The sequence below is a fragment of the Oncorhynchus clarkii genome, chromosome 4 (genome assembly GCF_045791955.1).
Source record: "Oncorhynchus clarkii lewisi isolate Uvic-CL-2024 chromosome 4, UVic_Ocla_1.0, whole genome shotgun sequence".
In the NCBI taxonomy this organism is placed as follows: Eukaryota; Metazoa; Chordata; class Actinopteri; order Salmoniformes; family Salmonidae; genus Oncorhynchus; species Oncorhynchus clarkii.
This window is the reverse complement of record NC_092150.1, coordinates 42332651-42404739: the sequence shown is the minus strand read 5'-3', so window position 1 is coordinate 42404739 and position 72089 is coordinate 42332651. Positions and strand designations below refer to the sequence as shown.

General features: G+C 43.6%; 2 protein-coding genes across 2 annotated transcripts; both read left to right on the top strand.

Moving 5' to 3' along the window:
* The first annotated feature begins 10943 nt into the window (after positions 1 to 10943).
* On the top strand, positions 10944 to 11858 carry LOC139407987 (cornifin-A-like). The gene is made up of 2 exons (XM_071151837.1): positions 10944 to 11174; positions 11586 to 11858. The coding sequence occupies exons 1-2, from the start codon at positions 10944 to 10946 to the stop codon at positions 11856 to 11858; spliced, it is 504 nt and encodes a 167-aa protein (XP_071007938.1).
* Positions 11859 to 24742: 12884 nt separating this feature from the next.
* Positions 24743 to 48817, top strand: LOC139406825 (beta-1,3-galactosyltransferase 2-like). Its single transcript, XM_071149887.1, has 2 exons — positions 24743 to 25529; positions 46394 to 48817. Exon 2 carries the CDS (start codon positions 46788 to 46790, stop codon positions 48087 to 48089), a length of 1302 nt encoding a protein of 433 aa, XP_071005988.1. The 5' UTR covers positions 24743 to 25529; positions 46394 to 46787; the 3' UTR covers positions 48090 to 48817.
* Positions 48818 to 72089: the final 23272 nt, after the last annotated feature.

The following is a 72089-nucleotide window of genomic DNA, read 5'->3' as shown; positions in this document are numbered from 1 at the left end:
CCTGTCTATTTCAAATGTTCTCTTGTTGATTGAGACAGGTGGGTCCACCCCAAAGTGCTGCATATAATGTAGGCTGCTTGGCCTCACTCTAAGGAGCCCTGCCAGTGTGTTTAACTATTGATATAAGCAGCAAAGCATGGAAGCACAGACATAATTATACACACAGAATAATTGCATAATTGTAGTGTGCAGTAATTTTTTATATGTGTACATTATAAATACATCACATGCTACTTGTAATAAGACTGTAACGCGTTTCGTCTTCATACGAAGGAGAGTCGGACCAAAATGCAGCGTGTGGTTTACGATCCATGTTTATTAATAATACGAAACACGAATCTCCAATACAATACTACAAAACAAAACGTAACGAAACCCTAACAGCCTATATAGTGTGAACACAGGGACACATAGGACAGGAACAATCACCCACAAACACACAGTGAAACCCAGGCTACCTAAATATGGTTCCCAATCAGAGACAATGACGAACACCTGCCTCTGACTGAGAACCATATCAGGCTGAACATAGAAATAGACAAACAAGACATGAAACATAGAATACCCACTCAGATCACACCCTGACCAATCAAAACATAGAAAATACAAAGTAAACTATGGTCAGGGCGTGACAGTACCCCCCCCCAAGGTGCGGACTCCGGCCGCAAAACCTGAACCTATAGGGGAGGGTCTGGGTGGGCATCTGTCCGCGGTGGCGGCTCTGGCGCTGGACGTGGACCCCACTCCATGAACGTTTTAATCCCCCTCCTAAACGTCCCTAAATAGGTTACCCACCACAATGATAACATGGGACAGAGGGACAGCTCGAGACAGAGGTAACTCGGGACAGATAGGTAGCTCAGCACTGAGAGGAAGCTCAGCACTGAGAAGAAGCTCAGCACTGAGAGGAAGCCCAGGCAGGTAGTAGAAACTACCAGAACCTGGCTGGCTGGCGGTTTCAGCAGATCCTGGTCGACTAGCAGATCTGGGAGAATCTGGTCGACTGGCGGATCTGGGAGAATCTGGTCGACTGGCGGATCTGGGAGAATCTGGTCGACTGGCGGATCTAGGAGAATCTGGTCGACTGGCGGATCTAGGAGAATCTGGTCGACTGGCGGATCTGGGAGAATCTGGTCGACTGGCGGATCTGGGAGAATCTGGTCGACTGGCAGATCTGGGAGAATCTGGACGACTGGCAGATCTGAGAGAGTCTGGACGACTGGCAGATCTGAGAGAGTCTGGACGACTGGCAGATCTGGAAGAGTCTGGACGACTGGCAGATCTGGAAGAGTCTGGTCGACTGGCAGATCTGGAAGAGTCTGGTCGACTGGCAGATCTGGAAGAGTCTGGTCGACTGGCAGATCTGGAAGAGTCTGGACGACTGGCAGATCTGGAAGAGTCTGGACGACTGGCAGATCTGGAAGAGTCTGGACGACTGGCAGATCTGGAAGAGTCTGGACGACTGGCAGATCTGGAAGAGTCTGGTCGACTGGCAGCTCTGTCTGCTCCATGCTGACTGGCTGCTCCATGCTGACTGGCAGCTCTGGCTGCTCCATGCTGACTGGCTGCTCCATGCTGACTGGCAGCTCTGGCTGCTCCATGCTGACTGGCTGCTCTGGCTGCTCCATGCTGACTGGCTGCTCTGGCTGCTCCATGCTGACTGGCTGCTCCATGCTGACTGGCTGCTCCATGCTGACTGGCGGCCCTGGCTGCTCCATGCTGACTGGCGGCCCTGGCTGCTCCATGCTGACTGGCGGCCCTGGCTGCTCCATGCTGACTGGCGGCCCTGGCTGCTCCATGCTGACTGGCGGCCCTGGCTGCTCCATGCTGACTGGCGGCCCTGGCGGCTCCTTGCAGACTGGCAGCTCTGGCGGCTCCTTGCAGACTGGCAGCTCTGGCGGCTCCTTGCAGACTGGCAGCTTTGGCGGCATCCTGCAGACAGGCAGCTCTGGCGGCTCCTTGCAGACTGGCAGCTCCATGCAGACTGGCAGCTCTATGCAGACTGGCAGCTCCTTGCAGACTGGCAGCTCCTTGCAGACTGGCAGCTCCTTGCTAACTGGCAGCTCTAAGCTAACTGGCAGCTCTAAGCTAACTGGCAGCTCTATGCTAACTGGCAGCTCTATGCTAACTGGCAGTTCTGAACAGGCGGGAGACTCCGGCAGCGCTGTAGAGGCGGAAAGCTCTGACAGCGCTAAACAGGCGGGAGACTCCGACAGCGCTGGAGAGGAGGAAGGCTCCGACAGCGCTGGACAGGCGAGGCGCACTGTAGGCCTGATGCGTGGTGCTGGCACTGGTGGTACTGGGCCGAGGACACGCACAGGAAGCCTGGTGCGGGGAGCTGCTACCGGAGGGCTGGGGTGTGGAGGTGGTACTGGAAAAACCGGACCGTGCAGGCGCACTGGAGCTCTTGAGCACCGAGCCTGCCCAACCTTACCTGGTTGAATGCTCACGGTCGCCCTGCCAGTGCGGCGAGGTGGAATAGCCCGCACTGGACTATGCAGGCGAACCGGAGACACCGAGCGCAAGGCTGGTGCCATGTAAGCCGGCCCAAGGAGACGCACTGGAGACCAGCTGCGTAGAGCCGGCTTCATGGCATTAGGCTCGACGCTCAATCTAGCCCGGCAGGAGCTGGAATATACCGCACCGGGCTATGCACCCGCACTGGAGACACCGTGCGCACCACTGCATAACACGGTGCCTGTCCGGTCTCTCTAGCCCCCCGGTAAGCACAGGGAGTCTGCTCAGGTCTCCTACCTGGCATAGCCATACTCCCTGTTAGCCCCCCCCCAAGAAATTTTTGGGGCTGCCTCTCAGGCTTCCATCCGCTACGTCGTGCTGCCTCCTCGTATCTGCGCCTCTCAGCTTTCGCCGCCTCCAGTTCTTCTTTGGGGCAGCGATATTCTCCTGGCTGAGCCCAGGGTCCTCTTCCTTCTAATTCGTCCTCCCATGTCCATACCTCCTCTTTGGGCTGCTCCTGTTGTTTCTTCTCCCGCTGCACCTTAGTGCGGCTACACTCCCCTGGTTTAGCCCAGGGTCCTCTCCCGTCGAGGATTTCCTCCCATGTCCAGAAATCCTTATTGCGCTTCTCCTCGCGCTGCTCCTGCCTGTTGACACGCTGCTTGGTCCGTTGGTGGTGGGTGATTCTGTAACGCGTTTCGTCTTCATACGAAGGAGAGTCGGACCAAAATGCAGCGTGTGGTTTACGATCCATGTTTATTAATAATACGAAACACGAATCTCCAATACAATACTACAAAACAAAACGTAACGAAACCCTAACAGCCTATATAGTGTGAACACAGGGACACATAGGACAGGAACAATCACCCACAAACACACAGTGAAACCCAGGCTACCTAAATATGGTTCCCAATCAGAGACAATGACGAACACCTGCCTCTGACTGAGAACCATATCAGGCTGAACATAGAAATAGACAAACAAGACATGAAACATAGAATACCCACTCAGATCACACCCTGACCAATCAAAACATAGAAAATACAAAGTAAACTATGGTCAGGGCGTGACAAAGACTAAGCAATTATCCTATCAAAATGTTTTTCTGACTGTTTTTCTGACATAAAGATAATTAGCAACATGCTAGAGACTATGGTTGGGATACAGTAATATGCAATGAAGAAATGTTTGAGAATTAATCCTAAATACAAGTGTAATTAATTACTTTGTAAAAAAGAATGGATTCACATACACGGCATTAAAGCATAAGTTACAAGGCAATAACAAGCATTAAAAGACATTCTAAGCATGGTCAGAGAGAGAGAGAGAGAGAAACCATAGCCCGATAGGCCATGCTCAAATTTCCATGGGGTGGAGAGAAAGAAAGACAGAGTATCTCACCAAAGCAGGTCAGGAACAAATAAGGGAATGAACAATCAATCTTAGACCCTTTTATAAGCATCTGAGTTGTTTGGATTCAAAACCAAAGTTGTTGACCAATAGTATTACTGTAAAGTTAACCTCCAATCAAATATCAGACCTACATTATGTAATTTCTGCTACTCAGAGGTGTGACAATGGGGGTTGGTAAGATCAACACAAATAATGTTGAATTCCTAAGACAACTTTGGGGGTAATTTTTTATTAAACTAGGCAAGCCAGTTAAGAACAAATTCTTAATTTACAACGACAGCCTAACAGGGAACAGTGGGTTTGCAGGTTAACTGCCTGGTTCAGGGGAAGAACAACATATTTTTACCATGTCTGCTCGGGGATTCGATCCAGCAACCTTTCATTTGCAAGCCCAATGCTCTAACCACTAGGCTAAATAAAATCTCACTTTTAGCCCAGCACAACTAAAGATGTTAACAGAAAATTGCACAATGGATTCAAACATTGTGGGATGTGTCACACTTCCAGTGCACTATTAAATGGAGACCTTTCTCATTGGTGTGGACGTATTTCAGTAGGACCCCTCAGTCAATACTATATTTTGGAGGGTTGAGCAAGCATGTTAGATTACGTTAGTTGAGAGTGTCGCAGGCATGTAGTGCCAGCTAAATCGTCACAGATGAGTCAGACAGCAGAGACATCACAGACAGTCAGGCACGTGGATGAATCAACACCCAACCCTGCTCCAGCCCCAGGAGAGCTTGACACACACATCCGTATCAATCCATCAGGAACATAAATGGGGCGAAGCCAGCATATTGTGCTTGGCTAGCACCCACAACCCCATCCCCATCTCTAGGAACATTTGTCATCCTGACTACAGACAAATTAGTAGCATGGCTCTCGCCTAGGGAATTATTGTCTCAACATGTGGTTTTTGTCTTTTTTGGTGTTCGATGCTTGCTGTTGCAGCCATCTAACATTTCCTCGCTATATGCTGTATCATGAAGAGACTGAAAATCCATCCAGGGATATGTGCTGATATCACATTTTCAGGTCCCATGGTAACCGTAGCTATGTACAGTTGAACTCGTAAGTTTACATAAACAAGTTTTAATGACTCCAACCTAAGTGTTTCAACCACTCCACAAATGTCTTGTTAATCCCAGAACAACAGCAAAGGACCTTGTGAAGATGCTGGAGGAAATAGGTGCAAAAGTATCTATAGCAACAGTAAAATGAGTCCTATATCAACATAACCCGAAAGGCCGCTCAGCAAGGAGGAAGCCAATGCTCAAAAACTGCCATACGAAATCCAGATTACGGTTTGCAACTGCACATGGAGACAAAGATTGTACTTTTTGGTGAAATGTCCTCTGGTTTGATGAAACAAAAATAGAACTGTTAGGCCATAATGACCATCGTTATGTTTGGAGGGAAAAGGGGAGGCTTGCAAGCCTCACCGTGAAGCAAGGGGGTGGCAGCATCATGTTGTGCGGGTGCTTTGCTGCAGGAGGGACTGGTGCACCTCACAAAATATGAGGGATGAAAATTATGTGGATATATTAAAGCAACATCTCAAGACATCAGTCAGGAAGTTAAAGCATGGTCGCAAATGGGTCTTCCAAATGGACAATGACCCCAAGCATACTTCCAAAGTTGTGGCAATATGGCTAAAGGACAACAAAGTCAAGGTATTGGAGTGGCCATCACAAAGCCCTGACCTCAATCCCATAGACAATTTGTGGGAAGAACTGAAAAAGCATGTGTGAGCAAGGAGGCCTACAAACCTGACTCACTTACACCAGCTCTGTCATGTGGAATGGGCCAAAATTCACACAACTTATTGTGGGAAGCTTGTGGAAGGCTGCCCGAAACGTTTGACCCAAGTTGAACAATTTAAAGGCAATGCTACCAAATACTAATTGAGTGTATGTAAACTTCTGACCCACTAGGAATGTGTTGATGGAAATAAAAGCTGAAATAAATCATTCTCTCAATTATTATTCTGACATTTCACATTCTGAAAATAATGTGGTGATCCTAACTGACCAAAGACAATGAATTTTTACTAGGATTAAATGTCAGGAATTGTGAAAAACTGAGTTTAAATGTATTTGGCGAAGGTGTATGTAAACTTCCGACTTCAACTGTATTTAAAAAATGGCATCTTATTGCAGTGGTCACCAACCTTTGAGTCAAGATCACTTTGAGTAAAAATGCAAGCCGTGATCTACTGCTCAGAATTGTTTTAAAACGCGACATAAAATATGTATGCCTATGCAACATGAACCTTTTAAAAACTGTAGCAATGAGGTTTGTGCAGTAGCTATAGATATATTACTCTTCACTACATTAATTGCCCTACCAATGTTGTTCTTCTCAGACCATTTTAAAAGTACATTTCAAAACATGAGACATGATTATACCTGTATTAGATCAGTTGTTGTGTTACTTGTGAGGCACAGCTGAGTGGTCATAAATGTAAATAATTGCTGCCTCATGCACAAATTCATGTTGTTACTTCTATGTCCAGGGAAACAAGGCACTAACACAAGCCTATCAATACAGTTTGCTACTCATTCATTGCAACCGCAGTGCTTGTTGTAGTGCGAGTGGAAGTCGTGAGAAGCTCATTTTATGGCTTATAAAAGTATTGTATAAAAATAGTTCATGTGCTAAATACATTTCAACGCACTCATGAAATAGCAATTCTTTGCTGTATTCGACCGCAACTCTCTAGTCATGACTTTAATAGTTTTCAAATCTCACAGTATTTACTCAAGGAAGCTGCAGACACGGTCATCTGAGCTATCCGATTGGCCAGTGGTAGGCCTATAGGTGCAGTTGATGCTCTTGTATGCTCTTTGGTCCAGCTGGGTAGGCTGAGTTTGTACTTTCAGACACATGAAATGGTTAAAAAAATGGGAACACTTCGCTTAACTGGCATGCAGGGCAGCTGAATCAAGTGAACCTTCTGCCAACAACGCGAGACATTGGGTTTTTTACAAAAATGTTTGGCAATCGACTAAAAATGTCTTGGAGATCGACCAGTCGATTGTGACTGACAGGTTGGTAATCTAAAGTAGCAGGCGTAAAGGAAATGCCTGAGCAGTGTTTCTTTCTTTATTTCATTCTTTCTGATCCTGACAAGAAAAATAAAAACTGTTCAACAAATCCAGTAAATGTGGAGGAGGAGTCAAGATGGAGTGTGGCCTTGTTAACGTCCAAAAGCAGAAGTCTTGTCACATGCTCTCTCTACACTACCCTTGGATACTGGATACATCTGGTTGTGTCCAACCCGCTGGGGGTCACAGGTTGGTGACAACTGTTTATAGGCTACTAATCAAATGGAAATAAAAACTAGCAAGTCTTTGACCTTTGTAAACAGAGATGTGTGTCAAACCTATTGTTTAGGGTGGAATGAAAAAGGCGTGGGTACTTTAATTTGACAGTACCAAGGTTCATATTTTTGAACCAATGCTCTGTAATAGCTCCCGGTACTCAAGCTGTAGTAAATGAGAGGTTCCGGTTCTCAATAGCAGTCAGCAATGGCCCACTTGTAAGGGCAGATTTCCTCCTCTTCAGCTGAAACGAACCAGTACCGTGTGGCGACAAACATACACACGGAAACAAACACCCACAAACCAACAGTGAAACCCAGGCTACCTAAATATGGTTCTCAATCAGGGACAACGATAAACAGCTGCCTCTGATTGAGAACCATATCAGGCCAAACACAGAAATAGAAAAAACCTAGAAACACAAACAGACTGCCCACCCCAACTCACGCCCTGACCATACTAAATAAAGACAAAACAAATGAAATAAAGGTCAGAACGTGACACCACGTATCTAGCCCGATCTCAAGAAGCCATACTATTCATTTCAATTCAAGTTGAGTGCTGATGAATGTCACGACACATACATAAAAAGACACTCAGGGTAAAAATGCAAAGGCACTTTTCCTCCATCTCCATGTTCCCTCAAGCACGGGAAGAGTAATTTATTCATGACAGGAGAAGAAGCTAACACTCCATTGAAGTTCATCTCTAGCTAGCTCAGTGTTACTTTGTGGTGACTTTACTTTCATTAATCTGATGACTGTTATTTATCTAATCAACTAAATATGTTTAATTCTTACCCGATTAAATGAATCATGTAACAATGAACTCATTAGGAATTGGGGGCCCCACAAGAGCGGTTGTTTAAAGAGTTACCATCTCCAAAATTAAACTCTAAACGTCTTTACCTATCACATTCATAAAACAGTCAGCGTATTAATCATAAACTCGTATCATATCATCATTCTGAACAGTCGTAACCTCCTGCATTTGCAAAAACCCCAGGCTTACTTATGATTCAGTACTACACAATTGGTTTAATTATTTATTTACTAGCTAACTAAATGATAACACAGGATACACATACACAATTAATTCATTAGGAAAAGGTCCCTTGCGGACTGTCACAACCTATGGTGCCTTGTTACAAAGGAGATGGACAGGGAGAGAGAGAGAGAGAGAAAGATACACTTATCATTGATACATTTTAGGAACTACTCTCAAAGTAGTCATATACTTTGCACATGAACCACCGCCCGTTAGGAGTAAGAAATCATGAATGTATTTATGTGTGAATGCCTTCGTTCACCGTTTATCTCTGCCGGAACCAGGCCTTCTTAGGAATGGTGTTGGGCATTTCCTCGGCAAGCTTTTAAGGCTCTGATTGTCCAGAAGGTGTTTCTCTGTTGTTCTCCTCTCATTTTCTCCTGAAGTTTCTTTGAAGATAAGCTAGCCAGCCATGTCGATGGTTCCAGTGGGGCAATGAGAGTAGTGTACAATGGTGATTTGACAGAGTAGTAGAATGGTCCCACTTAAATTCACTTTCGAAGAGATTTTACTTAGGATTTCTATTCAGCCGTACTAGTGATTTTTCGGGAGGTGACGTTTTTGTCTCAACCTCATGTTGAGATTCACAGTTCAAACCACTTTAAACGTGGGCTGCAACTCCCCGTCTTTCCTGGTCTAAATGTACATTTCTTTACCAATCCTTTTATGCACTCTGGTCGAAATTGACGGTTTAATCAGGCTGACACGCTCTCTGACCTCACTCGGGGCGTGGCTACTTACTATGCAAAGTTTATAGGAGACAAATGATCTCTTATGGCTCCAAAAATCACATTTCTATCTTAACAAAAATGCATGCATTATTTTTCATATACAATGTTAAGGATGGAGACTTCGTACATGTAAATACTTTAAGTTACTGTATTTAATTTAACCTTTTTAATGACATCACAAAATAACAACCCATAGAACATTATTACTCTTTAGATCGCCTCTCCCCACAATCTAGGTTAGAAATATTCTTCCAGTGTTTGCTTTTAGAATGCGTTAGAGTTTCGGCGGGAAAAGTCTCTGGAGACAAAGGAACATTCCTCTGTGGATTTGGAGAGGGATGTTCTCTGGATCTTCACTCCTTTAATTTACAACAGGGCTAGAGCTGTCAACCCCGCACCAGCTCCCTCCTCCCCCCTCTGTGGGTGAGAGAGGGTCTGGTTACTGTCACCCATTGCCAAGCTGATCTGACACATTTGGATCCTCACATGACATTCTACTGATATAAAATGCCCTTGAGAAGACAACTATACACTAACAGTATTTTGCTTAGCCTACTCAGGCCTATATGATGTAATAAAAATGTAATAACTTAAGAAACTAATTTTCCAATAGCATCTTAGCCCAAATGCCATATAGCATTTTTAGCCCACATTTGTTTTACATTTTATTAACATAGTATCTTGTAGTGTTGCACAGTATACCGAAACTCCTGTACTTTTTTGCAACAGGAACATGAAAAACGGTTCTGTACTTGAATGTTTTACTTTTGGTACTTCTATAAATTGTGTCTCACGTCGTCCACTGATTGAGAGAAGATCAAGTCTGTCTATCAGTGCAGCTGATGTTATACTGTGAGCGCACCATTCATGCCTCTTGCCTGTCTGCTCCACTTACTCATTACTAGTTCTAGCCTGCAATGAGGAACCACTAAACTCCCTGCGAGTCTGGGCTGCATCACCACTTATGCTGCACTGAAGTTATCACACTTGAATAATGAAACACGGCATGTAGAAATTTGGAAACTGTTAATTACTGCTGGCCGGAACAATGTTCATTGCAGGCGATAACACTACAATGCAAGAAGATACCAATAGCTCTCTCAGTCAAGATCATCTTTGCTTGATCCTATGAAATTGCTTTGTGAATGAATGATGTCATGGGTCTTATAAAATAAGAGATTGCTTCTTTTATGCAAATGTTGTTGATCAGTACAATAAAATAAGTCCCAAATGGAAGGTAAACAGGTTTTTCATCTGTATTTTTATTTTGTATTGAATTTATTGTTGATTTGTTTCACATTGTATTTCAATTGTTGTATTTTGATGATCAAGGCACTGAATGTGACCCTGGTCTCAATGGGTTTTCCCTGAATGAAAATAAATAAATGTTATTCATAATATTCATAATAATACTTTATTGAAATCAGCAAAAACAAGCTCAATAACTCTATGCATTCACCTGTATTAGCGTTGGGCCAGTAACCAAAATGTTGTTCGAATACACAAGCCAACAAGGGGAAAAATCTGTCAATGTGCCCTTGTGCAAGGCACTCAACCCTAATTTGCTCCAGGGATGCCATACTAATATGGCTGACCCTGTAAAACAACACATTTCACTACACCTATGTGCATGTTCAATCTAACCCTGGAATTGTCACACCCTGACCATAGTTTGCTTTGTATGTTTTGTTTGGTGTGATCTGAGTGGGCATTCTATGTTGGATGTCTAGTTTGTCTGTTTCTGTGTTTGGCCTGATATGGTTCTCAATCAGAGGCAGGTGTTAGTCGTTGTCTCTGATTGGGAGCCATATTTAGGTAGCCTGTTTTGTCATTTTGGGTTGTGGGTGATTGTCTATGTTAGTTACTTGTGTCAGCACAGTTCTCATTATAGCGTCACGGTCGTTATTCGTTTATTATTTTGTATAGTTTGTATTCAGTGTTCAGTGCTTTCTTTAATTAAAAAATCACCATGAACACATACGACGCTGCATTTTGGTCCGCTTCATACGACAATCGTGACAGAATCACCCACCAACCAAGGACCAAGCCGCGTGGTAAACAGAGGCAGCAGCAAAAGCAGCAGCAGGAGAAGCAACAGCAGCAGCAATGGGAGAGGCAGCACTATTTGGAGGAGATCCTAGACGGGAAGGGACCCTGGGCAGAGCCAGGGGAATATTGCCGCCCTAAAGCCGAGCTGGAGGCAGCGAAAGCAGAGAGGCGGCATTATGAGGAGCTAGCACGGCAGAGCGGCTGGAAGCCCGAGAGGCAGCCCCAAAAATGTATTGGGGGGGGGCACAGGGAGAGTGTGGCAGAGTCAGGAGCCAGACCTGACCCAACTCCCCCTGTTTACCGTAAGGAGCCATGGATGTTATCGGAGCTGTCGGCGAGTCTGAGAGGGTCGAGGAGTTATTGGACAGAATGGAGGAGAGTGAACGGATGGGAGATGAGGAGACACTCGAGGAGGTGTTAATAGAATTGGGGGAGTGTGAAGAGAGAGAGCAGTTGATTTGGCGTAGTGTGCAAGGCATTCGCCCTGAGGTGCGTGTCCTCAGCCAGGTACCACCAGTGCCGGCACCCCGCACCAGGCTGTCTCTCCGTCCCATCAATACAGGTGCTCCCGCCTGTCCGGCGCTGCCGGAATCTCCCGCCTGTCCTGCGCCGCCGGAGCCCCCCGCCTGTCCGGAGGCGCCGGAGCCCTGCCTGTCCGGAGGCGCCGGAGCCCCTCTGTCCGGAGGCGCCGGAGCCCCTCTGTCCGGAGGCGCCGGAGCCCCTCTGTCCAGCGCTGCCGGAACCTTCCTCCTCTCCGGCGTTGCCGGAGTCTCCAGTGTGCCCAGCGCAGCCTGAGCTGGCCGTCTGCCCAGCGCTGCCTGAGCTGGCCGCCTGAGCTGCCACTCAGTCCCGAGCTGCTCCTCAGTCCCGAGCTGCTCCTCAGTCCCGAGCTGCCCCTCAGTCCAGTGGGGCCATTTAGCAGGGTCGCCATGTTTAGGAGGCCACGGAGGCGAACAATGAGGCGGAGAAAGACTGTGGTGAGGTGGGGTCCACGTCCCGCGCCAGAGCCGCCACCGTGGACAGACGCCCACCCAGACCCTCCCCTATAGGTTCAGGTTTTGCGGCCAGAGTCCGCACCTTTTGGGGGGGGGGGGGGGGGGTTACTGTCACGTTGCTGTCACATTCCCTGACCTGTCAATGTTTTTAATTTGCTGTTTTATACTCTTGTGAATTCAATGGTTTTTACTAGATTACTTGTAGTTTTTCATGTTGTCTGTCTGTAAATTTTTTGGAAAATGTCTGTATGGTTTTCTGTGGCTAGGCGCTGTCCATACATAATCGCATGGTGTGCTTTCGCCGAAAAGCCTTTTTGAAATCGTACACTGTGGTTGGATTAACAATAAGTTTATCTTTAAAATGGTGTATAATACTTGTATGTTTGAGTAATTTTAATTATGAGATTTCAGTTGTTTGAATTTGGCGCCCTGCAATTTCACTGGCTGTAGGCCAGGTGTTCTGCTAATTACATTAGCTAATGAGCCAGCCAGCTAACCTTAGCTAGTTAAAAACAATGAACAAAGTGACAATGCCTAACATTAAGCTCTAACTAGAAAAGCAAACAGCTCTGGGAAGCAAATAATAATATCTGCTAGGGAGCCAGCCAGCTGACGTTAGCTAGCTAGCTAACAGTACACTTTAGTTTAAGACACATAGCTAGCTAGCTAGATAAACAATGAACCTAGCTAGGTTAACAACGTTTAATATTACGCACGTCAAGTAAATTTAGCTCAATCCGGATGGTCAAGGCGATGAGGGAATCAACATCCATAGGCATCCTTAACCTGAAGGAATGAGTCGAACAGGGATTCCGGGTTCCAGGCACTCTCGGGCAGCCAACATGCCAAAATCAACCGCATAGTCCACCACACTGCGGGAGTCTTGGCGAAGCTGCAGTAACTTCTGGGCAGCCTCTCTCCCAGACAATGGAGAATCGAAAACCTTTTTCACCACAGCCACAACTCCTCCAGGCTGAAACACACAGATTGTTGTTCCCACACCGCCGTAACCCTGGCGAGAGCCCTCCCGAACTTTAAAGTTCTGAGATACGCTATCTTTGAGCAGTCCGAGGGGAAGGATGAGTGCTGCAGCTCGAAGATGAGGGATCACAGGGAGATAAATGCCCAACAGGTTCCTGACCCTCCAGCGAAGCATTCCGCGGGAGGTAAGCAGGGTTCTCGGAAAGCCGGTGTGGCCTGGAAAGACACACTACTGACAGCGGTGTTACTGGGGGGCTGGGAGGCAACTGTCGTGGCCAGCTACCTCATAGATAATTTGTGGAATTGCTCAAGCAATGTATACAAGGCAAAGTCATGGCATTCTGCCATGGTCTGGAATCCGTCCAGAAGACCTCGAAGTAACTCCTTGTGTCTCCCAATGCAGAGCTGGTCTGTGTCTGATGGGTCAGTCATTGCCAGTTCGTACTCTCAGACCTCAGGATAAGACCAAGATGCAGACAATTTGAAGTAGCAAAAAAACAGGGGGCATGCAAATGACAGGTCAAGGGCAGGCAGAGGTCAGTAATCCAGAGCAGAGTCTGAAAGGTACAGAATAGCAGGCAGGCTCAGGGTCAGGGCACACAGAATGGTCAAAACCTGGAAAACTAGAAAACAGGGACTAGAGAGATAACAGGAGTGCCGGAAAGGCAAATTGGCGACAAGGCGAACTGGCAACAGACAAACAGAGAACACAGGTGTAATTACACAGGGGATAAGGAGCCAGATGGGCAACACCTGGAGGGTGGTTAAGAAAAACACAAAGACAGGTGAAACAGATCAGGGTGTGACAGTAGGTGCTAGTTGAGTCTGTCATATCGATAACAAACCGAATATAAACTAATCTCTGGCTTTTTCACTTGAACAGCTCCATTTCTTTCTTTGTGTTTTGATAACAGGCCATATACAAATCTGTGAGTCATTCTCTTGAATAAAATGTGTGCACACGTCATGGAGTCAAACCTGTGGGGAGAAATGAAAGGGAGAAATAAAAAAGACTGTTGAGCAGTTCCAACAGTGAATTCAAAAGGGGAAATATGTTGACTTTTCATGGAGGGTCACACTACATTTACAGTACATGCAGCATGATGTGTAGAAAACATTCAGTGTGACATTTTGCCAGTATGAAAAAGAGTTTTCATTGTCATAATGTACCATATCCTTTCTCTTGTAAGGGGGTTTTGAATGCAACAGTTTTGTGACTGTATTGGGTGTCTTCTTTACACACAGTTACACTCTACATGTAATACATTGCATTGCACAGATACAGTAATGATGATGATGGTTATGGTGGTGATTATGTAAAATCTTCATTGTAAATGATACTTATGATGGTGATGATGATGATGATGAGGATGGTGGTGGTGTTGAAGGTGATGATGATGTAATGTGGAGAGGAATGAGTGGTGATGTTGATCAGATCTAGGCCTTGTTATCTTCACTAGTTAATCACCTTGGCAACACTATTATTTACTCTAATCCCTGTGGATTTGAGTTGATGCAGGGAAAGGTAATTACTAAATCAATAAACCCAAAATTCAAGGCAAAAATGCATTCCGTTTCAGCCTCTTTAACATGGTGAGTTAAATGTAATCCTTAACAGGGGAGGGGGGAAAAGCGTTCCATTTGCCAGTGGAACACTTAGCGAGATGAAAAGCCTTCCTAGCAGCCTTGTTGCGGGGCTTCTCTGCCTGTATTAATGTATTTGTAGATTACACCCAGCGAGGGGGACTGCAGGGGTCAGTGCCGGAAGCAGGCTAGTACAAGCAGCTTACTGCCTGTGCCCTGCAGCCCAGATCCCCGGCCCTGCCAAACAGCTGGCTCTACAGCGCGCCACTGGCCCTGGTGATTAAATAAAGTGCCCTTTTGCAGCTTTCGACTTCCTCAACTCTGACTGCCATTCACAGAGCGTGTTTATATGCCAGACAAACACTCGGCTGACTCAATAAAACATGACCAGGAACCTCAACTCAGAGGTGGTGAAAAATGCTAGCATGTCATCTCTCTCGTGCATCTCATCTCAGGAGTGGAGGAGAGTGAGGAGAAAATGAATAAACATCAAGAGGAGATGAGAGGAAACGTAAGGGGCGCCACCCCTTTTCAACAACACTTTGCTCAGAGGTCTGATGTTACGTTGTAAGAGTGAGGCAGCTGAAAATGTTTCATTCAAAGCAAACAGGAATAACTAATTGTACATTTTGAATGCAAAGCCTCCCTGGTGGGGAGTTAGGCAGGGAGGTTTGCGTGTTAAAGGATTTAGACTTTTGTTCCACGGAGGGAAGCCAATGCTTCGGCATGCCAAGCCGTAAGTCTCTCTCTGTCTTTCTCGCTCTCTCGCTCCCTCATCAGACACGGAAGCAAAACAATCAAATGGGAACCATTATGTTAATCTCTCAGAGGCATGCAAAGTCTGATAATACCTAAGTGCCACAGCCGTAAGCAGCCGCATGTGAAGGGAATCGTACTGTAACCCTTCTCACACACCACACAGCCGCGGCAGCCAAAAGACTGGGAGACATTTAAATATCACTGCAGTGTTACACATACAGTGCTATATTTTTCATGCTCACTCTAAACTGGAAAAGGAACTGTAATACCCTCAGTCTTTTTTAGTAGTATTAGAGGCTCCATTTTGGGGTCATATAGAGTAGTATGGCCTGTCACTGTTGTCACTGTTGGAAGTTATCCTCTTAGTCCATTACTCCTAGACAATCCTGGTAGATCTGAGAGGATCAGATATTGCTGACACTATAATTCTGTCAGGTAAAATACATATCCAAAACATACTAATCTGCAGCTCTGTTCAGGTCTAGGAACCAGGTCTCTGTCCCTTTTCACTCCCTGATGACGGTCAATGCCGAAACGCATCCGATTTTATCAGTTCATTTGAGCTTGTCCATATCAATAAAAACATGTTAACCTATAGTAGCTGTCTCTATTGGATTTCAGTGTTGAGAGACTGAAACAGGCCAGACAGGTGCTACATCTCTGAGACACTTGGGTGGTAATTGGGTGCACCTGTATGTTTTTTCCTTTGAGGAGAGCAGTATCACCTATGTAAACCCTTATGGTCTATTGACCAAAATGTTGGGTTTAAGATCCTTTAAAAAAAACATTGGAGAAGAATACAAAAATGCCAGTGTGTTAGTGAATTTCTTTTTCATGACAAAAACAGTGCCCAGATGGGATCCTGTGAAACACTAGCCCGCTAGCTCAGTAGTGGATGCTGATAACCTGAGAAGGGATCAGGAGACTGTGCTGTGTGTTTGCTCACTACAGTACAACCGTTTTACCTTCCAGAGACGAGAATCAGATACATGGAACAGCCAGGGGATCCATCCCTTTAATATTGAAAAAATCAGACCATGGTCTCCCTAGCTCCTGCAGAATTCACACAGAGAATCTGAATTTCAAAGCCATTTGAAATTGATTAATGTATTCTCTTTGAAGGCTAGTATTTAACAAGGGCTATTTGACCCAATATCTACTTTTAGACACAACACTAGCTAGCTACGGTACTGTAAAGGGCCCTGTCACCAATTCATGCAGATTGAATGGGATGGATGGATATGTAAAGCTTGGATAATTCCTGAACATGAAGTACGGAGCTGCATGTGGAGACAGACACTCAGACAGTCAGCATAATTATATCGCAAGTGAGGACCTCTAAAGTATGGCATGTTTAGAATCATTTCAGGGCGTATGTAAATATTTTCCTATGAATTAACCATTTCTGTTTGGTGTAAGACTGATTTGTGTTATCATGCATATTCATTATCACTTCGAATAATGTCAAAACACTTGTGTTGAATTTGTACAATATTGACAAGGCAATTTAGTGTGGAAAAAGTGGAAAAGTACAGGTATAGTACTGAATAGACAATGAGATATTTTGCTCCCCAGGGCAAAATAAAAGAAGAAGGAATATCATTGGAAAAAGAAAGAGCTAACATAGAAATAAAAGACGAATGAAGAAGCAAAACTGTTAAGATTAAAATAGTAGGCCATTGTAAATTTTCACTTTTAGTGAAGTTGACCTACAGTACATTTAGCTAGTTGGATGAATAACTGGCATTGTGAGACAAAGTAACTAATACACCATGACAAAAAAAAAAATCATTCTTACCACTGAAGGCCAAATAGCTTATATTGGAAGCTTTAAAAACCCAATAAGCCCAGCACAATGCAGGCTCTAGCTGTCTGCCACTTGAATACATCGATCAGACTAATTCTTAATTTGTCATTCGCGGGTACCTTAGAGACCCATTTGATAAGTTTTAGGTATGCTATCAATGCTCTTAGCATATCTCCATCATTATGACTCAACAAAAACTCTTTGATAATCATTATTATTGATTCATGACAATTTATGAATTAGCACTGACTGTCTTAGTTGGGTCCGTTTCATAAATGTTGGGTAAGACCACGTCTATCTATCTAACTCCAGCCAGACACAACCCTAAGACACAAAACACCCAAACCCACCCAGACAATAGGGAGGAAAGTAAAATGCTTACTAACGCAGCAAGTGTGGTGGTACTATAACAGTATAGATTTCACAGAGTAGCAGCGGTCTGTTCAGGAGAGGCCTAAGCAGGTTTTTATGTTGATTCATTACTCTATTAAGGTCCCTGACAGAGATAAGGACCAGCATGTTTCAAAGTGATAGCTGACCTCTGCGTCCTACCCATCACACAACGACCACACCTAAGGAGAGGGCTCCGTTAGTCAGACACCCAGAACACAGCTCTGTTATCTACCCCCCCCCCCCCCCCCTTCTCCCCTTCTCAAGTCAATTACCAGTAAAATGGATTTCATTCATCGTCTCACAAATAAATGGGAAAGAAAGAGATCGACTGGGTTGGAGAGTGCGGTATAATGGTGAAACTGAAAATATAACCTGTGAGGCCATTGCAGGTGTTATGACAAGTGTATCGTCTAACACATTGAGTCTCTTTCCCACTATACTGTTTTTCAGAAACATATAATGAGTGATGGGGACTGCGGTAACAGGAAACTTGAGTCTACGATTCCTCTAAAAGGAATTGGAGAAATGGTTGAGCAAGAAAGTAGAAAAAGCACGTAAAGAAAACATAAATCCCAGTGCTGACAGATATTTAGGGATTTGTTTGATTTGAAATAAGAAAATATGGATTCTACATTATGACTAGGGAAAAGTCTATAATAAAAAACTACCATTCATTTAATCATATCATACACTACCTCCGGGATATATAAAAACAAAACGGAGAAAAGGAAGATAAGGATTTGTCACATTGGTGCCACCATACAATAGTGTTGTGGGCTTGTTATTGTATCAGCCTGCTAACACTGCGAGATGTGGTGCTGTGCTGTGCTCTGTCCTGCATCTGCACGTGTTTCTATTTGCAAAATAAAGTCTATCCGTCTTCTTTCATCTCTTCTATTGATGTTAAAAAGCCCCATGTGAGAGAGACTGGGAGGAAGGTAGAAGAAGGGAATACAATAATAGTCTATAGAATTGACAGCAGCTGGCTACAAATTCTGATCCAAAATGTTTTTCCACACTTGCTAATGATATACACGTCCTATAGTACCGTATATACACTACCATTCAAAGGTTTGGGGTCACTTCGAAATGTCCATATTTTTTTGTCCATTAAAATAACATCAAATTGCTCAGAAATACACTGTAGACGTTGTTAATGTTGTAAATTGCTATTGTAGTTGGAAACGGCTGATTTTTAATGGAATATCTACATTAAAAAATATGTATTTGACCTTTATTTATACAGGTTTTTTCTCATTGAGATAACATATTTTTTCCAAGAGAGACCTGGTCCAATAGCAGCAGAGGGAACAACATTTCAGACAAAACAACTTACTTACACTAACACAACATTAAACAAAACTTTAAAAACACACATTATGTTAAAGTCACAAAAGTCTTGACTAAAAACAACTGTCCTAAAGACAATTACACTCTTCTATGATATATACATCGATCAAGTGTTTAACTCCACCAACAAATCTAGATCAGATAGTAGGCACTGTTCTGTGAAGGGTGTAGTACACAGCGTTGTATGAGATCTTCAGTTTCTTGGCCATTTCTCAGAAGAAGAAAAGACTGAAAAGTTTCAGAAGAAAGTTCTTTGTTTCTAGTCATTTTGAGCCTGTAATTGAACCCACAAATGCTGATGCTCCAGATACTCATCTAGTCTAAAGAAGGACAGTTTTATTGCTTATTTAATCAGAACAACAGTTTTCAGCTGTGCTAAAATAATTGCAAAAGGCTTTTCTAATGATCAATTAGCCTTTTAAAATTATAAACTTGGATAAGCTAACACAACGTGCCATTGGAACACAGGACTGATAGTTGCTGATAATGGACCTCTGTACGCCTATGTACAGTTGAAGTCAGAAGGTTACATACACTTAGGTTGTAGTCATTAAAACTCGCTTTTCATCCACTCCAAAAATGTATTGTTAACAAACGATAGACATGTCTGGTTTATCTTGAGAAGCAATTTCCAAATGCCTGAAGGTGTCACGTTCACCTGTAAAAACAATAGTACTGTATGCAAGTATAATCACCATGGGACCATGCAGTCGCCATACCGTTCAGGAAGGAGACGCGTTCTGTCTCCTAGAGATGAACGTAATTTGGTGTGAAAAGTGCAAATCAATCCCAGAATAACAGCAAAGGACCTTGTGAAGATGCCGGAGGAAACAGGTACAAAAGTATCTATATCCACAGTAAAATGAGTCCTATATCAACATAACCTGAAAGGCCGCTCAGCAAGGAAGAAGCCACTGCTCTAAAACCGCCATAAAAAAGCCAGACTACGGTTTTACAACTGCACATGGGGACAAAGATCGTAGTTTTTGGAGAAATGTCTGCTTGGCCATAATGACCATCGTTATGTTTGGAGGAAAAATGGGGAGGCTTGCAAGCCTGAAGAACACCATCCCAACTGTGAAGCACAGGGGTGGCAGCATCATGTTGTGGGGGTGCTTTGCTGCAGGAGGGACTGGTGCACTTCACAAAATAGATGGTAACATGAGGAAGGAAAATCTTGTATATATATTGAAGCAACATCTCAAGACATCAGTCAGGAAGTTAAAGCTTGGTCGCAAATGGGTCTTCCAAATGAACAATGACCCCAAGCATACTTCCAAAGATGTGGCAAAATGGCTTAAGGACAACAAAGTCAAGGTATTGGAGTGGCCATCACAAATCAAATTTATTTGTCACATACACATGGTTAGCAGATGTTAATGCGAGTGTAGCGAAATGCTTGTGCTTCTAGTTCCAACAATGCAGTAATAACCAACGAGTAATCTAACCTAACAATTCCAAAACTACTACCTTATACACACAAGTGTAAAGGGATAAAGAATATGTACATAAAGATATATGAATGAGTGATGGTACAGAACGGCATAGTTTCGGCATAGCAGTTGCCGTACCAGGTGGTGATACAGCCCGACAGGATGCTCTCGATTGTGCATCTGTAGAAGTTTGTGAGTGCTTTTGGTGACAAGCCGAATTTCTTCAGCCTCCTGAGGTAGATACGGCTGTGATTATAATCGAAGAGAATTCCCTTGGTAGATAATGCGGATGACAGTTGATTGTGATGAATTCTAAGTCAGGTGAACAGAAGGACTTGAGTTCCTGTATGTTGTTGTGGTCACACCACGGCTCGTTAATCATAAGGCATACGCCCCCGCCCCTCTTCTTACCAGAAAGATGTTTGTTTCTGTCGGCGCGATGCGTGAAGAAACCAACTGGCTGCACCGATTCCGTTAGCGTCTCTCGAGTGAGCCATGTTTCCGTGAAGCAAAGAACGTTACAGTCTCTGATGTCCCTCTGGAATGCTACCCTTGCTCGGATTTCATCAACCTTGTTGTCAAGAGACTGGACATTGGCGAGTAGTATGCTAGGGAGTGGTGTGCGATGTGCCCGTCTCTGGAGCCTGACCAGAAGACCGCTACATTTCCCTCTTTTACGACGTCTTTTGTTTTGGGTCGCAGGCTGGGATCCATTCTGTTGTCCTGGGTGGTCGTACTGATGGTGAGATGACCTTGCTCTTATCTTCAGTAGTTCTTCCCGACTGTATGTAATGAAACCTAAGATTACCTGGGGTACCAATGTAAGAAATAACACGTTAAAAAAAAAACTGCATAGTTTCCTAGGAACGCGAAGCGAGGCAGCCATCTCTGTTGGCGCCTCAAAGCCCTGACCTCAATCCCATAGAAAATTTGTGGGCAGAACTGAAAAAGCGTTTGCAAGCAAGGAGTCCTACAAGCCGAAACGTTTGAACCAAGTTTTAAACAATTTAAAGGCAATGCTAATTGAATGTATGCAAAACTTCTGACCCACTGGGAATGTGATGAAAAAAACAAAAGCTGAAATAAATCATTCACTCTACTATTATTCTGACATTTCAATTTCTTAAAAAAAAGGTGATCGTAACTGACCTAAGACAGGGACTTTTTACTAGGATTAAATGTCAGGAATTGTGAAAAACTGAGTTTAAATGTATTTGGCTAAGGTGTATGTAAACTTCCGACTTCAACTGTAGATATTCCATTAAAAAATCTACCGGTTCCAGCTACAATAGTCATTTACAACATTGACAATGTCTACACTGTATTCTATGTTAATTTAATGTTTTTTCTTTCAAAAACAAGGACATTTCTAAGTGACCCCAAACTTTTGAACGGTAGTGTATTTGAAATCAAAATCCAGACGACAGTAGCATTTTGATAGCTTCTGAAGCCAGACTTATACATTTTTGTGCAATTGCTACGATAACATACATCAATTAAATTTAACCAACGAACCCAGGTACAGGTACACACCTGGAAACCTTGAAACTCCAGGCAATTAGTGTATGATTATGCTTGAAAAAGTTGTTTCTGTTAAATAAAAAACTCAAATGTGGATATTTTCTAATAATTTACATAGAAACCACAGAAACACAAACAATTGTCACGTCTACTCCCGCTCCTCCTCTCTGGCGCTCATTGTCACCAGTTGTCTAATCATTACGCACACCTGCCACCATTGTTATGTGCACCTGCGCCTCATGACACTCACCTGGACTCCATCACTTTCCTGATTACCTTCCCTATATCGGTCACTCCCTTTGGTTCTTTCCCTAGGCATTATTGTTTCCCTTCCTGTCTGTACACTACCTGTGTGTCTTGTTTTGTCCTATGTTTGTTTGTTTATTCAATTTTTCACTCCCTGTACTTGTTTCCCAACTCTCAGCGCACACGTTACAGAATAACTCCTCACCAAAGCGGAGCATCAGGGAGTGTTTTGTGTTGGTAGGTGACGTTGGGTCCGGATGCTGTTGCCGGAGCAACCGAGGATGCCTCAGCAGGCTCATCAAGTTCACAAGACTCGGATGGCCGGTCAAGCGGCTGGTGCCGAGTCAACCGTGGATGCCCCAGCAAGCTCGTTAGGCTTCGATGCCTTAGCTGGCTCGACAGGTTCACAAGACTCGACAGGCTCCCACGCCTCATCCGGCTTGACAGGTTCCCGCGCCTCAGCAGAGGTGACCACTCTGACCAGTCGGTGTCCTTTGGCTGTAGATGCGTGTCAAGGAGGGGCTACTGTCACAGTATACTCCCCGTCCGGCGCTCTAGGTCACCAGGTTGCCCATTATTACGCACACCTGTCACCATTGTTACGCGCACCAGCGCCCCATCAGTCTCACCTGGATTTCATCACCTTCTTGATTACCTTTCATATATCTGTCACGCCCTTTGGTTTCTTCCCCAGGCGTTACTGACTCTGTTTGGGTTTCATGTCTGTAAGCTTTTCGTATTTCTTGTTTTGTACTTCATTCTATTTCTTTATTAAATGATTCACTCCCTGTACTTGCTTCCCGACTCCCAGTGTACACATTACAACAAGTCAAAATTAACTGTAATAGACTATCCCTCTAGAGTCACTGTATTATTTCACAAAACATACATTGGTTTACTGATTATGCTAAATTAGAGAATGTTTAAACGTTTTCTCTTGTGTGGCAATGCTCAAGTAGGGTCTCTGGTTAAGAATCCACAGTAAGGCATAAATCTGAGGACATAGAGATTCTGAGACATCACCATACTTGAGGCTTTGCTACAGGATATAGCTTCTGCATTCAGGGGATAGCTCCCAGTTCATCTGCAACTGCACCTCCTAAAAACCCTAGCATGGAGATGAAAGAAGAGAATTAAAACAAAGAAGACAATTGTAAAATAAAATTGGGCAAAATGTCAATGTACTGTATAATAAAAATAGGTAGCTAGAAGAAATGTATTATTCGCTTTGTCACTGGACAGTTCTTTTCAGCCTTCACAAATATGGAGAATGGGATATGACAGAAAGCATAGAAATTAGACATTATTCAAATGGTAAGGTGCATTCAGTTTGCTATGCTAATGTGTGGGCTATTTGTATTTGAACTGATTGCTTTGCACATAAAAGGAATGGCTGTGACTGAAAAAAGTCTTTAAAAAACAGACGTCTACTTGTGAACTAGCCGTATTGTGATATGTTTGAACTAGCTATAACATTTGGTCCCTAGCTGGCACTACATTTTTTTATTGACAGTGTGCGGCCTCATTGTCTGTACTGAGCCAAAGCACATCTCCTTTAACCTTCTGTTACTAAACACTATATTGCTACTTCTACACAGCAAGGCACAAGGCTTAAACAGAGCTCCACAGGATGATTACACTAAAAAAATAAGTTAATACTACTAAAAGCTATTGTATATATGGTTCTTCATACAATCCCTCAGAAGTGCATAAGTTCAGAATTCAACTGCATGAAAACATTTTTCAATCTACATTAACTGTAGAACTCTTGCTAATTGTAGATACTGCATAATGCACATTAAATATGTAGGCCAATGTTGATTGTAACTGAGGCAGCTTCATATTTTTTTTTAATGAACAAATAAGATCAATCATTCAATCAAATAAATGACCAGCATGTGAATGCTCAGCAGGCTGGTGTATGTCCACAGCCTCTGCAGAGTTGGCATGTCTTCTAATCTACAACATGTGAGGGTTTATATGAAAGACACAAGCGATAAATAAAGCGAGAGAGAGAACCTGTGTGAGAGTATTCCTCCCCACGCTGACAATTAATGATGACAATTTTAATTTTGATATGCTAGCTGTTCCCTTGTTCAGCCAGGCCAGACGAGTCCAGGAAGTCACCTATCTAATAAATGCCACATGATATTAATGTGCCAAGGCACTGCCTGTAACCTGGCAGCTGTGGGTGAATCAATCACAGACTAAGCGTTACTTTCTACTGACATATACTCTCTCCCTGGCCTAGTAGCAGAGCTAATGGCCGCAAAAGCAGTTCTGTCAACCAGAGGTATCCTATTAATTATGTAGTCCCTCACCCGTGCCGCTGAGATACCTTACAATATTTACAGTGTTCGTCCCATCTGCATCACATAGCTCTCATCAGCTATTATGCTACTTCAATGAACCACAGAGTTACTGTTCATGAAGAATCAGACACGGGGGTTTCATAAACTTGTCAATTTGTAAGGTGTGTGTGTGTGTGTGTGAGGAAAGAAATGTGTCCATCCATCAAGCCCACACAGAATTAAATCCCTTTAGGTGAAGAGGGGAGGAGGGTAGAGGAACGGAGTGAATCTAAAACGGGTCACGTGGATCACGTGTGACCCCCTCTGCTAAGTATGCAGTGACGTTTGAGAGCTCAGTCAGTGTAGCAGTGTCTGTCAGCCTGCCTCTGCCTCTGCTTCCACGCTACAGCTGCTACTTCTCCTCCCGCTGCAGAACAACGGAGCCCAGCCGAGAGGAGAGGAGCTGGACAGAGAGAGGGAGAAATAAAAATAGGAACGATAGCTTTTTCCTCGAGATTCAGGATCATATTCTACTGCAGCCATCCTCAGAAACCCTGAGTGGAGGGTTTTTTCTTTTCCTTTCTCTCTCTCTCTCTGTCAGACTGCCTAGCAACATGAGGGACTAGCCGCAGCACTACCACCACAGCTCGGCTCTGTCGTCCCTCAGCACTGCTTTCCTTTCCTTCAGCAGAGCAGGCTGAGGATAACAGATGCATAAAAGAGCAGTGAAGAGGAAACAAATGGCACAGTGAAGGCTTCTGTTTTATTTTCGGGCACATTGCGTAAGGGAAGTGGGGACAGGAGGAGAAAGAGAGAAACCGGTGCGACCGTTGGAGAGATAGGAAAGGTGTAGTGCTGAGACAAGGATTGAAAAGAGGGGAGAAATAACCCTAAACCTGAAGTCTTGGTGAGGCAGAGGAGGAGAAGACACAGGCTGTGGAACGCACTGTGACAAATGGATGAGTGTTACACCAACAATAATACATTCAGACCCGGGCGAGGTGGATGTGTGTTGCGTGCTTAGGCAGACAGGGTGGAAGTGGACATTACCCCAGATTTCTGAGGAGAGGAGCAGTGTTGGCGTGCCGAGTGTGTCAACAGACGGCACCAGTGATCACACTGTCCGTCTGCCAGTCACAGGAGGAGGTACAGTACTATATGTTTCATCAGCTCTGGCACTCAACCTCCCCCAATCCTCATTATTAATTTACCCCCCTCCATTCTCCTCTCTCCCATCCTCTTCTCTCGCTTCACAGAACATTTGTGGGTGTTAATCTCAGTTTGAGGTAAAAAGTGTTGTGAGTGTTATACCCAAGTGTTGATTCTAGTGGTGCTTACATCAGTGGCATTGAAATTGACGCCACCTGCGGTGAATAAATGAAGTGTTATTTGAATCACAGTAGAATACTATACTGCGTTGAGTTAATTATCATTAACTCTCTGAGTGAAAGACATGGGAGAGGCCTCATTATTATATTTCCCAGCATGCTTTGCTGCAGGTGGCTTTTTAGAATAGTTATTTTTTTATCTATATATATATATATATATGTATGTTTCTTGTGGACATTGATTGAATAATTGATCTTATACTGCACAAAGTAACAATACACTAAATAACATAGATATTTCTAAACAAATCCAATCTGTAAGTTATTAAACTTATTTCACTAATTATTGAGTTGGTTTCTCCAGTTTAGACGGTTTAGATTGATAAATGAGACTTTCTTCCCTACCTTGGCAGTCATTCTAACAACAGATTCCAGGTGATTTAAAGTTCCAATTGTTAGACATCACATAAGAATTGTATAACACTTCACAAGCCAGCATAATGTGACTTGCCAAAGTGGCCTACAAACCATGAGTTTAAGGCCACTGTGCTAGGGTAGAGCTAGGCTGTCAATGTATGGTATTGTCCCCAAAAAGTGTTGTATTGTCATAAATAATGTAACTTTAGTTGGTGAAGGCTACAAGACTGAAAGCCATCAAATGCAACAGGCTTGTCTCTGTCACTAGCAAACACAGTCATGGGTGGTACAGGAACCCCTAAAACTCCCTTGAAAGGCACCCTGGGAAATAAATATGCAAATAAGGCTTTACACTCTACAGTGTTAAAACAAAACCCCAAAATGTGTTACTGTAACACCACAGGTGTTAATTCCCTAACACAGAGGAAGTGTAACAGCATTAGCTCTAATAAAGTGTTCATTTCAGTCGGGATTTGCAACACCCAACAATCTTGGGGTGTTAATTTGTCAGTTAGTTTAACTCTATTTGAGATGGTCACATATCATTTCTAAGAAAGCGTTAAATTGAAAACTGTGGGTGTTAAAATCCTAATAGCAAATGTGCTATCCATCTATGCATCCATCTATCAATATATCCTCTTCCCACAGCATAGCCAGGCTCACAGCTCTGTCGTTTCAAAACCATTACCTGCCTGATCCAGTGATTCATGCTGGCACGTCGGGCAGATCTCATTGATCCAATTCAATTAACACTGTCTCAATCCCATGCATCATGTCCATCCCACTGACTGGGGAAATTGGCACACTGGCCCAGAAGCTTAGGGACAGCTAATTGCTGAGAAGTTCCTTTAAAATGCATGAGGTTTGGCTCTTCATCTGGTTCGCAGAATTCCCCCTCTACTAAGAAACTTAAAAAGGATCTCATTTTCAAAGCACGTCATCATTTATTGCAGCAGATTAACCTGCAAACACACACACAAAACCCAACACAGCAGTTTAACAGATGAGACACACAAACAACCCAGCAAAATGACTTAATGCACAAGATACACACACAACCCAACATAGTGAATTCACCTATGACACACACACACACAGACAGTGATTAAATCTATGACACACACACACACATAACCCAACAGCAGCTGCATCGTCAACAAAGATCACCTATTCTCATTTAATGAAACTATTCTTACTAAACTGCACCCATTCTGAGGGTTTGGTGTATATCTCAAAAATACTAATACAGTATCAGAAAATGCCTCTGAGTTGCTACGGCTGAATGTGATCCGAAGGCATCAGGTAACTTCCGGCGCCGACAGAGATGGCCGCCTCGCTTCGCGTTCCTAGGAAACTATGCAGTTTTTTGTTTTTTTACGTGTTATTTCTTACATTAGTACCCCAGGTCATCTTAGGTTTCATTACATACAGTCGAGAAGAACTACTGAATATAAGATCAGCGTCAACTCACCATCAGTACGACCAAGAATATGTTTTTCGCGTCGCGGACCCTGTGTTCTGCCTTACAAACAGGACAACGGAGTGGATCCTATGCAGCGACCCAAAAAAACGACTCCGAAAGAGAGGGAAACGAGGCGGTCTTCTGGTCAGACTCCGGAGACGGGCACAGCGCACACCACTCCCTAGCATTCTTCTTGCCAATGTCCAGTCTCTTGACAACAAGGTTGATGAAATCCGAGCAAGGGTAGCATTCCAGAGGGACATCAGAGACTGTAACGTCCTTTGCTTCACTGAAACATGGCTCACTGGAGAGACTCTATCCGAAGCGGTGCAGCCAACGGGTTTCTCCACACATCGCGCTGACAGAAACAAACATCTTTCTGGTAAGAAGAGGGGCGGGGGCGTATGCCTCATGGCCAACGTGACATGGTGTGATGAAAGAAACATACAGGAACTCAAAGCCTTCTGTTCACCTGATTTAGAATTCCTCACAATCAAATGTAGACCGCATTATCTACCAAGAGAATTCTCTTCGATTATAATCACAGACTTATATATCCCCCCCCCCAAGCAGACACATCGATGGCTCTGAACGAACTTTATTTAACTCTCTGCAAACTGGAAACGATTTATCCGGAGGCTGCATTCATTGTAGCTGGGGATTTTAACAAGGCTAATCTGAAAACAAGACTCCCCAAATTTTATCAGCATATCGATTGCGCAACCAGGGGAGGAAAGACCTTGGATCATTGTTACTCTAACTTCCGCGACGCATATAAGGCCCTGCCCCGCCCCCCTTTCGGGAAAGCTGACCACGACTCCATTTTGTTGATCCCTGCCTACAGACAGAAACTAAAACAAGAGGCTCCCACGCTGAGGTCTGTCCAACGCTGGTCCGACCAAGCTGACTCCACACTCCAAGACTGCTTCCATCACGTGGACTGGGACATGTTTCGTATTGCTTCAGATAACAACATTGACGAATACGCTGATTCGGTGTGCGAGTTCATTAGAACGTGCGTTGAAGATGTCGTTCCCATAGCAACGATTAAAACATTCCCTAACCAGAAACCGTGGATTGATGGCAGCATTCGTGTGAAACTGAAAGCGCGAACCACTGCTTTTAATCAGGGCAAGGTGTCTGGTAACATGACCGAATACAAACAGTGCAGCTATTCCCTCCGCAAGGCTATCAAACAAGCTAAGCGCCAGTACAGAGACAAAGTAGAATCTCAATTCAACGGCTCAGACACAAGAGGCATGTGGCAGGGTCTACAGTCAATCACGGACTACAGGAAGAAATCCAGCCCAGTCACGGACCAGGATGTCTTGCTCCCAGGCAGACTAAATAACTTTTTTGCCCGCTTTGAGGACAATACAGTGCCACTGACACGGCCTGCAACGAAAACTTGCGGTCTCTCCTTCACTGCAGCCGAGGTGAGTAAGACATTTAAACGTGTTAACCCTCGCAAGGCTGCAGGCCCAGACGGCATCCCCAGCCGCGCCCTCAGAGCATGCGCAGACCAGCTGGCCGGTGTGTTTACGGACATATTCAATCAATCCCTATACCAGTCTGCTGTTCCCACATGCTTCAAGAGGGCCACCATTGTTCCTGTTCCCAAGAAAGCTAAGGTAACTGAGCTAAACGACTACCGCCCCGTAGCACTCACATCCGTCATCATGAAGTGCTTTGAGAGACTAGTCAAGGACCATATCACCTCCACCCTACCTGACACCCTAGACCCACTCCAATTTGCTTACCGCCCAAATAGGTCCACAGACGATGCAATCTCAACCACACTGCACACTGCCCTAACCCATCTGGACAAGAGGAATACCTATGTGAGAATGCTGTTCATCGACTACAGCTCGGCATTCAACACCATAGTACCCTCCAAGCTCGTCATCAAGCTCGAGACCCTGGGCCTCGACCCCGCCCTGTGCAACTGGGTACTGGACTTCCTGACGGGCCGCCCCCAGGTGGTGAGGGTAGGCAACAACATCTCCTCCCCGCTGATCCTCAACACTGGGGCCCCACAAGGGTGCGTTCTGAGCCCTCTCCTGTACTCCCTGTTCACCCACGACTGCGTGGCCACGCACGCCTCCAACTCAATCATCAAGTTTGCGGACGACACAACAGTGGTAGGCTTTATTACCAACAACGACGAGACGGCCTACAGGGAGGAGGTGAGGGCCCTCGGAGTGTGGTGTCAGGAAAATAACCTCACACTCAACGTCAACAAAACTAAGGAGATGATTGTGGACTTCAGGAAACAGTAGAGGGAACATCCCCCTATCCACATCGATGGAACAGTAGTGGAGAGGGTAGCAAGTTTTAAGTTCCTCGGCATACACATCACAGACAAACTGAATTGGTCCACTCACACAGACAGCATCGTGAAGAAGGCGCAGCAGCGCCTCTTCAACCTCAGGAGGCTGAAGAAATTCGGCTTGTCACCAAAAGCACTCACAAACTTCTACAGATGCACAATCGAGAGCATCCTGGCGGGCTGTATCACCGCCTGGTATGGCAACTGCACCGCCCTCAACCGTAAGGCTCTCCAGAGGGTAGTGAGGTCTGCACAACGCATCACCGGGGGCAAACTACCTGCCCTCCAGGACACCTACACCACCCGATGTCACAGGAAGGCCATAAAGATCATCAAGGACATCAACCACCCGAGCCACTGCCTGTTCACCCCGCTATCATCCAGAAGGCGAGGTCAGTACAGGTGCATCAAAGCTGGGACCGAGAGACTGAAAAACAGCTTCTATCTCAAGGCCATCAGACTGTTAAACAGCCACCACTAACACTGAGTGGCTGCTGCCAACACACTGACACTGACTCAACTCCAGCCACTTTAATAATGGGAATTGATGTAAATATATCACTAGCCACTTTAAACAATGCTACCTTATATAAATGTTACTTACCCTACATTATTCATCTCATATGCATACGTATATACTGTACTCTATATCATCGACGGTATCCTTATGTAATACATGTATCACTAGCCACTTTATACTATGCCACTTTGTTTACATACTCATCTCATTTGTACATACTGTACTCGATACCATCTACTGTATCTTGCCTATGCTGCTCTGTACCATCACTCATTCATATATCCTTATGTACATATTCTTTATCCCCTTACACTGCGTACAAGACAGTAGTTTTGGAATTGTTAGTTAGATTACTTGTTATTACTGCATTGTCGGAACTAGAAGCACAAGCATTTCGCTACACTCGCATTAACATCTGCTAACCATGTGTATGTGACAAATAAAATTTGATTTGATTTGATTTGATATGGCTGTGTGTACATCAGATATGGATTTCTGTACAGGGGGGCTCCGGTGGCCTGGCCTAAATTTGACCAGCGCCTAGGCGATGAAGTAAAGTAACACCCCGTCAATCCAGTAACATTAGCCCACACACACATTTTCTCAAGGCCTGCCTTTCCTGCTTGTACTCAAGATTATCCAGATAGACACAGAACAAACAAGCCACGATTGAACAGAGAGAATGAGAAAGAGACAGAAAGAAAGAGGAGTGAAGGTGTACGTTTACCAGAAACCAATATACAAATAATACTCGCTCTGAATGAAGCACAATAGTATGCAATTCCTAGGACATTCCCCATGTTTGAAAAAAAACAGAAAACCAAGAAGTCAACCCACAGAAGACAGAATGTAAGAATACAAAGTAAAGTGCTGAGTAGATTAAATCAGACTCATATTCACGTCTCCACTAGGCCTACTTGAACATTGCTGTAAATGTTGTTCAGGATGATGGTAATAACAACACAAGCCGCTAAGTTATTTATAATCATAACATCAGATTAAAATGCCTTTAGATGTGAGAGCGATGGGGTCAGAGGTACAGTGTGAAATTTCAGAACACTAAGTAATTCATTTAGACCCGTTCTGGAGCAGCAGCACACACACACACACACACACACACACACACACACACACACACACACACACACACATCAGCACTGGATGGAAAGAGCATAAAGGCTATTCTTAGAAAAAATGGCATGTTTCGACTGAGGGTTGGGTTGAGTGATAACTGCTTAACCTCTTGAAACTAGGGGGCACTATTTTCATTTTTTGAAAAATAACGTTCCCAAAGTAAACAGGCTATTTTGTCAGGACAAGATGCTAGAATATGCATATAATTGACAGCTTAGGATAGAAAACACTCTAAAGTTTCCAAAAACTGTACAAATATTGTCTGTGAGTATAACAGAACTGATATTGCAGGCGAAAGCATGAGAAAAATCCAATCAGCAAGGGACTCTTATTTAGAAAGCTCTTACCTTCCTATGCGTCCCTAATGTGTCTTGAGTCACAATACATAGTTTCAGGCTTTTATTTTGAAAAATGAGCCTGAACGACAACATTGCGTCAGTGGTCAGCTGGTGGCTCTCAGAGTGATTTGTGCGTAATAGACAAATGTGGCCATTGTTTCTCTCTTTCCTACTAAGAAGCCACCTGTCCCGGTTGATATATTATCGAATAGATATTTGAAAAACACCTTGAGGATTGATTACAAAAAGCGTTTGCCATGTTTCTGTCGATATTATGGATCTAATTTGGAATATTTTTCGGCGTTGTCGTGACCGCAGTTTCCGGTGGATTTCTCAACCAAACGTGAAGTACAAACGGAGGTATTTCAACTGTGAAAATAATCTTTATGGGACAAAACAAAAATTTGCTGTCTAACTTGGAGTCTCGTGAGTGAAAACATCCGAAGCTCATCAAAGGTAAACAAATTAATTTAATTGCTTTTCTGATTTTCGTGACCAAGTTGCCTACTGCTAGCTGCATATAATGCTATGCTAAGCTGTCGATAAACTTACACAAATGCTTGTCTTGCTTAATTTCAAAATCTGAGATGACAGGGTGATTAACAAAAGGCTAAGCTTTGTTTCACTATATTTCACTTGTGATTTCATGAATATTAATATTTTCTAGTAATATTTGTTGTCTGTTGCATTATGCTAATTAATGTCAATTGATGACAATTCTCCCGGATCCGGAAGGGGTAGTTCTAAGTTAATGCTTTGGCCTCAGACTGACCCTGACGGTGTCTGGCTGTAACAATAGGGGAATACAGCCATAACCTGTACACATATTGAAAACTTGTGAGATTGCTTTATCAAAACAAATATCACAGTTATGGTTAAGGTACGTGTGAAGAGTAGTCTACCTTGAATGGTTTATTCAATCACATGTATTGTGTGCACCACAATGTCCTCTCTAGACCCATTCAGCCCAACGTGCAGTTAGTTGTCAGCTGGTCGGATTTCAGCAGCATCTGTCTGGTATACATAAGGTCATTTGTTTCATCATATAATCCAGTCCCGCCAAAAATTACTATCCAGAGACCTTTGTTTTGGCCTCAATAAACAAACATATAGCATCACACACAGCTCAGTATTGAATATCAGAGGGCATTTGACAGAGTGCCAATGGCAACTATGAAACAAAGAACGATCGATACTCTGACTAGGCTCGCATTTATAATAACTGACCGTCAACATATTAGACTATGGACTTTAATAGGATGAAAAACTTACACAATGTTAATCTTTAAACTCGGTTTGACTGTCACAAAAAACAAAAACAATTTGAAGAGTTTATTTCCAAAAACGCTATATGCACCAATTATTATAATTTTTCACCAGAAATGATTGTTTATGGATATCTTCATGTTTGTGTAAAATATCACTGTTCTCAGATTTGCTTTTAATAGTGTATTTTAGGTGTGTATTTTATATACAGTGGGGAAAAAAGTATTTAGTCAGCCACCAATTGTGCAAGTTCTCCCAATTAAAAAGATGAGAGACCTGTAATTTTCATCATAGGTACACTTCAACTATGACAGACAAAATATGGGGGAAAAAATCCAGAAAATCACATTGTAGGATTTTTAATAAATTTATTTGCAAATTATGGTGGAAAATAAGTATTTGGTCACCTACAAACAAGCAAGATTTCTGGCTCTCACAGACCTGTAACTTCTTCTTTAAGAGGCTCCTCTGTCCTCCACTCATTACCTGTATTAATGGCACCTGTTTGAACTTGTTATCAGTATAAAAGACACCTGTCCACAACCTCAAACAGTCACACTCCAAACTCCACTATGGCCAAGACCAAAGAGCTGTCAAAGGACACCAGAAACAAAATTGACCTGCACCAGGCTGAGAAGACTGCAATAGGTAAGCAGCTTGGTTTGAAGAAATCAACTGTGGGAGCAATTATTAGGAAATGGACATACAAGACCTCTGATAATCTCCTTCGATCTGGGGCTCCACACAAGATCTCACCCCGTGGGGTCAAAATGATCTCAAGTGAATGACCTGCAGAGAGCTGGGACCAAAGTAACAAAGCCTACCATCAGTAACACACTACGCCGCCAGGGACTCAAATCCTGCAGTGCCAGACGTGTCCCCCTGCTTGAGCCAGTACATGTCCAGGCCCGTCGGAAGTTTGCTATAGAGCATTTGGATGACCCAGAAGAAGATTGGGAGAATGTCATATGGTCAGATGAAACCAAAATATAACTTTTTGGTAAACTCAACTCGTCGTGTTTGGAGGACAAAGAATGCTGAGTTGCATCCAAAGAACACCATACCTACTGTGAAGCATGGGGGTGGAAACATCATGCTTTGGGGCTGTTTTTAGGCAAAGGGACCAGGACGACTGATTTGTGTAAAGGAAAGAATGAATGGGGCCATGTATTGTGCGATTTTGAGTGAAAACCTCCTTCCACCAGCAAGGGCATTGAAGATGAAACGTGGCTGGGTCTTTCAGCATGACAATGATCCCAAACACACCGCCCGGGCAACGAAGGAGTGACTTCGTAAGAAGCATTTCAAGGTCCTGGAGTGGCCTAGCCAGTCTCCAGATCTCAACCCCATAGAAAATCTTTGGAGGGAGTTGAAAGTCCGTGTTACCCAGCAACAGCCCCAAAACATCACTGCTCAAGAGGAGATCTGCATGGAGCAATGGGCCAAAATACCAGCAAAAGTGTATGAAAACCTTGTGAAGACTTACAGAAAACGTTTGACCTTTGTCATTGCCAACAAAGGGTATATAACAAAGTATTGAGATAAACTTTTGTTATTGACCAAATACTTATTTTCCACCATCATTTGCAAATAAATTCATAAAAAATCCTACAACGTGATTTTCTGGATTAGTTTTTCTCATTTTCTCTGTCATAGTTGAAGTGTACCTATAATGAAAATTACAGGCCTCTCATCTTTTTAAGTGGGAAAACTTGCACAATTGGTGGCTGACTAAATACTTTTTTGCCCCACTGTATATTGTGGCAGACCAGGGGGTTGGGTCAGAACGTTTACACAGATCAGACACGGACAGAGTAGGATTAGCTCAGTTTCAAAGGTGTTTATTAAAATAATAGTCCAAAAGAAAAGAATAGGTCTCCCCCAAGAGACCCTCTCAGGGATACCGTCTTCTAGGTTCCAGGTCTTGCTGTATCCTGTGGGGATCAAAACTGAACGCCCTCCATTTACCTCTTGTACCGCCCCAAACTATACGGGAGTCCTTTCCTCCCTCAGTCTCTCCCCTGTGTGCTGCCCTTTTTGAAGCTTTATGGGACTTCTACAGCTGGTGAGCAATCAGCCCTTGATTACTCAACCAATCGGCCCCAATTAGTCCTGGCCGGAGATCCCGTCGAGACCTGGCACGTCCAGCAGACGGAGCCATCGCCCAGTGATGTCCCTGCTGTACGTACCTACTGTACGTACCTGCTGTACGCCACAATATATGTACGCTACCGGTCAAAATATTTAGAACACCTACTCATTTAAGGGTGTTTCTTTATTTGTACTATTTTAGAATAATAGTGAAGACATCAAAAATCTTAAGTAACACATATGGAATCATGTAGTAACCAAAAAAGTGTTAAACAAATCCAAATATCATTTATATTTGAGATTCTTCACAGTAGCCTTTGCCTTGGTGAGAGCTTTGCACACACTCTTGGCATTCTCTCAACCAGCTTCACCTGGAATGCTTTCCCAACAGTCGTGAAAGACTTCCCACATAAGCTGAGCACTTGTTGGCTCCCTTTCCTTCACTCTGCGGTCCAATTCATCCCAAACCATCCCAATTTGGTTGAGGTCGGGGGATTGTGGAGGCTAGGTCATCTGATGCAGCACTCCATCACTCTCCTTCTTGGTCAAATAGCCCTTACACAGCCTGTAGGTGTGTTGGGTCATTGTCCTGTTGACAAACAAATGATAGTCCCACTAAGCCCAAACCAAAAGGGATGGCGTATCGCTGCAGTGTGCTGAGGTAGCCATGCTGGTTAATAAATCACTGACAGTGTCACCAGCAAAGCAACCCCACACCATAACATCCATGCTTTACAGTGGGAAATACACATGCGGAGATCGTCTGTTCACCCACACCTTGTCTCACAAAGACACGGCGGTTGGAACCAAAAATCTCCAATTTGGACTCCAGACCAAAGGACACATTTCCACCGTTCTAATGTCCATTGCTCGTGTTTCTTGGCCCAAGCAAGTCTCTTCTTATTATCGGTGTCCTTTAGTATTGGTTTCTTTGCAGCAATTCGACCATGAAGGCCTGATTCACACAGTCTCCTCTGAACAGTTGATGATGAAATGTCTGTTAATTAAACTCTGTGAAGTACTTATTTGGGCTGCAATTTCTGAGGCAGATAACTCTAATGAACCTATCCTCTGCAGCAGATGTAACTCTGGGTCTTCCATTCATGTGGCAGTCCTCATGAGAGGCAGTTTCATCATAGCGCTTGATGGTTTTTGTGACTGCACTTGAAGAAACTTTCCATGTTCTTGAAATTTTCCGTAGTGACTGACCTTCATGTCTTAAAAGTAATGATGGATTGTCGATTCTCTTTGCTTACTTGAGTTGTTCTTGCCATAAAATGGACTTGGTCTTTTACCAAATAGGGCCATCTTCTGTACACCACCACTACCTTGTCACAATACAACTGATTGGCTCAAATGGATTAAGAAGGAAAGACATTCCACAAATGATCTTTTAACAAGGCACACCTTTTAATTTAAATTAATTCCAGGTGACTACTTCATTAAGCTGGTTGAGAGAATGGCAAGAATGTGCAAAGCTGTCATCAAGGCAAAGGGTGGCTACTTGAAGAATCTCAAATATAAAATATATTTAGATTTGTTAAACACTTTTTTGGTTACTACATGATTCCATATGTGTTATTTTATAGTTTTGAGGACTTCACTATTATTCTACAATGTAAAAAATAGTACAAATAAAGAAAAACCCTTGAATGAGTAGGTGTTCCAAATACTTTTGACCGGTAGTGTATGTACATTACATGAAATCCAAATAAAAATCAATTTACATTACAGGTTGTAATGCAACAAAATTGGAAAAACACCATGGGGGATGAATACTTTTGCAAGGTACTGTAGATACTGATAAAACACATCAATCTCTTTCATAAGTTCTTTAAACAATAATAGCTGATTTATCAGCATTTCTGAAAATGGATATATAATGGTTTGGAAAGAAACTCTTCATTTGGACATTTTGGGCCTTGGTGTTCTATTAGATTTCACCATTTAATGGCGTCTATCATTAGGTGTGATTTGAGACGCATCAGTCATTAGCTGGATTAAAATTACCATGCAGTCTTTGATATTTTTTACTGAGGTGGAACTGCTGGGGCCTCAATTATCACCACTGTAACTAATTGGCTGGTGTGACAGTGATGGGAGGCAAGGAAATACATTAATGAAGCACCACGTTCGGCCTAATCACTGAAACGCTACCAAAAGGGATGCCTGCCTGATGCCTGATCAGACGGTGTGAAATTTCACTTGATTAGACAACAGTGTAATCAGGAAGTGTATAGGAGATGTTCTACCCACTGTGACTATTATAACCTACCCTAACCAGAAACCGTGGATTGATGGCAGCATTCACACAAAATTGAAAGCGCGAACCATCGCATTTAACCATGGCAAGGTGGCTGGGAATATGGCCGAATACAAACAGTGTAGTTATTCCCTCATTAAAGCAATCAAACAGCCAAAACGTCAGTATAGAGCAAATTGGAGTCGCAATTTAACGGCTCAGACACAAAACGTATGTGGCAGGGTCTACAGACAATCACAGACTACAAAAGGAAAACCAGCCACGTCGCGGACACCGACATCTTGCTTCCGGTCAAGTTTAACAGGTTCTTTGCCCACTTTGAGGATAACACAGGGCCAACGATGTGGCCCGCTACCAAGGACTGTGGGCTCTCCTTCTCCGCGTCCTCAGAGCATGCACAGACCAGCTGGCTGGTGTGTTTACGGACATATTCAATCTCTCCCTATCCCAGTCTGCTGTCCCCACATGCTTCAATATGGCCACCATTGTTCTTGTCCCCAAGAATGCAAAGGTAACTGAACTAAATGACTATCATCATGAAGTGTATTCTTAACAATCTGCACCCAGGTGGTGAAGGTAGGAAACAACGCTTCGCTGCGCTGATCCTCAACACTGGGGCCCCACAAGGGTGTTTATTTAGCCCCCTCCTGTACTCCCTGTTCACCCATGACTGCGTGGTCATGCACACCTCCAACTCAATCATCAAGTTTGCAGATCACACAACAGCGGTTGGCTTGATTACCAACAACGACGACGAGACAGTCTACTGGGAGGAGGTGAGGGCTCTGGGGGTGTGGTGCCAGGAAAATAACCTCTCACTCAACATCAACTAAACACAGGAGATGATCGTGGACTTCAGGGAACAGCAGAGGGAACATCCCCCTATCCACATCGACGGGACAGCAGTGGAGAAGGTAGACAGTTTTAAGTTCCTCGGCGTACACATCACAGACAAAGTGAAATTGTCCACCCACACAGACAGTGTGGTGAAGAAGGTGCAACAGCTTCTCTTCTAGCTCAGGAGGCTGAAGAAATGTGGCTTGTCACCTAAAACCCACACAAACTTTTACAGATGCTCAATTCAGAGCATCCTGTCGGGCTGTATCACCGCCTGGTACAGCAACTGCACCTCCCACAACCGCTGGGCTCTCCAGAGGGTATTGCGGTCTGCACAACACATCACCGGGGGCAAACTACCTGCCCTTCAGGACAGCTTCAGCACCCGATGTCACAGGAAGGCCAAAAATATAATCAAGGACAACAACCACCGAGCCACTGCCTGTTCACTCCGCTTCCATCCAGAAGGCGAGGTCAGTACAGGTGCATCAAAGCTGGGACTGAATAACAACTTCTATCTCAAGGCCATCAGACTGTTAAATATCCATCACTAGGACATTACAGGCGTTGTGAGTGCCTTATGCATAGACTTTAAATTACTGGCCCCTTATAATAAATTAAACACAAGTCAATTTAATAATGTTTACATATCTTGCATTACTCATCTCACATGTATATACTGTATTCTATACTATTCTACTGTATCTTAGTCTATGCCGCACTGACATTGCTCTTCCATATATTTATACATTATTTATTCCATTCCTTACTTAGATTTGTGTGTATTGGGTATATGTTGTGAAATTGTTAGATATTACTTGTTAGATATTGCTGTACTGTCGGAACTAGAAGCACAAGCATTTCCCTACACCAGCAATAACATCTGCTAAACACATATACGTGACCAATAACATTTGATTTGATTTGACAAACAACACGTCAACATCTCCTCTCCTGCAAATGTGTGTGTGCTCCCACACGTGTGTGCATACTGTATTAGACTCCTGATAATTATTCCATGTATAGGCGACAACAGAAACCTTTCGGGCATTCGATTTGCTCTGATGTAAAGTGTGTTAAAAGCCAGCCTTGGCCACTCTCATTCTAATTGCCTGCACAAGGTAAGCACATTAAGCTCAAAAGGTCAGCATGCTCCCATCCAGTTGTTGTGACAAATGAGTAAACACTTTCTCTCTCTCTCTCTCTCTCACTCACTCACTCACTCACTCACTCACTCACTCACTCACTCACTCACTCACTCACTCACTCACTCACTCACTCACTCACTCACTCACTCACTCACTCACTCACTCACTCACTCACTCACTCACTCACTTATAGCATTACACATCATAACACATGAACAAACACAATGCTGATAAACAAACAAACTGAAAGTAAGAGAAAGAAATGGAGGAAGAATTCAGGAACTGAGCTGTTTGTGTCTCAATTATATGGAAAGAAACGTATGCCCCTCAGCCTGCCAATATCTGGCTGTGTGTGTGTGTGTGTGTACTCAGAGAGCGAGAGCTGGCAGGGTGGCTTCTCTCCACGCAGGCAGAGAGGCAGGCAGGCGAGGCATTGATAAGCTGGAGGTGCAAGGTGGATGGTGGATGAAGGCTGATATCGCCGGTGGCTGGCTGAGGCTCCTGCAATACTGCTTGCTGGAGCCTGAAATTTCCTTTGACAGATGAATCTCCGTCCCGGTTGGTGAGGCATGGAGCGGCGGGGGGCTGATGACACAGGCTCACCAGAGCGGCGCAGAGTAGCGTAAGCCAGCGTCATGTTGTGCAAACCTGCAATTTATACTTTCGCCCCTGGCATTAAACCCGGCTGATGATATGCAAGAAGCCCCCCTACCATTCCATTCTACCTCCATCATCACCAGCCCACAAGCCCTAAGGAGTTTACATACAGTACTAGTACCAGACAAATGCTTTATTTTCCTGTTATGTTATACACTATATATATACAAAAGTATGTGGAAACCCCTTCTAAGTAGTGGATTCCAACCGCCAACCCTTCTTTTACGCTACTACTACTCTCTGTTCATAATTTATGCATAGTCACTTTAACCATATCTACATGTACATACTACCTCAATCAGACTGACTAACTGATGTCTGTATGTAGCCTCACTACTTTTATAGCCTCGCTATTGAAAAAAGCCTGTATTTTTACAGTTGTTTAATTTCTTTGCTTACCAATTGTATACCTAACACCTTTTTTGCACTATTGGCTAGAGCCTGTAAGTAAGCATTTCACTGTAAGAATACCTGTTGTATTCGGCGCACGTGACAAATAAACTTGGATTTGATTCGACTATTTCAGCCACACCCATTGCTGACAGGTGTATAGAATCAAGCACCCAGCCATGCAATCTCCATAGGACAACATTGGCAGTAGAATGGCCTTACTGAAGATCTCAGTGATTTTCAACGTGGCACCGTCATAGGATGACACCTTTCCAACAAGTCAGTTCATCAAATGTCTGCCCTGCTAGCTGCCCCGGTCAAATGTAAGTGCTGTTTTTGTGAAGTGGAAACGTCTAGGAGCAACAACAGCTCAGCCGCAAAGTAGTAGGCCACACAAGCTCACTGAGCAGGACCGCCAAGTCATCATCAGTCCTCGGTTGTAACACTCACTACCGAGTTCAAAACTGCCTCTGGAAACAACTTCAGCACAACAACTATTCGTTGTGAAGCATAAGAAAATGGGTATCCATGGCTGAGCAGCCGCACACAAGCCTAAGATCACCATGCGCAATGCCAAGCATTGGCTGGAGTAGTGTAAAGCTCTCCGCCATTGGAGCAGTGGAAACATGTTCTCTGGAGTGATGAATCACGCTTCACCATCTGGCAGCCGTATGGACAAATCTGAGTTTGGCGGGTACCAGTAGAGCGCTACCTCCCCGAATGCATTTTGCCAACTAAAGTTTGGTGGAGGAGGAATGCTCTGGGGCTGTTCTTCATGGTCTGGCTAGGCCCTTTAGCGTTAAGAGCATACATAGGCATTCTAGACGATTCTGTGCTTCCAACTTTGTGGGAACAGTTTGGGGAAGGCCCTTCCCTGTTTCAGCATGACAATGCCTGTGTGCACAAAGCGAGGTCCATACAGAAATGGTTTGCCGAGATCATTGTGGAGGAACTTGACTGGCCTGCACAGAGCCCTGACCTCAACCCCATCAAACACCTTTGGGATGAATTGGAATGCCGACTGTGAGCCAGACTTAATCTCCCAACATCAGTGACGACTTCACTAATGCTCTTGTGGCTGAATGGAAGCAAGTCCCCACAGCAATGTTCAAACATGTAGTGGAAAGCCTTCCTAGAAGAGTGAAGGCTGTTAAAACTTTTTGCTCCTACTTGAGACGCAGATGTCTCAAGTAGACACCTGGAAATGCAAATGCGCTACGCTAAATGCTAAATGTACTCGTTAAAACTCAAACGTTCATCAAAATTCACATGCAGGGTATTGAATTAAAGCTACACTCGTTGTGAACCTAGCCAACAAGTCAGATTTTTAAAATGCTTTTCGGCGAAAGCATGAGAAGCTATTATCTGATAGCATGCAACACCCCAAAATGCCTGAATGCGATGTAAACAAAGATATAGCTTAGCCGGCGCTACACAAAACGCAGAAATAAAATATAAAACATTCATTACCTTTGACGAGCTTCTTTCTTGGCACTCCTATATGCCGCATAAACATCACTATTGGGTCTTTTTTTCGTTTAAATCGGTCCATATATACCCAAAATAGCTTTCTATGGAAGCTGTGTCATTCAGAAAAAAACATTGTTTTTAAACGCTGCGTAATTTTTTTTAATTAAAAAAGTTGACGATAAACTTTCACAAAACACTTCGAAATACATTTGTAATCCAACTTTAGGTATTAGTAAACGTTTATAATCTATCAAAATGATTACAGGGCGATGTATATTCAATAGCTCCTCGTTTTCAAATCAATGGCTGCCAATGTGCACATTCAAAACATCCTGGTGGAGACCGGAAGAAATGGAATCCAGTTAGTTGGATTTACCAAGAAAAAAGTCCCTTGAAACTGACGACAATGGCGACATCGTGTGGAATCTGTAGGAATTGCATGCAGATCCATAATTAATTTTGTGCCCTTTTAACAACCCATGAAAGTGACGCATGGAAATTATTTTTAGCTTTCAGAGAGCAGTTTTTCTTGCGTTTTTTGATGAAACAAACGATCTGTTAAAGTCACAGCCGTGATCTAACCCGTTTTAGAAACTTCAGAGTGTTTTCTATCCACACAAACTAATCATATGCATATACTATATTCCTGGCATGAGTAGAAGGACGCTGAAAAGTTGCGCGATTTTTAACAGAATGTTCGAAAAAGGAGGGGGTAGACTTAAGAGGTTTTAAGGATCGGACACTTTTATTCAATTTTCGTCAAATTAAATTTGAACATACATACTAATATTAATTTCCACAAAGTTTGCTGCTTCAGTGTCTTTAGATATTTTTGTCAGATGTTGCTATGGAATAATGAAGTAGAATTACAAGGATTTCATAAATGTCAAAGGATTTTATTGACAATTACATGAAGTTGATGCAACGAGTCAATATTTGCAGTGTTGACCCTTCTTTTTCAAGACCTCTGCAATCCGCCCTGGCATGCTTTCAATTAACTTCTGGATCACATCCTGACTGATGGCAGCCCATTCTTGCATAATCAATGCTTGGAGTTTGTCAGAATTTGTGGGGTTTTGTTTGTCCACCCGCCTCTTGAGGATTGACCACAAATTCTCAATGGGATTAAGGTCGGGGGTTTCCTGGCCATGGACCGAAAATATCGATGTTTTGTTTCCCAAGCCACTTAGTTATCACTTGTACCTTATGCCAAGGTGCTCCATCATGCTGGCATTGTTCGTCACCAAACTGTTCCTGGATGGTTGGGAGAAGTTGCTCTCGGAGGATGTGTTGGTACCATTCTTTATTTATGGCTGTGTTCTTACGCAAAATGTGAGTGAGTCCACTCCCTTGGCTGAGAAGCAACCCCACACATGAATGGTCTCAAGGTGCTTTACTGTTGGCATGACATAGGACTGATGGTAGCGCTCACCTTGTCTTGTCCGGACAAACTTTGTTCCGGATGCCCCAAACAATTGGAAAGGGGATTCATCAGATAAAATGACTTTACCCCAGTCCTCAGCAGTCCAATCCCTGTACCTTTTGCAGAATCTGTCCCTGATGTTTTTCCTGGCTTCTTTGCTGCCCTTCTTGACATCGGGCCATCGCTTCGCCTCACTGTGCGTGCAGATGCACTCTCACCTGCCTGCTGCCATTCCTGAACAAGCTCTGTACTGGTGGTGCCCCGATCCCGCAGCTGAGTCAACTTTAGGAGACGTTCCTGGTGCTTGCTGGACTTTCTTGGGCACCCTGAAGCCTTCATCACAACAATTGAACCGCTCTCCTTGAAGTTCTTGATGATCCGATAAATGGTTGATTTAGGTGCAATATCCTTGCCTGTGAAGCCCTTTTTGTGCACAGCAATGATGATGGCACGTGTTTCCTTGCAGGTAACCATGGTTGACAGAGGAAGAACAATGATTCCAAGCACCGCCCTCCTTTCGAAGCTTCCAGTCTGTTATTCGAACTCAATCAGCATGACCGAGTGATCTCCAGCCTTGTCCTCGTCAACACTCACACCTGTGCTAACAAGATAATCACTGACATGATGTCAGCTGGTCCGTATGTGGCAGGGCTGGAATGCAGTGGAAATGTTTTTGGGGGATTCAGTTCATTTGCATGGCAAAGAGGGACTTTGCAATTAATTGCAATTCATCTGATCACTCTTCATAACATTCTGGAGTATATGCAAATTGGCATCATACAAACTGAGGCATCAGACTTTGTGAAAATGTATATTTGTGTTATTCTCAACTTGTGGCCATGACTGTACACAAATTTCACAGTGTGTGCGAGACACTGTGGCTTGTAGGCCTCTCCAGGTCTCGCACCCACTGTGAAATTTGGCGGAGGATCGGTGTTACGGATACAGGTATCCTGTGTGTGTGTGTATCCTGTGTGTGTATTTATTTTCTCTCCTCCTCACAGGTGGCAATCATCATTTCCCAATCAGTCATCAATCAGTCGCTAATCAGAAGACACACCTCCTCCTGTTTCCATTACCCTATCACATTCCCTTTCCCTTGGTTTAAAAACCCTGTCTGTTGTTTGCTCTAGAGCTTAATCTCTCTGTCAATGCCATCTGTCTGTAGATCTCTTGTTGGGTTTTTGCAACTACATGTCACTTTGTTCCCACCTGTGAGTATTGGTTTTGTTATGTTGTTTGTTTGACGGTGGGAAAGCGGGGTACCAAGATAAGTCTCCCATGAGCATACATTACCCGTAGGAATACTTTGTATAAAAACACTAGTTAGAACTGGGCGGACCACCCACTATATTTTTGGTTAGTTAGTTAGCTGTTATTGAAGTAAGCTAGTCTAGCTTAGGGGTGTTTTTGGATACTTATTATTTCTTTCCTTGGGTCCAGCTCAGCCCCTTTTCCTGCTCCCCCCCATTACCGTGTATTTTCAAATAAACCATGAGTGTTTGACGGTAATTTAGTTGTCTGTGGTTATTTCGTTCTCACTCCTACTTTTTCACTATTATAATTTGCATGAGTTATGTTACGGGTCTCGTTACCATCCCCCCTAGACTGTCAGGCCTAAAGGGATTCGTAACAATCGGTGATGATCTGGGGGGCTTCAGCAAGGCAATGTTCCATTAGCAGAAAAACACCATTCTCAAAAGTGACCACAAATGTGATTATGCATGTAATGCTTTTATTATAAAGGTGCATTTTGATGGTGAAAATGAACTGTGACGTCATTCTCCGCCCATGTAGGCAGCCTAATCTATTGAAGTGAGACCACTCATACTATGTGCACTTGATCTGGAGAGGAGAGGTAGGTTACTGAAGTTGATGTTGACCTGGTTTTAATGCTAGTCTAGCTCTCTGGAGTTTTCATACATACCACTATGCTTTGTTTCACAGTCCTGCTCAACTGTTGGTTACCTAGTTATTGCAAAATTATGTAATAACAATGTAGTTGGTTCTTCAAACAATTCCTCATAATAGAGAACTAATTGATGCCGAATGGAACATGGCACTGGTTGTTTAAATGACTCACAAAGAAAGAGAACAGCTGGTCATTAATTATTAAGTAATTACTGTTTTACCATGCAATTTGTACTATGTGCATACCAGGAAGTAGACTATAAAGCAAAACACAACTGATATAAAATTCTCAGAAGTCCCCTGCTGGTATACATCCACACTGACATGCTCATGGATGTATGCAATATCACCTCCACAGCTCCCTAATACATATCTATAGTACCATAAATAGTTACAACACTCACACACATGCACGTGAGTATGAATGCACGCACACACGCACGGACACACATGCCCCTGTCTCCCTTCCCCACTAGCACCTACAACCTATCACCCATGGCAGCCATCATCCAGATGTAAGAACTCACACTCTTCACTCCATCTCAATTCCCCATTATTAACAATCCACCACAGGCGGAGCGTTTACGATGCAGACATTTAAGGCCAGTGGAGATGAGTGTCAGGTTTTGCTGACCTCATGGAAAGTGCAAATATAAACTACAAGAGGTATTTATCATGGTGAATGGGTAACATTATACTGTACACATAGAATCCATTCTATTGGATTATATTTATTTGACTATACATTACTCATGCAGTGCAGCAGAGGGGTTTCATATTTGAATAGATGAGTCATTCTGAATTACTTTGATCATCTGCCACTAAGAATAAAATGCAAAGAAACAACTAAACACAAAGTCAAAGCTGAATAATTTTAAATAAGCTTTGCTCCTCTTCATGGGGATATAGTAAAATCTATACAATTTAAACAGTTGACATACGTATGGCTCAACGCCATACAATTCTACAGTAGTAGGCACATTTCTGAGCATTTGCCAAGCCTGTTTCTCTGTTCTGTCTTCCCAGATAAGAGAGGTGATCCACTAAGAAGGCGACTCCAGTCTCTGATCTAAAGGAGCCCGTACCTGGAGCATGATCCTTGGTGTGTCTGCAGAGCCAGTGAAGAGCCTGGGACCGGCCTCCATGGCCACAGAGTCAGCACCCTCCTAGCTCTGCCAGGGGATGCAAGAATAGCTCGGCGAGGGGGCTCAACCATCTCCCTCCTAGCTCTGTGTGGGGCTTCAAGCAACCCCTTCCAGGGCGCCTTGTAGGTCCACCAGGGGGCTCACTCCCACCCATCTGCCAGCTCAGATAACCCTCTGGCTGTTGGCAAACACATGTTTGACGTGATCGAATGTGACCGCCGCCACGCCATCCAGAGCAGCTGCAGCCCCCTGCTCCCCCTGCCTGCTGATCCACCATGCAGTGGAGACGGCGGCACTGCTGCCCCATGAAGATGACCTGGACCATGAAGCGCTCGCTCTTCCGGACCCACATGGCAGGTCTCCTGTCCCTGGCCCTCCTCTTCACTCTCTTCCTCTTCTTCAGCCACCAAGACTGGCTGCCAGGCCGGACCGGGCCCCGTGACAACCCCCTGACCTACACCGTTAGGGGCTTCCGCACGGCCAAGACCGAGGCAAATCAGAGCTTGAGTCTGCGGAACCTGTGGCGGGAGACAGGCTATGTGCCTCCAAAGCCCCAGCTTAACCTCAGCTCCCAGCAGGCTGAGGGTGGCGGTGGAGGGGAAGCCATGGTGGGCGTAACAGGACTAGAGAACTCGATGAGCGCCAACAACAGTTTACAGCAGGAGATGGGCGTGGGAGGGAGGCTCAATTCCCAGCCCTACCGCTACATCCTCAACGAGCCCTTCAAGTGCAGGGACAGTACCCCGTTCTTGGTGCTGCTGATTGCTGCAGAGCCAGGCCAGGTAGATGCCAGGAACGCTATCCGGCAGACGTGGAGCAATGAGAGTGTGGCCATGGGTCTAGGTTTCGTCCGACTCTTCCTGCTGGGTCTAGGGCGGAGCTCGGACAGGTACACCCAGACCGCTATTGAGGAGGAGAGCTGGGTTCACCATGACATCATCCAGCAGGACTATCAGGACACATACTACAACCTCACCATCAAAACCCTGATGGGCATGAACTGGGTGGCTACCCATTGCCCGCAGGCGCACTATGTCATGAAGACAGACAGTGACATGTTTGTTAACACGGAGTATCTCATCCAGAAGCTGCTGAAGCCAGAGCTCCCACCCAGACAGAGCTACTTCACTGGCTATCTGATGAGGGGCTACGCACCCAACCGCAACAAGGACAGCAAGTGGTACATGCCTCCAGAGCTGTACCCTAGCGAGAGGTACCCCATCTTCTGCTCGGGAACCGGGTATGTGTTATCTGGGGACATGGCGGAGAGGATCTATCAGGCGTCTCTGAGCATACGGAGGCTGCACCTGGAGGACGTTTACGTGGGCATATGCCTGGCCAAGCTCCGCATTGACCCCACGCCGCCGCCCAACGAGTTCCTCTTCAACCACTGGAGGGTGTCCTACTCCAGCTGTAAGTACAGCCACCTCATCACCTCCCACCAGTTCCAGCCCAACGAACTGGTCAAGTACTGGAACCACCTGCAGACCAACAAGCACAATGCATGCATCAACATGGCCAAGGAAAGGAATGGGAGGTATAGACACAGGAAGTATCACGCAGAGAGACCTCAGTGATGATAACTCTACTTACTGTGGGAAGTCTGGACAGGAAGACAAAATGGTAATGAAGCGGACAAAAAGAATGGTTGGATCTGGAAAGGGCATGTTAAGAGAGCTATACACTACCTGGGAAAGAGCAGTGTTTTTGGTATTGTGTAGAGTCAATTAAAACTATTTTTTTAATTTGAGAGAGATGTTATGTATTGTAAACCTGTTAAACATAGAACGTCACTGCCCTTTTTAAAAAGAGTTTATGTGCAATATGAAGCATGCACACAAAAAAAACTGCATAGTGGGGATTCTGCCACTTTCAGGTGCAAATACAATGATCAGAGAGACAAGGCCAGTGGTTGATGGGGTTTTGTTACACAACAGGTAGGTCACTAACTGTGGGGACATTTCTGTCAAAGAACTATAAACAATTAATAATATTAAAAGTATTTACATGGGATGGGAAAAGGGAAAGAGAGAAATGCATCACTACCTACAGAAATGATGAATATATTTATGATGTGGACCACTACTGCTGCCCTCATTCTCAATGTTTACTTTACATAATTATCATAAAATATGAATTAAAAGGGTTTACCTGTCAATATGCCATATATTTTTTATTTACAACCAAGGTGAAAGCACTCAGAATAACAACTGAGATTGTATTTTCTAAAGCTTTACATTGAGTGTGACGAGTCTGCACATGAGCAATCAATTGAATAACAACTAAATGTATTGAATTTCTCAGGTTTCTTTTGCTTTTGTTGTTTGTAATTTTGAGTAACGCCTCACTTGACGCTGCCTATTTTCCATTCACCATTATACACCAACAACTCATTTTGCCATTTTGCAGTCAACATCCATTTACATATATTATCAGGTAAGAAGGTAAGACCCAGGTGCAGACAGGTAGAATTAACAATGGTTTAATAATCCAACAGGGGCAGGCAATAAACAGGTTAAGGCAGGCAGAGGTCAGTAAACCAGAGGTGGGGCAACGGTATCGGACGGCAGGCAGGCCCAGGGTCAGATTAGGCAGAGTTCCATAATCCAGAGGTGGGGCAAAGGTCAGCAGACAGGCTCACGGGCAGGCAGAGTGGTCAGGCAGGCGGCCTCAGAGTCAGGACAGGCAAGGGTCAAAACCAGGAGGGCGAGAAAAAGAGATACTGGGAAAAGCAGGAGCTGAGAACAAAAACTCTGGTTGACTTGACTAACTGGCAACAGACAAACCGATAACACAGGTATAAATAAAGTTTACAGGAGTCATACCATATGCCCGAGGCGATAGCATGGAGCAGGGGTCCGGTGGCAATCCGCTTGTCACCTATACATGGAAGTGGTCTTCAACAGAGCGGTCCGGGCTCTCTTCCAGGTACGGCAACAGTGACGGATGACATCTGGTCAGAGGGATTGCTGACTTCCTCTTTCTCAGGGAAGAGCGCTGGCTGATATCCCAAGGAACGCTCGAAGGACGAGAGACCCGTGGCAGAGCAAAGAAGGGTGTTGCGGGTGTACTCAACCCATACCAGTTACTGACTCCAGATGGTAGGGTTGGCGGAGACTAGGCAGTGAAGAGTTGGCTCTAAGTCATGGTTGGCTCGCTCCAACTGGCCTTTGGACTAGGGGTAGAATCCAGAGGGCAGGCTGGCCGATGACCCAATGAGCGTGCAGAACACCTTCCAGAACCGGGAAAAGAACTGCGGACCCCGGTCGGATACCATGTCCACCAGGGGTCCGTGGATCCGGAAGACGTGGTGGGCTGTCTCCTTGGCCGAGGGTAGTTTGGGGAGAGGAATGAAGCGGGCAGCTTTGTAAAACCTTTCGAGCACCGTCAGGATGGCAGTGTTACCCTCAGATGGGGGAGGCCTGTGACAAAATCCAGGGATATATGGGACCGGGGATGGTGAGGGACAGGCAGTGGATGGAGAATACCAGCCGTAACTTACTGTCTTGTTCTGTGCACAGACTGTTCAGGCGGCGACAAAAGTGCCAACATCCGGAACCATTGTAGGCCACCAAAAGCCTTGATGCACTGAGGCCAGGGTCTGACGAGTGCCCAGGTGACAGGCAAGCCTGGAGGAATGAGCCCACTCCAGGACCACGGAGCGGACAGCGTCAGGCACAAGCATCGTGTTATCTGGGCCCCCCCCAGGGTTCGGCTGGGACCACTGCGCCTCCCAGACCTGTTTCCCTATACCCCAGCTGAGTGACGTGCCTGGCAACGAGGTGGGAAGGATGGTCTCGGGCTCCGGGGAGGTAACCGTAGGGTTATAGCGGCGATACAGAGCATCCAGCTTGATGTTCTTGGACCCTGCCCGGTAGGAGATGGAAAAGTTGAACCGGGTAAACAGCAGGGCCCATCTCACTTGCCTGGAGTTGAGGAGCTTGCGGTACTCCAGGTTTTTGTGGTCAGTCCACACAATTAATGGATGTTCCACCCCTTTTAGCCAGTACCTCCATTCCTCCAATGCCATCTTCACCACGAGAACCTCCAGATTCCCCACAACGTAGTTCCTCTTCATGGCATTGAGGCAGTGGGAGAAAAATGCGCAGGGATGCATCTTAACCTCTCTGGGATATTCGGGCCAGTGAAAGTGCAGGGCGCCAAATTCAAAACAACAGACATCCCATAATTAAAATTCCTCAAACATACAAGTATTTCACACCATTTTAAAAATAAACTTGTTGTAATTCCAGCCACAGTGTCCGATTTCAAAAGCACGAAAGCACACCAAACGATTATGTTAGGTTAGTACCTAGTCACATAACTTTATCAAACAAAACATACATGTATTGTGTAACATGAAGTCCTATGAGTGTCATCTGATGAAGATCATCAAAGGTTAGTGATTCATTTTGTCTCTATTTGTGCTTTTGTGACTCCTCTCTTTGGCTGGAAAAATGGCTGTGTTTTTCTGTGGCTTGGTGGTGACCTAACATAATCATTTGTGGTGCTTTCGCTGTAAAGCCTATTTGAAATCGGACACTCTGGTGCAAAAAAACAACAACCTTTAAAACGGTATAAGATACATGTATGTTTGAGGAATTTTAATTATGAGATTTCTGTTGTTTTGAATTTGGCGCCCTGCACTTTCACTGGCTGTTGTCATATCATCCCTTTAACGGGATTGCAGCCCTAAGAACTTCTCAAGTGTAGGGGGCAGCATTTGGAATTATGGATGAAAAGCATTCCCAAATTAAACTGCCTTCTACTCAGGCCCAGAAGATAGGATATGCATGTAATATATTTGGATAGAAAGCACTCTAAAGTTCACAAAACTGTTAAAATAAGGTCTGTGAGTATAACAGAACTGATTTGGCAGGCGAAAACCTGAGAAAAATACATTCAGGAAGTAGGATTATTGTCCGGTTGAAATATTATCGATTATTTAGGCTAAAAACAAGAGGATTGAATATAAACATCGTTTGACATGTTTCTATGAACTTTACAGATACAATTTAGATTTTTTTGTCTGCCTGTTGTGACTGCGTTTGAGACTGTGGATTACTGAAGAAAACACGCAAACAAAACAGAGGTTTTCGGATATAAAGAGAGGCTTTATTGAACAAAAGGAATATTTATTGAATAAATGAATGTCTTCTGAGTGCAAACATATGAAAATCATCAAAGGTAAGTGATTAATTTTATCTCTATTTCTGACTTGTGTTCCTCTTCTACTTGGCTGGTTACTGTTTGTAATGATTTGTCTAGTGGGCTATGTTCTCAAATACCGTAGTTTCTGGACTATTAAGCGCACCTGAATATAAACCGCACCCACTGAATTTTTTTAAAATATGTATTTTGTACATAAATAAGCCGCATATGTCTATAAGCTGCAGGTGCCTACCGGTACATTGAAACAAATGAACTTTACACAGCCTTTAATGCAACCGCTGTGTCAGATTTCAAAAGAGCTTTACCGAAAAAGCACACCATGCAATAATCTGAGTACAGCACTCTAACAAAACAAGCCTTACAGATATCCGCCATGTTGTGGAGTCAACAAAGTCAAAAATAGCATTATAAATATTCACTTACCTTTGATGATCTTCATCAGAATGCACTCCCATGAATCCTAGTTCCACAATAAATGTTTGATTTGTTCGATAAAGTCCATCATTTATGCCCAAATTCCTCCTTTCTATTTGCTTGTTTAGTACACAATCCAAACTCACGACGCGCGGGCAAGTCCAGGCGAAAGTTCATACGAAAAGTCATATTACAGTTCGTAGAAACATGTCAAACGAAGTATATAATCAATCTTTAGGATGTTTTTAACATAAATCTTCAATAATGTTCCAACCGGAGAATTCCTATGTCTGTAGAAATGCGATGGAACGCAGCTACCTCTCACATGAGCGCGCGTGATCAGCTCATGCCACTCTGGCAGACCTCTGACTCATTCAGCTCCCATTCCCCCCACCTTCACAGTAGAAGCATCAAACAAGGTTCTAAAGACGGTTGAAATCTAGTGGAAGCCTTATGAAGTGCAATATGACCCCATAGACACTGTATATTGGATAGGCAATGACTTGAAAAACTACAAACCTCAGATTTCCCACTTCCTGGTTGGATTTTTTCTCAGGTTTCTGCCTGCCATATAAGTTCTGTTATGGGCATCAGACATCATTCAAACAGTTTTAGAAACTTCAGAGTGTTTTATATCCAAATATATTATTAATATGCATATATTAGCAACTGGTCCTTAGTAGCAGGCAGTTTCCTCTGGGCACCTTATTCATCCAAGCTACTCAATACTGCCCCCCAGTTCCAAAGAAGTTAAGATCCAGGGCAGAACGTTGGGACAGGACCGCCCCCACTCCGACATCCGAAGCATCGGCCTCCACCACAAACTGATGGGAAGGGTCAGGATGAACCAGGATAGGAGCCTTGTTGAAACGATGTTTAAGGTCCCGGAACGGCCGGTCAGCAGCTGAGGACCATGTGAACGGAAGCTTGGTAAAGCTGAGTGCAGACAGGGGGAGGCCAGGGTGCTGTAACCCCGGATGAAGTTGCGATAAAAGTAGGTGAATCCCAGGAAGCATTGCAGCTGCACCCTGGACGTAGTCTGAGGCCAATCCACCACCGCTCTCACCTTCTCGGGATCCATCTGGACACTCCCAGCAGAGGTGATGTAGCCCAGAAAGGGAATGGTGGAGCGATGGAACTCACACTTTTCCTCCTTAACCTCTAGTGACACCCCATCCCGTGAACGGGACCATTGTCATCATCTGACACTAATTAGCATAACGCAACGGACATAAATATTACTCGAAAATATTCCTATTCATGAAAATCACAAGTGAAATATATTGAGACACAGCTTAGCCTTTAGTTAATCACCCTGTCATCTCAGATTTTCCAAATATGCTTTACAGCCAAAGCTAGACAAGCATTTGTGTAAGTTTATTGATAGCCTAGCATAGCATTTTGTCCAGCTAGCAGCAGGTAACTTGGTCACAGAAATCAGAAAAGCAATCAAATTAAATTGTTAACCTTTGATGAGCTTCGGATGTTTTCACTCACGAGACTCCCAGTTAGATAGCAAATGTTCCTTTTTTCCCAAAATATTATTTTTGTAGGCGAAATAGCTCCGTTTGTTCTTCACGTTTGTCTGAGAAATCGCCCGGAAATTGCAGTCAAGAAACGGTGAAAAATATTCAAAATTAGCTCCATAATATCGACAGAAACATGGCCAACGTTGTTTATAATCAATCCTCAAGGTGGTTTTCAAATATCTATTCGATAATATATCCATCGGGACAATTCATTTTTCAGGATGACCGATTGGAGTAATGGCTACCTCTGTATTTTACGCGAGAATCTCTCTGGGAGCATCAGGTGACCACTTGCGCAATGTAGCCGCCTATGGGTATTCTTCAACATAAATACGTAAAACTACGTCACAATGCTGTAGACACCTTCAGGAATACGAAGAAAGAGTAATCTGGTTGATAGCCCATTCACTGCTCAATATGGACGCATTGGAACACAGAGCTTTCAAAACATGAGGCACTTCCGGATTGGATTTTTCTCAGGCCTGGATTTTTCGCCTGCAACATCAGTTCTGTTATACTCACAGACAATATTTTTACAGTTTTGGAAACTTTAGAGTGTTTTCTACCCCAAGCTGTCAATTATATGCATATTCTAACCATCTTGTCCTGACAAAATATCCCGTTTCCGTTTAAGTTTTTTTTTCAAAAATGAAAATACTGCCCCCTAGTCACAAAAGGTTAACAAACAACTGGTTCTCCAGAAGGCGCTGGAGTACCTGTCGGATGTGGAGCACGTGTTCTTGGGGGGAGCGGGAGACGACGAGGATGTCATCAATGTAGACAAAGACACACCGGTTCAACGTGTCATGGAGAACATCATTCACAAGAGCCTGGAACACAGCAGGGGCGTTGGTGAGGCCAAAGGGTATGACCAGATTTTCGCAATGGCCGCTGGCCGTGTTGAAGGAGGTCTTCCACCTGTCCCCCTATTGTATCCACACCAAGGGGTAGGCTTTTTGTAGATGCAGCTTGGAGAAAACAGTGTCCCCCTGGAGTGGCTCGAAGGCCGAGGAAATGAGTGATAGCAGATAACGCTTCTTCCACAGTAATGTCATTACCTGGTAGTCAATGCACGGGTGCAGGGTCTTGACCTCTCCTCGAAGAAGAACCCTGCGCCAGCGGGAGAGGAAGAGGGACAGATAAATCCTGTAGCTAGGGAGTGCTCAATGTAGGTCTCCATAGCCTTGGTCTTTGGTCCCGGCAGAGAGTAGAGACTTCCCCGGGGCAGCGTGATGCTAGGGAGAAGGACAATCCTGCAGTCATCGGGGCGGTGCGGCGGAAGGGAAGTGACCTGGGACGTGCTGAACACCTCCCGGAGGTCCTGGTGCTCCGTAGGAATGGAAGAGAGGTCCGGAGCAACTTCCAAGCCCCCAGGAAGACGTCCCGGAGCAGCTTGCACCGACTTCAGACAATGGGCTTGGCAGGGCGGACTCCAGCCCATGATAGCACCCGTAGACAAGTTGATGAGGTCGCTGTGATTCCCTGACACACTTAGATTGATGGGAGTGGTGCTATGGGTGACCCGACCTATAGAGCTGCCCGTCCAGTGCTCTAACATCCATGAGAATGGAGAGGGGCTAGCCAGTGTGGCATCCAAAAAGCTCTCATCAGCCCTAAAGTCAATTCGGACCCGGAGAGATTTGGACTAGTTTCCTCTCAGCAGAATTATATGAAAAGGGGTGCGAGTAAGGGAAGCAGAAAAGTTCTCCACATGACCCACTAGAATACTCGCTCCTACCGGTGAGCCTGGTCTTTCACTGGGCAAGAGGACAAAAAATGACCAAAAGTCCCACAATACACCCAGCTCCTTGCGTTGATCGTGTGTTGCCGTTCCGCTGGCGACAGCCCAGCTTTGCCTAGTTGCATAGGCTTGGGAAACAGTGCCTCGGCCGTCTTCGGTGACTCCCGAGGAAGGTCAGGAAACATCGGGTGCTCTCTGCAACGGAACCGTCAGGGACTTGCGGGATGACTCAGAGGCGAGGTGGAATCCCTGGACGTGCGAGCGAAATTGAATTTCCTCTCGATCCGTCATTCCCGCAATCGCCCATCGACGCGGATGGTCAAAGCGATGAGGGAGTAGGTAACTCCCGAGCAGCAAGCTCGTCCTTAACCTCCTCTGAGACGCCGTGCAGGAACATGTTGAACAGTGCTTCCACGCACTCTCCACTGCCAACGTGCGGAAATCCACTGCATAGTCGGCCACTCGGTGGGCATCCCGCCGGAGCTGGATTAGCTTCCGGGCAGCTTCTTTCCCGGAGAAAGGGGCATCAAAAACCTTCCTCACCTCTCCCTGGAACCCCTCCATTCTCACGCACATGGCCGGCTGTTGATCCCATATGGTGGTAGCCCAGGCGAGTGCCCTCCCAGACATCAGTGTGACGAGGTAGACTATCTTGGAGCGATCCGAGTGGAAGGAGGAGGGATGAAGCTCGAAAATGAGGACACACTGAGCTAAAAACGTCAGACAGGCTCTCCATTAAAGCTTTCCGGGGCAGGTAACTGGGGCTCCCGGAAAGGTGGAGTAGCTAGGGGGCTGCGCTGCTTACTGCCGACTTACTGAGGGGCGGTGGGGTTACTACTGTGCCAGACAACCTGCGGAATTGCTCCAGCAGAATGTCCAACACCCGGTCATGGCTCTCAGCCAACGTTTGGACCCCTTCCATAAGACCATGAAGCAATTCCTCGTGCCTATCAATTTAGGCTCCTTGGGAGGAGATGGCGTTGCGCAGCTGGCCTGGGTCTAATTGGTCAGTCATGGCCAGTTCATACTCTCAGGTATGGTTAGAACCAGATGTAGACACGTTGAATTAACATTGGTTTAATAATCCAACAGGGGCAGGCAATAGACAGGTCAAGGCAGGCAGGGGTCAGTAAACCAGAGGTGGAGCAACGGTCCCTTATGGCAGGCAGGTTCAGGGTAGACAGAGGTCAATCATCCAGAGGACGTGGCAAAGGTACAGGTCAGCAGGCAGGCTTAGGGTCAGGGTCAGGCAGAGTGGTCAGGCAGGCAGGTTCAGAGTCAGGACAGGCAAGGGTCAAAACCAGGAGGGTGAGAAAAAGAGAGCAGGAGCTGATAACAAAAACACTGGTTGACTTGACAAACTGGCAACAGACAAACAGAGAACACAGGTATAAATACACAGGGGATAATGGGGAAGATGGGCGACACCTGGAGGGGGGTGGAGACAATCACAAAGACAGGTGAAACAGATCAGGGTGTTCTTTTTGTTTTTTTTCACCTTTATTTAACCAGGTAGGCCAGTTGAGAACAAGTTCTCATTTACAACTGTGACCTGGCCAAGATAAAGCAAAGCAGTACGACACAAACAACACAGATTTTTACATGGAATAAACAATCATACAGTCAATAACACAATAGAAAAGTCTATATACAGAGTGTTAAAATGAAGTAAGATTAGGGAGGTAAGGCAATAAATAGGCCATAGTGGCGAAATAATGGCAATTTAGCAATTAAACACTGGAGTGATAGATGTGCAGAAATAACTATGGGGATGAGCTAGTTGGGTGGGCTATTTACAGATGGGCTATGTACTGGTGCAAAGATCTGTAAGCTACTCTGACAGCTGTTGCTTATGCTAGTGAGGGAGATATGAGTTTCCAGCCTCAGTGATTTTTGCAATTCGTTTTCATTCATTGGCAACAGAGAACTGGAAGGAATGGTGGCCAAACGAGGAGTTTGCTTTGGGGGTGACCAGGGAAATATACCTGCTGGAGTGAGTGCTACGGGTGGGTGCTGCTATGGTGACAAGTGAGCTGAGATAAGGTGGGGCTTTACCTAGCAAAGACTTATATGTGACCTGGAGCCAGTGGGTTTGGCGACAGATATAGTGCAAAATGTGAGTCAAACCTTTCCAGGATTTGAATCAGATGGGGATATGTGAAAACCTACTCACTGATAAGAGAGAAAGAAATGAGTACCATACTGTATTATCTCACACGGAGGGAATGATGAAAAAAGTCCAAGTGATAACACTGATTAGATTTTAATTAGAAATAAATTCTCATAACTTTGAAGGGGTGTTTAGTGTTTATTCCAGATGGTTGAGATGTTCAGTGGGGTGTATTATGTATTAAATGTCTACACACTCCACTGCTCAGGGTCAGCTAAAAGATCATACATAACTGGTTGAATTGGTGGACAACTCGGAATAGCCCCGTATAAGGACAGCTCTAAAATTGAATTTATGCATAGCGATCTGGAGCCGCTATATCAGCGAACTTCAGTGCACATCTGTCCTACTCGTGTTAAATCAGCTATACATTTGGGTCATTTTGTTTATTGAGCTGTGTAAAAATGTAAAGTTCACAATGCAACGTATATACAGCGTGGTCCGAAATGATTGACAAATCAAGATGAGTAATAATGACTATATATAAACTCCCAGTAATTGATTTACCAACGTTTTGGCATCACTGTGCCTTCTTCAGGGTAATGTCATGAATACTTGAACCAGGTTATGTAGACAAACAGTGCAATTAGTGCAACCAATGACAATAGTGAGAGGTGTGTCATAATGATTAAGTTAATTTGAATGAATTAGTGAAACTGTTAAAAAAAACAATAGTTTATGGCATATTAAATATTAGGCTACTGTTAAATAGAAACATAATTGAATATTGTACATCATATTAGCATCAATATACATTATTGTTTCATATTTCATTTCATATTTGTTACATGTAATCTTTTGGTTCAACCTTAATGTATAATGAGCATCATCAACAGGGAGAACATTTTAGGTGTATGCTAATAAGCTGTAGATATAATATATGAATTTATAAAACTTGTTCATAAAATAAACAATTGTTCAAAAGAAGGGCCTGAGATCAAAGTCAATATTCAGACCACTAGGGGTCATTGGTTTTAGATGGGATATCCAGGGGGCATGTCAGATCTCACCAAGCTATCTCCAATATGTGACCACACTTATAGACCACCAGTGGGGGTTCCTTGAAGAGGTGTGCAATTTGTTTGTCTGATTGCAGAATATGCTAATGCCTTTTCAGGATTGCTTTAATTTTCTCCGAACCCTTGGTGTACTTGGTACAAAAGACGGTTGCGTTGTTTTTCTTCTTTTGTTGACTATTTAGTAATTCCTCTTTTGGTATTTGAGATATTTTCATAATTGCAGCATCAAGAGTTTTGTCCTTGTAGCCTCTCATTTTGAATTTGTCATTTTTTTAGCATTGCTGTCATAATCTGTCTGGTGGCCACAGATTCATTTAACCCTGCATAGTTGGCTTTGGCTATATGGTAGACCATTCTTGAGTGGAAAGGGATGCATATTATCAGCACATAGCAAGGTATTGTGGTATGTGGGCTTTGTGTATAAGTTTGTGCGAAATGCATCATTCTCTTTGATGATACATAAATCCAGGTAGTTTATTTTTCTCTCATCAGTCTGCATGGTGAATTTGAGGTATTCAGAGCTCTCTGTTAGTAGAGTTTGGAATTCATTTAGTTCCTGCTGACTTCCTTCACACACACCCCTCACTATTGTCATTGGTTGCCTACATAACCTGTTTCAAGTATTCATGACATTACCCCGAAGAAGGCACAGTGATGCCGAAATGTTGGTAAATACAAAATATATTACTCTGAGTTTATACAGTGGGGAGAACAAGTATTTGATACACTGCTGATTTTGCAGGTTTTCCTACTTACAAAGCATGTAGAGGTCTGTCAATTTTATCATAGGTACACTTCAACTGTGAGAGGCGGAATCTAAAGCAAACATCCAGAAAATCACATTGTATGATTTTTTAAGTAATTAATTTGCATTTTATTGCATGACATAAGTATTTGATTACCTACCAACCAGTAAGAATTCCGTCTCTCACAGACCTGTTAGTTTTTCTTTAAGAATCCCTCCTGTTCTCCACTCATTACCTATATTAACTGCACCTGTTTGAACTCGTTACCTATATAAAAGACACCTGTCCACACACTCAAACACTCCAACCTCTCCACAATGGCCAAGACCAGAGAGCTGTGTAAGGACATCAGGGATAACATTGTAGACCTGCACAAGGCTGGGATGGGCTACAGGACAATAGGCAAGCAGCTTGGTGAGAAGGCAACAACTGTTGGCGCAATTATTCGAAAATGTAAGAAGGTCAAGATGACGGTCAAACACCCTCGGTCTGGGGCTCCATGCAAGATCTCATCTCGTGGGGCATCTATGATCATGAGGAGGGTGAGGAATCAGCCCAGAACTACACGGCAGGACCTGGTCAATGACCTGAAAAGAGCTGGGACCACAGTCTCAAAGAAAACCATTAGTAACGCCGTCATGGATTAAAATCCTGCAGCACACACAAGGTCCCCCTGCTCAAGCCACCGCATGTCCAGGCCCGTCTGAAGTTTTCCAGTGACCAGCTGGATGATCCAGAGGAGGAATGGGAGAAGGTCATGTGGTCTGATGAGACAAAAATATAGCTTTTTGGTCTAAAATCCACTCGCGGTGTTTGGAGGAAGAAGAAGGATGAGTACAACCCCAAGAATACCATCCCAACCGTGAAGCATGGAGGTGGAAACATCATTCTTTGGGGATGCTTTTCTGCAAAGGGGACAGGACGACTGCACCGTATTGAAGGGGAGGATGGATGGGGCCATGTGTCGCGAGTTCTTGGCCAACAACCTCCTTCCCTCAGTAAGAGCATTGAAGATGGGTCGTGGCTGGGTCTTCCAGCATGACTACGACCCGAAACACACAGCCAGGGCAACTAAGTAGTGGCTCCGTAAGAAGCATCTCAAGGTCCTGTAGTGGCCTAGCCAGTCTCCAGACCTGAACCCAATAGAAAATCTTTGGAGGGAGCTGAAAGTCCGTATTGCCCAGCGACAGCCCCGAAACCTGAAGGATCTGGAGAAGGTCTGTATGGAGGAGTGGGCCAAAATCCCTGCTGCAGTATGTGCAAACCTGGTCAAGAACTACAGGAAACGTAGGATCTCTGTAATTGCAAACAGGTTTCTGTACCAAATATTATGTTCTGCTTTTCTGATGTATCAAATACTTCTGTCATGCAATAAAAAATGCAAATACATAACTTAAAAATCATACAATGTGATTTTCTGGATTTTTGTTTTAGATTCCATCTCTCACAGTTGAAGTGTACCTATGATAAAAATTACAGACCTCTACATGCTTTGTAAGTAGGAAAACCTGCAAAATTGGCAGTGTATCAAATACTTGTTCTCCCCACTGTATATATACTGAGCTATATTGTATCCTCAAAACAATTGGAAAATTAAATTATTTTATAAAAAATACAATTGCTCAGAGAAAGAGACAAGTAATATTTTTTTCTCTCAAAAAGATAGGGTCAAAATGACCCTTAAAGATACTTATAAATCCAATAGTCAAATATTTACTATTTGGTTCCACCTTCTTAGTATGCAATGACAACATCAAGCGTGTGACTCTACAAACCTGTTGGATGCATTTGCAGTTTGTTTTGGTTGTGTTTCAGATTATTTTGTGCCCAACAGAAATTAATAGTAAATAATGTATTCTGTCATTTTGGAGTCACTTTAATTATAAAAAGGTACATAGGCCTCCTGAGTGGCGCAGTGGTCAAAGGCACTGCATCACAGTGCTAGCTGTGCCACTAGAGATTATGGGTTCGAGTCCAGGCTCTGTCGCAGCCGGGAGCTGGCTTGGTGTGGCTGGCTTCCTGGTTGGATGGGCATTGTGTCAAGAAGCAGTGCGGCTTGGTTGGGTGGTTCTCGACCTTCGCCTCTCCCGAGTCCGTACGGGAGTTGCAGCGATGAGACAAGACTGTAACTACTACCAATTGGGGTGAAAAATAAATAAAAAGGAATATAATGTTTCTAGACAATTCTAAATTAATATGGATGATCAAATTAATTAGGGATGATCATGAATTAATGATGAGTGAAAAAGTTAGAGGGTCAATGATCATACCCCTAACCTACTAACCTCTCACCATTACCAATAACAGGGGAGGTTAGCATGTTTTTGGTATGATCTGCAAATGCATACAACAATTTTGTAGAGTCACAAGCTTGATCTAGTTGGTGAAATGAAATAAAATAATATTTAAAATAAAAAAAAACAGAAAACTAGTGCGTGCATACAGTAGTGGTGTGGCATATGTATTCTCCCTCTTTGCTATGAAGCCCCTAAATAAGATCTGGTGCAACCAATTACCTTCGGAAGTAAAATAATTTGTTAAATAAAGTCCACCTGTGTGCAATCTAAATGCCACATGTTCTCAGTATATATACACCTCTACACTCTGAAAGGCCCCAGAGTCTGCAACACCACTAAGCAAGGGGCACCACTAAGCAAGGGGCACCATGAAGACCAAGGAGCTCTCCAAACAGGTAAGGGACAATGTTGTGGAGAAGTACAGATTAGGGTTGGTTTATAAAAAAATACCCAAAACTTTGAACATGCCATGGAGCACCATTAAATATATTATAAAAAAATGGAAAGAATATGGAACCACAACAAACCTGCCAAGAGTGGGCCACCCACCCAAAATCACAAACCAGGCAAAGAGGGCATTAATCAGGCAAAAAAAGAGACCAAAGATAACCCTGAAGGAGATGCAAAGCTCCACGGCGGATATTGGAGTATCTGTCCATAGGACCACTTTAAACCATACACTCCGCAGAGCTGGGCTTTACGGAAGAGTGACCAGAAAAAATGAATTGCTTAAAGGAAAAAATAAGCAAACACGTTTGGTGTTTGTCAAAAGGCATGTGGGTGACTCTCAAAACATGTGGAAGAAGGTATTCTGGTCAGATGAGACCAAAATTGAGCTTTTTGGCCATCAAGAAAAACGCTATGTCTGGTGCAAGCCCAACACCTCCCATCACCCCGAGAATCCCATCCCCACAGTGAAGCATTGTGGTGGCAGCACCATGCTGTGGGATGTTTTTCATCGGCAGGGACTGGGAAACTGGTCAGAATTTAAGGAATGATGGATGGCTCTACACACAGGGATATTCTTGAGGGAAACTTGTTTGAGTCTTCCAGAGATTTGAGACTGGGACAGAGGTTCACTTCCAGCAGGGCAATGACCCTAAGCATACTGCTAAAGCAACACTTGAGTGGTTTAAGGAGAAAAATGTAAATGTATTGGAATGGCCTATTCAAAGCCCAGACCTCAAACCATTTGAGAATCTGTGGTATGACTTAAAGATTGCTTTACACCAGCGGAATCCATCCAACTTGAAGGAGCTTGAGCAGTTTTGCCTTGTAGAATGGGCATAAATCCCAGTGGCTAGATGTGCCCAAGCTTATAGAGACATACCCCAAGAGACTTGCAGCTGTATTTGCTGCAAAACATGGCTTTACAAAGTATTGAATTTTGTGGGCGGGGGGGGGGGGGGGTGATTAGTTATGCGCGCTAACGTTTTTTTGTTTTTTTTGTCTTGCTTGTTTCACAATAAAAAATATTTCGCATCTTCAATGTGGTAGGCATGTTGTGTAAATCAAATTATACAACCCCCCAAAAATCTATTTTAATTCCAGGTTGTAAGACAATAAAATAGGAAAAATGCCAACGGGCCGAATACTTTCACAAGCCATATACAACGTATCTAATATATTTAATGATTATTATAATTTCGGACCCCACTGTATGTAATAATAATGCATTTCATTGTAATGTCACCATTGATCATGACAAAAACATATCTGTGCATATTTGGTTGGATCAGCATCCAGAATTAATTAGCTATATACTAATTCCAGACATCTGATCACCTGGTGTGTGCAGTACCATCAAACGTTTGGACACACCTACTCATTCAAGGGTTTTTCTTCATTTGTACTATTTTCTACATTGTAGAATAATAGTGAAGACATCAAAACTATGTAATCAGGTGTTAAACAAATCAAAATGTATTTTAGATTCTTCAAAGTAACAACCCTTTGCCTTGATGACAGCTCAAATCATCACTTTGCACACTGTTGGCATTCTCTCAACCAGCTTCGCGTGGATTGCTTTTCCAAGAGTCTTGAAGGAGTTCCAACATATGCTGAGCACTTGTTGGCTGTTTCTTCTTCACTTTGCAGTCCAACTCATCCCAAACCATCTCAGCCTGGAGGTGTGTTCGGTCATTGTCCTGTTGAAAAATGAATGATAGTCCCAAGAAGCCAAACAAGATGGAATGGTGTCTCGCTGCAGAATGCTGTGGTAGCCATGCTGGTTAAGTGTGCCTTGAATTCTAAATAAATCACAGACAGACTCACTAGCATAGCACCCCCACACTATCACACCTCCTCTTCCATGCTTCACGGTGGGTACCACACATGTGGAGATCATACGCTCACCTTCTCTGCGACTCACAAAGACACGACAGTTGGAATCAAAAATCTTAAATTTGTACTCATCAGACTAAAGGACAGACTTCCACCGGTCTAAAGGCCATTGCTCGTGTTTCTTGGCCCAAGCCAGTCTCTTCTTGTTATTGTGTCCTTTAGTGTCCTTTAGTAGTGGTTTAGTAGTGGTTTCTTTGCAGCAATTCAACCATGAAGGCCTGATTCTCGTAGTCTCCTCTGAACAGTTGATGTTCATGTGTCTAACTTGAACTCTGAAGCATTTATTTGGGCTGCAATTTCTGAGGCTGGTAACTCTAATGAACTCATCCTCTGCAGCAGAGGTAACTCTGGGTTTTCCTTTCCTGTGGCGGTCCTCATGAGAGCTAGTTTCATCATAGCGCTTGATGGCTTTTACGACTGCACTTTTAGACATTTTTCCATATTGACTGACCTTCATGTCTTAAAGTAATGATGTACTGTCTATTCTCTTGGCTTGTTTGAGCTGTTCTTGCCATAATATGGACTTGGTCTTTTACCAAATAGGGCTATCTTCTGTATACCACCCTTACCTTGTCAAAACAGTCAAAAACTGATTGGCTCAAACGCATTAAGATGGAACAAAATTCCACAAATGAACTTTTAACAAGGCACATCATCATTTAAATGCATTCCAGGTGACTACCTCATTAAGCTGGTTGAGAGGGGGGGGCAGAAGAGGGGAGGGGAAGACAAAAAGGTAGAGGGAGGAATGAGAGGAGAAAAAAGGGGTTAGAAAAGGAAGGCAGAACAAGCAAGCGGAAGGAGGGCCGAAGGGTTTGGGGAGAGGAGGGAGAAAGGATAAAAGTAGAAGAAAGGAGCTGGAGATGAATGAAAAGGAAAGAGGCTGTGACTGATCAGTATTGAAAATCTGTGATGCTGTAAATGTGGTAGAAGTGAACCGGGGAAACGGATTGAAATGTCGGCAATGATGAAGTGTGGGCTGCTGACTCAACCTGGACTCTACCACAGCAGCTCAGCCCTACCGCAGGAACCAGAAAAGTAAAATACACTTGAGTAGCAGTCAAATATCTTGACCTTTTCCCAGCAGAGCTGTAGTAGACCTGAGTAATGTCTCTCCCTGATGGGCTTAAATGTTCTAACATGAATTCCAATTTAAAGCTTTGGCATGGTATGTTCTGTTCATAATGAAAACACTGTAAATGGCCTTCATTACAAGAAAAAGGTTTAAATGTAAAGGTTCTGATAAAAAAATGTAACATTAGTTTCATTATTTTTTAGGACATCATGTGGCCAATGATATTGAGTCTGTAGATAGACAGTTGCCTCTCTGTGCTAGTGATGGCTGTTTAACAATCTGATGGCCTTGAGATTGAAAAACAGCTTCTATCTCTCGGTCCCAGCTTTGATGCACCTGTACTGACCTATTGGGGCGGTAAGAAAATTTAAGTGGGTCTAGGGTGACAGGTAGGGTGGAGGTGATATGATCCTTGACTAGTCTCTCAAAGCACTTCATGATGACAGACGTGAGTGCTACATCATGCAGGCCAATAACTAAATCTCAGTCAAATAGGCCCATGTTGTATTGATTTCATTTAAAAAATCGGAATCACGGCTTTAAACAGCAGCATGCTTGTTGTTTTCAATGATTTAGATAGCAGTGGTATATTAATAAAGCGTCATTGTCGAGGACCCCTCAATATTCTTTTTTGTTATCAATTTCCTGAGCTGTGGTCTATCATCAGACACAGATCTCATTAACATCTTCTAACAGATGGTAGATTCCAACCAAGCCTCAAGGACTCAATGATGGGGAGCAGATAGCATCGATCCAAAATCTATTCATAAACATAATTTGAGGGTGACAACAATCCTGAATGGCCCATACAGGAGGAGAGGTTGGACATCCATCTGCCAGCTCTCAGATAACAAATCTTACCATCATATCAACACCAACCCTGAGCTCCTCTTCAGCCATGTAGGGGCAAACTGAGGGCTGTTAAATCACAAGAGCAGTCAAGGGTGATGTGATGTCAGCCGTTTTGTCGAAAACTAAACCAATACAAGAGGTGTGTGGAGGTCACTGAGAGGATGTGGCTAAACTAGGGCCAAACGATTATTACAACGAGTAGACTGACACATTTCAGAAGAAAGTTATTTATTTCTGGCCATTTTGAGCCTGTAATCGAACCCACAAATGCTGATGCTCCAGATACTCAACAGGTCTAAAGAAGGCCGGTTGTATTGCTTCTTTACAACTTGTTAGAGCTAGGGTCCTTTTTTCTCAATTTCCGCCTGACTGACATGCCCAAAATAAACTGCCTGTTACTCAGGCCCAGAAGCCAGGATATGCATATAATTGGTACCATTGGATAGAAAACACTTTGAGGGTTGTAGAAATGTTAAAATAATGTATGAGACTATAACACAATAGATATGGTAGGAGAAAATCCAAAGACAAACCAACAGGAAATTCTTATTTTTTGAGCCCATGCTCTTACAATGGAAAGTATAGGGGCATATGCAAATCCAGCTCCCAAATTGCAATTCCTATGACTTCCACTAGATGTCAACAGTTGTTGTTCAATGTTTCAGGCTTGTTTCTTCGCAAATGAGGAATAATTATGAGTTTTACTAAAGGGACTCAGAGTTGAAAATCAGTCTGTGCACGCGCAACGAAGAGGACACGCACCTGCTCATATCATTTTCCTATTGAACATACTACTTTCCGTATGAAATATTATAGTTTAATTACATTTTAGGGTACCCGAGGATTGAATAGAAAGGTATTGACTTGTTTTAACAAAGTTTAGGGGTAGCTTTATGTATTCCTTTCTCTGCATGTTGAACGAGTTGATTACTCAAATCGATGGCGCCAACTAAACAGTTTTTGGGATATAAAGAAGGATTTTATCTAACAAAACGACACTACATGTTGTAGACGGGACCCTTTAGATTGCAAATCAGAGGACGATTTTCAAAAAGTAAGTGAATATTTAATCGCTATTTGTGATTTTATGAAGCTTGTGCAGGTGGAAATATGTTGAAGTGGGGCACCATCCTCAAACAGTCGCATGGCATGCTTTCGCTGTAAAGCCGATTTGTAAATCGGACAGTGCAGTTAGATTAACAAGAATTTAAGCTTTAAACCGATATAAGACACTTGTACTGTATGTACCTAAATGTTTTAATATCCATAATTTATATAATTATTTATTTGATTTGCTCACCCTTCAATTTCACCGGAAGTTGTCGACAGGTGTCCCGCTAGCGGGACGCCTAGCCCTTAATTAATCAGCACAACCATTTTCAGCTGTGCGAACATAATTGCAAAAGGGTTTTCTAATGATCAATTAGCCTTTTAAAATGATAAACTTGGATTAGCTAACACAATGTGCTACTGGAACACAGGAGTGATGTTTACTGATCAGAAAAATCAGCCGTTTCCAGCTACAATAGTCATTTACAATATTAACAATGTCTACACTGTATTTATGATCAATCTGATATTATTTTAATGGAAAATGCGGTTCTTTCAAAAACAAGGACATTTCTAAGTGACCCCTAACTTTTGAACGGTAGTGTGTGTGTATATTGATAGAACATATTGGTAGGCTCTTGTATCAGTTCAATATGCAGATAACACTCTTCAGGTATTTGTTAGAAAACATTCCCATAACATTTATAAACCAGAACCTTTGACCCCAGTCATGTGTGCGTACAGTACATACTGTAGGTAGATAAGTCCTGGCCATTGTACTGCAACCATTTCCAGGATCAACAGAAATGGTATCAAACCTGCATTAATCCTCCAAAAATCGATACCTGGGGCAGTAATTATCCTCTCCCACATTTATCCAACTCCTGTGATAAGCAGTGTGGTGTGTAACACTGATACAACTCCTCCGGCACGGTGTCACATTTCAGCTCAGTTGACAAACGAGGACAAATCACAGCCCAGGAGTGCCTTAGCAATAGTATTACATTTTGGTAAAATATACGCCTGACAAAACTTTATCCTGCACAATCTCAGAGGTGTCACAGAAAACATGTCTTACACATATGGTAGGGTGGGGCGGGGGTGGGGGGGGGGGAATCAGTCAAATGAAATAAATGCATTTGGCCCTAATCTATGGATTTCACACGATTGGACATGGGTGGGTGGGTTTAGGAGGGCGTATGGTTGAGTTTAGGAGGGCATATGTCCACCCACTTGAGAGCCAGGCTCACCCACTGGGGAGCCAGGCCCAGCCAATCAGAATGTGTTTTTCCCCACAAAAGGGCTTTATTATGAACAGAAATACCCCTGAGTTTCCTCAGCTGTCAGCAGGTGATCTCAGATTATCCAGCATGTAGCCAGATGTGGAGGTCCTGGGATGGCGTGGTTACACATGGCCTGCAGTTGTGAGGCCGGTTCTAAAACAATGTTGGAGGTGTCTTATGGTAGAGAAATTAACATTAAATTCTCTAGCAACAGCTCTGGTGGACATTCCTGCAGTCAGCATGCCTATTGCACGTTCTCTCAACTTGAGACATCTGTGGCATTGTGTTGTGTGACAAAACGGCATAAGTTAGAGTGGCCCCATCACAACGTGCAGCTGTGTAATGATCATGCTGTTAAATCAGCATCTTTATATGCCACACCTGTCAGGTGGATGGATTATCTTGACAAAGGCGAAATACTCACTAACAGGGATGTAAACAAATTTGTGCACAAAATTTGAGAGAAATAAGCTTTTTGTGCTTATTGAACATTTCTGGTAGCTTTTATTTCAGCTCATGAAACATGGGACCAACACTTTAAATGTTGTGTTTATATTTTTGTTCAGAGAATATAATATAATCATACACATTATCATTTGAGACATTTTCTCCATCAGAATACCTCTGTCCCAGCAGGGAAATCAACAGTGTACCTCTAGGATATTTATTATACAGTAGGAGGTTTCATTTGTGTCAAATGAAGAAAGCAAGCACATTGTGATTAGGAATGTTGGCCACCAACACTACTAGCATTAGTGGTTCAATCAGGTCCTAATGCTGCTCTCCCTTTTGGCAGCAAGTCTCTCTCTCACACACACGCACATATACACACGCATTTCTCTCTACCTTTGCACTCCCTCTCCTTCCCTCTCTCCCTTCCACCCACTACTGTAGCTTTATTGTCACCGAGCCCCCTACGAGGCCTTGCTGGTGGGAAAATTGCTGTATGGAACAGCCCGGAAAGGGTTGCAGCCATCTGCACGAATCCAGATATATGACAAAGGCTAGGGATTGTGACAAGGCGCTTTGCAGATGGCAGAAAGGTCTGAATCTCACAATGAGGTGCTAGTCCTTGCGTAGGGAATGACCTTGGCACGCAGGGAACAGAGAGAAAGACACATGCAGGCAGCCATAACCTTGTGAGAAAATGGGTTGTATAGCTAGGTTGGAGAAAATGTTAATCAATGGCAGGAATACATTATGAAATCTCTGTAGAACAATTATAACTATGATTGTAGTTATGATTATAAGTCAGGAAATGCCAAGAAACAGTGTTTTTGAACTTCCTGTGTACAAAGGAAATTGAGGGACGACTTACAATTATAATCCATTTGTTTTGTATGTGTCTTCACTTAATCTTGGGGGCTTTGAAGTGACGTTGAATGTGCACATACACACACACACACACACTGTACACACACTGCACACACACTGCACACATACTGTAGAAGTGATTGATGTCATGGGCTAACATGTAATGTCCAAGTTTCATTAAAGCAAAATGCAGGAATCAAGATAAAGGGAATGAAAGTCTAAATTAAAGTGACAGGACTGAAATTGGAATATATATATATATATATATATATATATATATATATATGAGCCTGGTTCTTAATTCCTATAACAGACCATTTGAGAAAAGCCACAAATTCCTGAGCCCTTCGTCGGTTCCCATTATAATTACTTTGGTGTTATCAATTGGCAGGAGGAAAGACAGGACTCCTGATCATTAGCTCAGGCTGTTTCTACTGCAGGACAATCTATGAGCTTCAAGGCCCAATTCAAAGTGCTTGAAATGTCTTATTTATAACATTTCTCAACAGCAATATAACATTTTCAAATGCAAGCAGTAGGCTACCTAACTGTGGCTTCAGATAATTCAGACACAATGTCAAAAGGGAACTGTAGTGAACATACGGGACATGCAACATCAATGTTGTTGTTGTTGTTATTGTTAAAATACAGGGTCAAAAATGTATATATTCAGTAGTTATGTTTCCATCCAATTTGACAGATTTTCATGCGAATATACTCAAATCTGCATAAATGCGGTAAACATTTTCCCACCAATGGCATGTTTCTACCAAACTGATTTGTCGCACATAAAAAAAGTGCGTGATAACTCAGTGCACATAAAATATACCTTTTTGCTTAAGTTTTCATGTACTGAATAAAAACTTATGTTCAATGTGTTTCCATCGCATTTACAACTCCATCAATGGTCTTGTCGCAAAAACTAAAATACAAATGTGCCCACTCTGGTCTTGGCACATGCGCTCTAGCCAACAGCTCGCAGATACAGTGCGGGTAGGCGAGCCTACATTATGAGTAAGAGCGAGATTATTATCATCACTGTGTACTTTCACCACTCTATGAAGTTCATCATAATTTATCTAATCTGTAGCCTAAAACGTAATAAATTAATAAAGCCACATACAAACATGGTCTCTTTTTTTGCTTTCTTGAGTAAGGCAGCTCAAATGCAGATGTTTCAGCCTAGCTCAGTGCTTTCTGTGGTAGTGGGGCAGCCAGCAGAAAATACGGAGCGTAGGGGTTGGTAATGTTTTCTAGTTGCGCCGTGATTGGCTAAGTGTTCTGTCAATCACTGGGGCATTATGTCACTGCAAAATCTATGGGTAGAGCTCGAACATTCATGCCCCTTGGGTGCTGCCATAGATTTACATTTCCCCCTCATAACTTAACCTAATGTTCTGACTTGGTGGTGCACATGTGGCCTATAGCCTGTTTTAGATAAATGTCATCGAATATTGTACGAGCTTTCATTGTTTGCTTATATGCCCCAAAAACATTGGGGGGGGGGGGGGAGGGGTGGCCCCAGGTAAGACAACATCACATTCTGAATTAATAAACCTATGCACTCAAATTATACTGAACAACAGTTACTTTAAGCCATGTATTGTATCTGTGTAGATATTGAAAGGAAACCTAGCAGCTCTTTGTCTCCTCTAATGTCTCTTACCTCATTAGGAGAGCTGGGTGGTAAAGTGTAAGAGGGAGCGAGTGCAGTGGAGGCATGACTGATCAGCATGAAAGGAGCGTTCTCATAGTCAAACACAATAATGGTTAGTATCAGCACCAGATTAGCCACAATTTGGACAATCATTGGCATCTTATCTCTGGTAATGTAAAAATGTCCACAACGTCACTGGCACAAAGCCTATTACATACACTAGATTTAAATATAATATATTAATGGGTGGAGGGAACAGATGAACCATACTGTAATATTTATGCAATAAATTAATAGAAAGTACTAGCAGAAGGATGAGTCTTAGAAGGAAGGTCTGGTGCAGATATCAGCATATTTCTGTTGCTCAAAGCTAAAGAAATCATTTATTCTGGACAGACACCACGAGGCAGCCTTTCTGCATCTGTAAGATATAGAACTGCATTAGTATTTTTTTATATATTTTTTAACTTTGCGAAATAATAATTTCTCATGTGCCCAATCTAAAGCGCTACACTTTTCTGGGTACATGGGGAACTTTGGGAAATGCATTCCATTAAAAACCAAGGCTGGAGATTTCTGAACATCCTCTGAGGAAAAACAGTCCATCCTGAAAATGATAAGAATGCAACTACATTTCGAAAAAGTTCTGTTTGCCAAATGTCCAACCCACTGCAGATAATACTCACTTTAAAACATGATTTAGTAAGTATTTCAAAGCATAAGGACATAGAGAGAGAGACTCCTCTTAGCCTTCCCTTGAGACCCGGGTCTGCAACAGTCATACCTACCTACTCTTTACAATAATAACCCATCTCTTAAAGCTGCCTGTCAGCTGCACATAAGAGTGTATGTTATTACAATGACTAAACTGTCCATAACACAGCTTTACATTTATTTATCCGTTATTTTACCAGG

Excerpts from the sequence above, each read along its gene's own strand:
- LOC139406825 (XM_071149887.1), top strand. The coding sequence starts at position 46,788 with ATGCAGTGGAGACGGCGGCACTGCTGCCCCATGAAGATGACCTGGACC.
- LOC139407987 (XM_071151837.1), top strand. The coding sequence starts at position 10,944 with ATGAACACATACGACGCTGCATTTTGGTCCGCTTCATACGACAATCGT. Across the intron at positions 11,175-11,585 it reads GCCCTAAAGCCGAGCTGGAG|GTGCTCCCGCCTGTCCGGCG; the intron begins GCAGCGAAAGCA and ends CCATCAATACAG.